We start from the raw sequence: 72,089 nt of genomic DNA, 5'->3' as shown, positions 1-72,089 counted from the left end.
ATCGAGGTGACTGCTCCGCTATATAAGAACACAAGAACATCAGAACTAGGAGCAGGAGTGGGCCATCTGGCCCCTCGAGCCTGCTCCACCATTCAATAAGATCATGGCTGATCGTTTTGTGGACTCAGCTTCACTTACCCGCCCACTCAACATAACCCAGTGGAAACAACTTCCCTGCTTCTATCCTAACTCTTCCCTTCAGAATCGTATATGTTTCTACAAGATTTCCCCTCATTCTTCTGAATTCCAATGAGTATAGCCTCAGTCTACTCACTCTCTCCTCATAAGCCAACCATCTCAACTCTGGAATCAACCGAGTGAATCTCCTCTGCACCCCCTCCAGTGCCAGTATATCCTTTCTCAAGTAAGGAGATCAAAACTGTACACAGTACTCCTGGTGTGGCCTCACCAGCACCTTATACAGCTGCAACATAACCTCGCTGTTTTTAAACTCCGTCCCTCCAGCAATGAGGACAAAATTCCATTTGCCTTCTTAATTACCTGCTGCACCTGTAAACCAACTCCTTGAGATTCCTGCACAAGGACACCCAGATCCCTCTGCACAGCAGCATGCTGCAATTTTTTACCATTTAAATAATAGTCCATTTTGCCGTCATTCCTACCAAAATAGATGACCTCACATTTACCAACATTGTACTCCATCTGCCAGACCCTCACCCACTCACTTATCCCTTTGCAGACTTTCAGCGTCCTCTGCACACTTTACTCTGCCACCCATCCAAGTGTCATCTGCGAATTTTGACACACTACACGTGGTCCCAACTCCAAATCATCTCTGTAAATCGTAAACAATTGCAGTCCCAACAATGATCTCTGAGGCACACCACTAGTCACTGATCGCCAACTAGAAAAACATCAATTTACCCCCACTCTTTGCTTTCTGTTATTTAACCAATCCTCTATCCATGCTAATACATTACCCGTAACACCGTGCACCTTTATCTTGTGTAGCAGTCTTTGGTGTGGCACCTTGCCAAATGCCTTCTGGAAATCCAGATACACCACATCCACAGGTTCCCCATTGTCCACTGCACATGGTCTGGAATGGGGGGGTGGGGGTGAGTTAATAGGTTGTAATGAACAAAGCATCGTAGCTGTGAGGGACAGCTCGGTGGATAGGATATTGGTATGTAGATAGGCTGGAAAATTGGGCGGGGATCCTGGATTCAGGATTCATTCCTGGACCGGGGAGCGGCGCGGGCTTGGAGGGCCGAAGGGCCTGTTCCTGTGCTGTATTGTTCTTTGTTCTTTGTTTGTTCTTTGTTCTCAAAGAATTCCACAAAGTTAGGCAAACATGTCCTTCCCTTCATGAACCCAAGGTGTGACTTACCAATGGGACAATTTATACCCAGATGTCTCGCTATTTCTTCCTTGATGATAGATTCAAGCATTTTCCCTGCTACAGAAGTTAAGCTCACCGGCCTATAGTTACCTGCCTTTTGTCTACATACTTTTTTCAACAGTGGCATCACATTTGCTGTTTTCCAATCTGCGGGAACCACCCCAGAGACAAGTGAATTTTGGTAAATTACCACTAGTGCATTTGCTATTTCTCCCGCCATCTCTTTTAGTATCTGAGGATGCATTCCAACAGGACCAGGCGACTTGTCTCCCTTTAGCCCCATTAACTTGCCCAACACTACCTCTTTCGTGATGATGGTTTCTCGGTTCTCAGCTGCCATAGCCTTCCTGTCATCAATGTTTGGCATGTTATTTGTGTCTTCCACTGTGAAGACCGACGCAAAATACCTGTTCAATGCCTCAGCCATTTTCTCATTTCCAGTTATGACGTCCGCCTTCTCATCTGTAAAGGACCAATGTTGACTTTAGCCACTCTTTCGTTTTATACATTTGTAGAAACGTTTGCTATCTGCTTTCATATTCTGAGCTAATTTACTCTCATAATCCATCTTACTTTTCTTTACAGCTTTTTTTGTGGCTTTCTGGTCACCTTTAAAGATTCCCCAATCCTCCAGGTTCCCACTAATCTTTGCCACTTTGTATGCATTTTCTTTCAATTTGATACCCTCCTTTATTTTCTTAGGTATCCATGGCTGATTATCTCTTTTTCTACAGCCCCTCCCTTATCACTGGTATATACTTTTGCTGAGCACTGTGAAAGATCGCTTTGAAAGTCCTCCACTATTCCTCAATTGTCCAACCATGAAGTTTTTGCTCCCATTCTACCTTAGCCAACTCCTCCCTCATCCCTTTGTAGTCTCCTTTGTTTAAGCATAAGACACTGGTATTGGATTTTACCTTCTCAAGCTCCATCTATAGTTTAAATTCGACCATACTGTGATCGCTTCTTCCAAGAGGATCACTAACTGCAAGATCATTAATTATTTCCATCTCATTACACAGGGCCAGATCTCGGATAGCTTGCCCCTTGTCGGTTCCATTGCATACTGTTCAAGGAAGCTATCACAGAGACATTCTATGAACTCCTCCTCAAGGCTGTCCTGACAGACCTGGTTTGACCAATTGATGTGTAGATTAAAATCCCCCATGATAATTGCTGTACCATTTTTACATTCATCAGTTATTTATTTTTTTATTTCTTGCCCCACCATGATGTCATTATTTGGTGGCCTATGGACTACACCTATCAGTGACTTTTTCTCCTTACCATTTCTAATTTCCACCCAAATGGATTCAACCTTTCTTTTGCATAGAACCTATATCATCTCTTAGTACCGCCCTGATGTCATCCTTAAATATCAGAGCTGCACGGCCTCGCTTACCGTATGTGTACCGCTGTAGAGCGGCAAAGGTTTGATCAAATGTTATTGACAGCTTTGTGGCAAGAACTGTTCAAATATGGACAACCTTTCGAAATGGGAGGCTGAAACATTTCGAGATAGAAGACTTAAAACTCCAGATCCTGCAATGCAACTGGAGTGAGATGTCTTATTCAAAACTGTCCCGCACTGTGAAGGTTTCAATGCATTTGAGTAAAAATATAAGAGTGTATGATTAAGAATTTACCTGATCCTGATTGAAACAACATTTCCTTAATCAATTAATTATCCTCTCCGCTTGCACTTTAAGTGTAAAACACTGATATTCACCTCACTGAAGCAGCGAGTGACCTTCTTGTATCTGTCAGTATGGAGATGATGAGGTCGGGTCACTTTGGATTACTCACCCTGCATCATGACGCCAGTAGAACATTCCCTGAGTTTTGGACCAATTTTCATTATTGTGTGTGAGCTTCAATCGTAAGGCCGACACTTATTTTCAACCTTCCCTGTCATTGTCTTTGACCGGCACAGATGCAATGGGCCGAAGGGCCTTTTCAGTGTCAGCTCAGAAACATGGGCAACATGTTAGAAATTGCCGTCTCCCAGTGAGTGTGAGGACAGGGCAGGCTTTGAGCGAGGCCTGGGCCGCTCCCTGAAGGACACAGGGCCACCATTGTGCTTTTTGCTGACAAACAGAAAGCTTTCACCCCTCTCTCTCTCGTGTCTCATCTCACTCACATTCTGCCCCTTCCATTCACTCTGTGCTGCTTTCTGGAGGAGGCTGACAGCTTTATCTGCCACAGAGCATCTGCCAACAAGAACATCAGATGAAACCTTCCATTCCCCAAGTCCCTCTTTCCTCTCTGCTCCTCGCTGTCTTTCCGGAGGAAATGGGATGGGAAGCTGATGGGAAAAGATTTGCAGGGCTCCAGGGACAAGGTGGAGCAGTGGGACTGGCTCGATTGCTCTAGCAGAGAGTCGACACCAGCTGAATGGGCTGAATGGCCTCCTTCATTCTGTGGCTATTCTATGGTTGACACACAATAGATAGTCAATATCTTTTCCCAAAGGTAGGGGAGTCTAAAAGGAGAGGGCATGGGTTTAAGGTGAGAGGGGGGACATACAAAAGTGTCCAGAAGGGCAATCTTTTCACACAGAGAGTGATGAGCGTCTGGAACAAGCTGCCAGAGGTAGTAGTAGAGACGGACACAATTTTATCTTTAAAAAAGCATTTAGACAGTTACATGGGTAAGATAGATGTAGAGGGATATGGGCCAAATGTGGGGAATTGGGACTAGCTAAGGGGTTAAAAGAAAAAAGGGCAGCATGACAAGTTGGGCCAAAGGGCCTGTTTCCATGCTGTAAACATCTATGACACTATGACAACTTGTCATTTGGGTCTCAACTTCAAGTTTCTAGGTGTCCAGATCACCAACAACCTGTCCTGGTCCCCCCATGCCGACACTATAATTGAGAAAGCCCACCAACACGTCTACTTCTTCAGGAGGCTAAGGAAATTGGGCATGTCAGCTACGACTCTCACCAACTTCTACAGATGCACCAAAAGAAAGCATCCTTTCTGTGTCACGGCTTGGTCTGGTTTCTGCTCTGTCCAAGACTGCAAAAAATTACAAAAGGTCGTGAATGTAGCCCCGTCCATCACGCAGACGAGCCTCCCATTCATTGACTCTGTCTACACTTCCCGCGGCCTTAGAAAAGCAGCCAGCATAATTAAGGACCTCATGCACACATTCTCTCTTCCACCTTCTTCTGTCAGGAAAAAGATACAAAGTCTGAGTTCACGTACCAACCGACTCAAGAACTTCCCTGCTGCCCTCAGACTTTTGAATGGACCTGCTACATATTAGATTTATCTTTCTCTACACCCTACCTATGACTGCAACACTACATTCTGCACCCTCTCTTTTACTTCTCCCCGATGTACTCTATGAACGGTATATTTTGTCTGTACAGCATACAAGAAACAATACTTTTCACTGTATCCCAATACATGCGACAATAATAAATCAAATCAAATCAAAATCCTCCCAATTCTTTCCTGCATGATAGATCGCAGCATTTAAAGAACACGCCCAGGGCCCAGTGCTGAGTCTGAGGGTATCTGACTACAGTAAGGTGAGTGATACAGGAGGGTCTCACTGTCTGAGGGAGGTGAGTCTTAGCCGGGGGTGCGTGAGTGACCCAGGTTAATCTGACACTCCAGGGACAGTTGGAATGGAGCTTTCCCCCGGGCTGTCCCCTCCCTGTGTCTGCGTGGGTTTCCTCCGGGTGCTCCGGTTTCCTCCCACAGTCTGAAAGATGTGCTGGTTAGGGTGCATTGGCCGTGCTAAATTCTCCCTCAGTGTAACCCGAACAGGCGCCGGAGTGTGGCAACTAGGGGATTCTCACAGTAACTTCATTGCAGTGTTAATGTAAGCCTACTTCTGACACTAATAAATAAACTGAAACTGAAGGTCAAGGTGCTGCTGTGACAATGCACTCTTGTTTAAACACTCTGCAATGCTGAGACTGGGAGAAGTGACCAACAGGGGGCAGCATTGCAGCTTCTGTCCCCCTATTGAAACTGGGATTGTTGCTCCATCTGCTGCACAATCCCAACCCCATCCACTGGGGGCAACCTGGACAATGGCTGCAGACAGACCTCACTGCGCACGCGCCGCAATGACACCCCCGCCGCCGGCGGCCATTTTGCGTTGCCAAGGGAGACGGCCAGCGGCCATATTCCCTTGCCAAGGGAGGCGGCGGCGGCGGCCATCTTGCGGTTGCCAGGGGAGACGGCATCAATGCGGCGGCGTCCCGCGCGCTGACCTCTGGGAGCATTCCCGCCCCGCACATGCGCACAGGCAGCCCCCGGGAGCGTTACAGCGACGCCTGGTGGCCGGGAAGGGCAATAGCAGCAGCACAGTCTCTGCCCAAAGGCTTCCCCAGTTCAGCTGCTCAGAGACACTGGGAATGTCTTCAAGTGGAAACTTCAGCTTCTCACATTCACCCCCTGTGTTCAGTCATTGTTTCCTAGGCAACCTCTGTAGTCACATCACAAACAACCTGTTCACATTGAAGGCCATGGCAATCTGGACCATTCGGCTTCAAAGCCATTGAGCTTTGAAATTTCAATTGAAATGTTGGAGATGAGAGTTTATCGATGCAAGTTATGTTGCATGTGGAACGCTCATGATGCCACAATTAGAGCGGTGCAGACATCTCACAGGGTTGTGTGACTGGAGGAGATGTCAGAGACGGGCTGGTTAAATATAGAGGGACAGGGTCTGAAGCTAAGTTTTGGGTAAAAGATGGCAGTAATGTTGTGACATTAATTTAGCTTCAGGTAGTTGTTGGGGAGGGGGGATAGAGAGGCTGGGGGGTGAGGTTTGTATTGGACCAAATAGTTTGCTTTTATCACGAGACGGCGATTTCATGGTCATTGTTCTGGAACCTACGTTGTGTAAGGTGACCATGAAATTGTCGTCTGGTGTCATGAACCTCGGCTAACACTCGACAAAATACAGACTATTCCGCATTCCCCACCATATCGATGAACATGTCTGTCAAGCTGCAGCGGGAGGGAGTGAACTCCCAGGCGGAGTTGCATGTCTCACATCACAGGTTGAGTGAATCTAACAACTCAAATGAAAGGGATTGAATTGTGAAATTCCATTGAGAATTTAGGTCGGCAATTGTTGAAATATAGACTGATTTAATAAAACTTCACGAGAAAACACACATGAATCCGATTATTAACTGACTTTAACAGCACTTAATTGTGAATAAATACAGTTATACGGGTTGTAAAATGAGGAATATTCGCACCAATTACTGAGCAGCAGGATTAACCTTTTATTTACAAGACTCAATCGCATATAAAACACGTCACATGTGGAACAGATTTAACTTAAAACTAGCGCAGATCAGACAACAGAATCAAGCTAATTGTAAATGAAAATCACAGATAATACGAATGTAACTCTCCTCCCTCCTGTATTTTGTAGTTTGTGTCCAGCTCCTCTCCCCTCCACCCCCTCCACCACCCCCCGGGGGTCACTGTCCGCCGAGTCTTCAATCTCCAACAGTGCTCTTGCTCTCTTGCCGCCAGTTGGGGACATTTGCCTTCACTTGTCCTTTTCCTGGGGCACAAACACCTTGGTGGAGCGGGACAGCAGCTTCTGGCCACTGCTGCCATCCGGCCGCTGATCTTTCCCATGACTCCTTCAGCAATTGGAGCAAACTCCTCAAGACCAGAGAGATTGCGTCTGCGTTGACAGTGGAGACAAAGAACCAGGAGCTCCTCTTCCAGCCGATCACTTGTTTCTGCAACAACTTCCTTCTCATAAACTCTGTCAGCAAAGAGCCAGCCAAGATCTAGAAGCTCCTCTGGAGGATGGTCAGCGTATGTTTCTGTGTCTTCATTATCTCTGTTCCAGCCCGTCTGAGAAAGGAAGGTGAGAGACCTGCAATCTCCTCCTCTGGTCCAGTGGTTACCGGCTGCTCCAACCTTCTTGTGTAGAGCCAGGTTCAGTTATTTTCTCACTCAACGGGCCGATGAACAGATATTGGAAAGAAAAAGATTGGCACAACATTAAACATGAGTTCAACAATAAAGCTCAGATATAAAAAGAAACATCTTGCTGAGCAATGAACAAACAATTTTGAAGCAATAAACTGATAATGTTAAAACATGAGTAATAAATAATGATGACCATTCGGGGGAGAGTGTGTGTCTGTCCGTCTCACTCCCAATATCAGCGGGTGTGAGTGTGTGTTGGTGTGTGGCAATGAGGGTGGATGAGAACCCTCAGAGTGAGAGTTATCCAAAACATTATCACTCACTCACAAACACCTCCAACTTCCTCACATGTAAACACACACTCTTACATTTCCACATACAAAGAGATACACACGCAAACATACTTCTTTCTCTTACATACGCACACACACACACTCCTCTTTCTTGCACACACAGGGTCTCCCTCACACACACTCACACACACACGCTCTCCCACACATACGCACATTCTCTCTCTCACACTCTCTCACACTCTCTCTCATGCACACATCTCTCCTACACACACTCTCTCACACACACGCTCTCTTACACACACACACACACTCGCACATGGACACACTGTCAGACATGCACACACTCTGTCACATGCACACACGTCACTCTCACACACACATGCTCTCCCTCACATACGGTCTCCCTCACACACGCTCTCCCTCACACACAATCAAGCACACACTCTCTCAGGCACATACTCTCTTACGCCCACACTGTCACACGCACACACACACTCTCTCCCACACACTCTTTCAGACAAACTCACACTCACTATCTCACACGCACACTCTCACACGCACACTCTCTCTCGCACGCACACACTCTCTCTCACGCCCACACTCTCTCTCGCATGCACACACTCTCTTGCACGCACACACTCTCTCACGCACACACTCTCTCACGCCCACACTCTCTCACGCACACACACACTCCCACACATTCTTTCAAACTCACACTCTCACACACTCTGTGACACGCACATTCTCTCTCACACGCACACACACTCTCACATGCTCTATCTCGCACACACTCTCTCGCACACTCTCTCTCGCACACACTCATGCACACACTCTCTTGCACACACTCATGCACACACTCTCTCACACCCACACTGCCACACGCACACACCCTCTCCCACACATCCTTTCAGACAAACTCACTCTCACAAACTCTCTCTCTTACATGCACTCTCTCTCTCACACGCACAAACTCTCTCTCACACACACACTCTCTCTCTCACACACACACACTCTCTCACACACACACACACTCTCTCACACACTCTCTCCCACAAATTCTTTCAGACAAACTCACACTCTCACATACACTCTCTCTCTCAGACACACTCTCTCTCAGACACACACTCTCTCTCACACTGACTCCAGTCCCTCAAATATCTCTCTCTCAGATGCAAACAAACCAGCTCGCTCTCTCACACACACACCCTCCTCTTTCTCTCTTACAGAAATATGCACGCATGCGCAGACACAGACACACACACACACTTCCCTCCCTATCTTACATTTACACACATGTGCCAAAAACTGACACACGTCTCTCTCTCACATACATGCACTCCACACTATCTCTCTCTCTCACACACACACACACTCACACACATACACTCCTCTTTCTCACACTCACTCTATCTCACAAACACACACACTTTTTCGTTCTTTCACACACACACACTAACTCGTCTCTCTGTCTTACATTTACACACACACAACAAACATTGAAACGTTATCTCACACACACAGACTGCTCTCTCTCTCTCACACACACAGGCTCCTCTCTCTCTCTCACACACACACTCCTCTTTCATTCTTTCACACACACACACATCTTGTTTCGCTCACACATACAGGCTCACACACAGACTCCTCTCTCACACACACAAACACACCGCTCCATACTGTCTCTCACACACCACACTCTCCTCTTACACACACAAACTGTGAATGTGTGTGTGAGAGAGACAAGAGTTGCAATGTGTGTGAGCGAGAGTGTGAAAGGAGAGTGTGTGTGTGTGTGAGAGACAGAGTAGAGCTGATATCTCTGTGTGTGTGAGAGGAGAGAGAGATTGGAATCAGTGTGTGAGTGTACATGTGTGAGAGAAACAAAGTGTGTGTGTGTGTGATAGAGCTGGTAGGTTTGTGTGTGCTTCCATGTGTGAGTCAGAATGATGGGTGTGAGTGAGAGAGGGGGAGAGATTCTGTGTATAGGGGTGTGTGTGTGATATAAAGAAAGACTCTCCTCCTTGCTCACACACAAACAGACACACACTAACAAGCTGATCCCCAGTGTCCCTACCCAACCCGGCGCGCAGCACGGACTGGCCCCCCCACACTCACTCTGTCATCTCTCTCTCACACAGACACACCTCTTTCTTTATTCCACACACACACACACACACAGCCATACACACTGAATCCCTCTCACTCACATCCCTCATTCTGACACATACAGGCGCTCACCTCTCTATCACACACACACACACACACAGTGTTTCTCTCACACATGTCTGCTCACAAACTGATCCCAATCTCACTCCTCTCTCACACACACACACATAAAGATACCAGCTCTCCTCTATCTCACACAAATTCACACTCTCACTCACACACACATTACAACTCTTGTCTCTCTCTCACACACAGACATTCACACTGACTCCACTCTCTCTCACAGACACACACACTCTGACAATTTCTCTATTTCACACACACTGACTCCAGTCCCTCACCTCTCTCTCACACACGCAAACATACCAGCTCTCTCTCTCACACACACACACAGCCTCCTCTTTCTCTCTCTCACACACACAGCCTCCTCTTTCTCTCTCACACACACACAGCCTCCTCTCTCTCTCTCTCTCACACACACAGCCTCCTCTTTCTCTCTCTCACACACACACAGCCTCCTCTTTCTCTCTCTCACACACACACAGCCTCCTCTTTCTCTCTCACACACACACACAGCCTCCTCTTTCTCTCTCTCACACACACAGCCTCCTCTTTCTCTCTCACACACACACACAGCCTCCTCTTTCTCTCTCTCTCACACACACACACAGCCTCCTCTTTCTCTCTCTCACACACACAGCCTCCTCTTTCTCTCTCACACACACACACAGCCTCCTCTTTCTCTCTCTCTCACACACACACACAGCCTCCTCTTTCTCTCTCTCTCACACACACACACAGCCTCCTCTTTCTCTCTCACACACACACACAGCCTCCTCTTTCTCTCTCTCACACACACACAGCCTCCTCTTTCTCTCTCTCACACACACACAGCCTCCTCTTTCTCTCTCTCACACACACACAGCCTCCTCTTTCTCTCTCACACACACACACAGCCTCCTCTTTCTCTCTCTCTCACACACACACACAGCCACCTCTTTCTCTCTCACACACACACACAGCCTCCTCTTTCTCTCTCTCTCACACACACAGCCTCCTCTTTCTCTCTCTCACACACACACAGCCTCCTCTTTCTCTCTCACACATGCACAGATTGAGCTGGCCGATCGCTAAAGGACACAGAGTGTCTGTGGCAAGTGAAGGAAACAACAAGAGGGAAAACATACAAGACCCCTTCCTCACCAACCTGCCTGCCACAAATACATCTCTCCATGACAGCAGTGGTCGGAGTGACCATTGCACACTCCTTGTGTAGATAAAGTCCCATCTTCACAGTGAGTGCTGTGTGGCACTATCACCGTGCTGTATTGGATAGATTTGGGGTTTAGGATTGAAGTAAAAGTTCAGAATCTTGTTGTAAACTAATTTGTGATGAGAGTTACAGAATGATGGGGAAAGATCACAGACAGTGCTTCTTAAAGGGACTCTGTACTGGTTGGAGTCATACCTGACACATGGGAAGATGGTTGTGGTTGTGGGGCTCAGTCATCTCAGCTCCAAGACATCACTGCAGGAGTTCCTCAGGGTAGTGTCCCAGGCCCAACTATTATGTTTGCATCTAATTATAAACAATAAAAAGACAACCATTTAGGTCAGTATAATTAAAACAAGGAACAGTTTACTTAACATCTTAATAGTTGCATAGTCATTCTAATACTGCTTCCCCAGCTTGTTCCCTGGGTCACCTATCCCGGTCTCTTAAAGGGGCATAACACCCCAAACGACATATATAACACTCCTCCCCATTAATTTCAAAAACTCTCAGTAACAACATATGTACACAATTTTAAACATTATGCAGGCATTGGAACAAACATATAAACATGGTAAGAACTGCTTACAGGAAAACATGGAAACACATGGAAAACAACCACCCTCCACCTTAAGCATCATATCCAATCATTGGAGGACTTTGACATAACTGAAACAAGGTCTCTCAGCATCATAGGGCAGGGTGGGTGTTACTTGTTTCTTCGATTGTAAAGACCAATTCAAAGTATCTGTTCAATTCGCATGTTATATCCTTATTTCCCATTATTAATTCTACAGGCTCACTTTCTGTGGACAAACACTCACTTTAAGTCATTTCTGTTTAAAAATATCTGTGGAAACTCTCAACATCTGTCTTCAGATTTGTGACGAGCTTTCTACTGAACTCTAAACTTCCCCTCCTTGTTCATCTTTCAGTCATTCTTTACTATTTTTGATAATCTGCCAAATCTTCTGATCTGTCACTCAAACATGTTTTTTCTTTAACTTTGATACTGTCTTTATCTGTTCTAACTAACCACAGAGGGTGGGCCCTCCCCGGGAATTTATCATTCTTGTTTGAATATATCTAGTCTGTGGATTGTGAAATATTAAACTTATTTCAGTTTCGAATATTAGGCTCAGATCCTCCCTCAAAATGAATGCTAAATTCCATCACATTCTGATGGCTGTTATCTCAGGGTGCCTCCACTATCAGGTCATTAATTAATCCTTATTTGTGTACTTTCCCAGGTCTAGTATAGCCTGCTCTCTCGTAGGTGGCAAAACATGTTGTTCTAATAGACTATCCTGAAAATATTTATCAATTCCTCACCTAGGCTACCTTTTTCCGTCTGATTTTTGTCTTTATCTAGATTAAAATCTGGAATGATAATCGCCATCTCTTTCTGACAAACTCCTTTATACCTTGTTCCTCCTGTGTGGTTACTGTTTAGGGGCCTGTCAATCCCACAAGAGACTTCTTCCCTTTATTGTTTCTCATAAATTTCTTCCTGAACCGTTTCTACATCCAGGTTTCCTGAGCTTAGTCCATCCCTCTCTATTGTGTTAACACCATCATTAATTAATAGAGCTAGTCCTCCTCCACCTTTTCCTCACTTCCTGTCCTTCCCAAACATCTTGTACCCTTCAATATTCCGGTCCCAATCTATGTCATCCTGCAGCATAAAATGGCTCAGATTATATTCATTTATTTCCATTTTTGTATTAAAAACAATTTAAAAATAAAACAAGAAGCTAAATAACCAAGAAACTGATGCTACTTCACAGTCTCACATTCACTCACTAACTCACTCTAGAAAGGTTACAGGAGTAAAAAAGGAAATGTTCCCACACCACTTCTCTGCTGTAATCTGATGATCGAAGTTGCAGTCCTGATGAGAGATCTCCTTTAGTGAAGGATCAGTGAAGGGGTTTTGACAGCCGGGGTAGAAGATGTTTGTTGGGATCCCCTTGAAAGGATGAAGTTGGTTTCTGGTCGTTTCTTCAATCGATGAACAGTCAGTTCCTGTGTGGGTTGAGGTTCAGGGAGAGATTCGTCTGCTCCTTGGTTTGTCACCAGAATGGGCGGATTCTTCTTGTGGTGTCCTGAGGCTTCAGAGACTGTGGCCAGAAAAGCAGTTTAATGTTTTTCCTGATGTGTCGTGTCTGGATCTCTTCCCTGGCTGTAGTCAGAATGAGTTTAATTGTTTTTACTCAAACCAATAACTAACCTCAAACCAGCAGTGGTTGTGCTCAGATTTCTCCAGAATCTGCTGTTTCGCTCGGGCTGCTGTCACCGACAGTCACAATCCCTTCTCTTTGTGAGGCAGTGAGTCAGTTCCCTGACTGGGTCCTGGGATCCACACAGCAGTGTCACCGGATGGTCAGAGGCAGCTTTGTGAACGCAGTGACCTCCTTTCTAACCTACCATTTTGACAGTTTCTCTGTGCAATGTCCATACTGAATAAGAACATAAGAACATAAGAAATAGGAGCAGGAGTAGGCCATCTAGCCACTCGAGCCTGCCCCACCATTCAATAAGATCATGGCTGATCTGACGTGGATCAGTACCACTTACCCGCCTGATCCCCATAACCCTTAATTCCCTCACCGATCAGGAATCCATCCATCCGCACTTTAAACATATTCAGCGAGGTAGCCTCCACCACCTCAGTGGGCAGAGAATTCCAGAGATTCACCACCCTCTGGGAGAAGAAGTTCCTCCTCAACTCTGTCTTAAACCGACCCCCCTTTATTTTGAGGCTGTGTCCTCTAGTTTTAACTTCCTTACTAAGTGGAAAGAATCTCTCCGCCTCCACCCTATCCAGCCCCCGCATTATCTTATAAGTCTCCATAAGATCCCCCCTCATCCTTCTAAACTCCAACGAGTACAAACCCAATCTCCTCAGGCTCTCCTCATAATCCAAACCCCTCATCTCCGGTATCAACCTGGTGAACCTTCTCTGCACTCCCTCCAATGCCAATATATCCTTCCTCATATAAGGGGACCAATACTGCACACAGTATTCCAGCTGCGGCCTCACCAATGCCCTGTACAGGTGCATCAAGACATCCCTGCTTTTATATTCTATCCCCCTCGCGATATAGGCCAACATCCCATTTGCCTTCTTGATCACCTGTTGCACCTGCAGACTGGGCTTTTGCGTCTCATGCACAAGGACCCCCAGGTCCCTTTGCACGGTAGCATGTTTTAATTTGTTTCCATTGAGATAGTAATCCCATTTGTTATTATTTCCTCCAAAGTGTATAACCTCGCATTTATCAACGTTATACTTCATTTGCCATATCCTCGCCCACTTACTCAGCCTGTCCAAATCTCTCTGCAGATCTTCTCCGTCCTCCACACGATTCACTTTTCCACTTATCTTTGTGTCATCTGCAAACTTCGTTACCCTACACTCCGTCCCTTCCTCCAGATCATCTATATAAATGGTAAATAGTTGCGGCCCGAGTACCGATCCCTGCGGCACGCCACTAGTTACCTTCCTCCAACCGGAAAAACACCCATTTATTCCGACTCTTTGCTTCCTGTCGGATAGCCAGTCCCCAATCCACTTTAATCACTTAATAAGATCCATATTCTAACTGATGTGTGCCATGCCTTACATGGCAGCATCCTCTGTAGCTGGCATCAGACCAGCCCTGAAACCCAACCTCCCAGAGTGACCCCCAAACTGATTGGCCGTAACCAGGAGTGATGTCCTGTCTCCAGGTGACATCACAAATCAGCCAGCAGCCAATCACACGGCGGCCTGCAATGATGTCCCCAAGCGGCTGCAGTGGCCAGTTTGAATGGACGGGGAGTTTGTGACCGCTCCCAGCTCCAGGCACTGGACCCTTCAACAATCTCAACACCATCAACAACTCAATGCAGCAAGAGGTCCCTCACCCCTGACATTACTGGGGCTGAGTGATGGTGTGTTTCAGAGGTTGCATCATCTCATTCGCTGTTCCAAAAGGAAGAAAAATAAATTAAAATGGATTGAATTAAATTGAAAATTGAGTACAGCCACACAAAAAGCAGCACTCGTCAGCTTTTGATGGCCTCCCTCACAACGGCGCGTAGAGCTCTTGATAGTTTGCTTTCAGAACAACTCAAAGGCCATAGTGAGGGAGTCCAGCAAAAGCTGCTGAGTGCTGCTTTTTGTGTCGCTGTACTCAATTTTCAATATCTAATATCTGTACTATGTTATCGATATAGATAATAATATCTATATTATCCATAGGATAAAAACTGAGATCATAAACCCAGACCAAACTAGTAGAACAGGGCATTACTCTGGGGACAATCTCCACAGGCTCCTTTACATCATGACTCATGCCCAAGGTCGTGGAGTTGAGGCCATGGTCTTATCTTTCGATGCTGGAAAGGCCTTTGACCAGGAATCATGGGTGTTCCTATTTCAGACTTCAGACGGCCTGGGGTTTGGGCCCAACTTTGTAAGATGGGTCCAGATCCTTTATTCAATTCCACAGGCCTCTGTCAGAGCGAATGGTCAAATTTCTGAAGTCTTTGGACTCAAGAGGAGGACAAGACAGGATTGTCCTCTGTCCCCCCTTCTGTTCACTATATGCATAGAATCCTGAGCACAAATGGTGAGAGACAGTCAGGACATAAAAGGTGTTCTAGCTGGAGAAGAAGAGCACAAATTGACATATTCTGATGACATCCTGCTATATTTATCAGATCCTACAACATCCATATTCTTTCTGAAAAGAGAATATTATGAAGTTTGGCGATTACTCAGGTTACAAAGTTAATGTTGATAAAACTGAAGAAATGGAAATAACTTCCCTGAAATGACTTCCCTGCTTTTGGAATCTGTGCCACAATTGATAACTTCCTCTGTAAATTTAGAAACCCGACAGTGCTGAAGGAGGCCATTCGGCCCATTGTGCCTGCACCGACAACAATCCCACCCAGGCCCTATTGCTGTAACCCCACATATTTACCCTGCTAATCCCCCTGACACCAAGGGGCAATTTACCACGGCGAATCACCCTAAACTGCACATCTTTGGACTGTGGGAGGAAACTGGAGCACCCGGAGGAAACCCACACAGACACGGGGATAATTCTCTCTGGACACTCAGTCCAGGTCTAAATAGTGTTTGATATAGCTCAAGCAGAACCTGCCCTGCTCTGGTACTCTATACATCAGCCAGTAAAGGAAAGTATTCCGTCTGCCGGTCGAAACCACCTTATCGAGCTGTCCTGTTACCCTCAGGAATCACTGGACACTCACTCTGAGATCCCTCTATTCACACACACAGGGAGATCATATTAGAGAGAGAGGGGGGGATTGTTATGGGAGATGTAAAGGCCCAATGTGTCATATGGTCTCAATCTGATGTCTCTCTGCCTCAGAATTATTCAACACCGGCTCGGAGTGTGAGAATCACCAGAATCAAACACACGCCGCTGTTCTTTGCATCCAACTCTGTAGCTCGGCCTGGCGTCCCCTTTGCCACATCAGGGTGTGGTGTGAGTTTGGATCTCTCCATCAAACCCATGTTCCTGGTGCTGTGAGGCAGCAGTGATAACCACTGTGCGACCGTGCCGCCCCCGTCTCGAGTTCAGATCCCAGTACTTTTTAGTTGGAGCATTGAGGAGTCAAAAAAACGGAACGAATGTGTGTGAGCGTCGGTGCGCTTATGTTTCTGTATTTCTGTGTGTCTGTGTGACAGAGTTTCCAACTGTGTGCATGTGTTTGTGTGTGTGTGAGCGTGTGTGTGTATTTCAATGTGTTTCTGTGTGTGTCTGTATCTGTGTGTGTATTTCTGTGTGCACGTGTGTGTGAATGTGTGTCTGCGCGTGAGTGAATGTATATCACTGTGAGTGTGTGTGTTTATTACTGTGGGTGTCTCTGTGAATGAGTGTGTGTGTGTCCGTGAGTGTGCATCTGTGACTGTGTGTGTGTGTGTCTGTGAGTGTGTGTCTGTGAGTGTGTGTGTGTCTGTGAGTGTGTGTCTGTGAGTGTGTGTCTGTGTCTCTGTTGTGTGTGTCTCCGTGTGTTTGCATCTGAGTGTGTGTGTCTGTGAATGTGTGTCTGAGTGTGTGTGTGAGTGTCTGTCTCTGTGTGTTTATGTCTGTGTGTGTGTGTGTGTGTGAGTGGTGGAGCAGGCTCGATGGGTTAAATGGCCTACACATATTTGAGATTTAAATATGTTGATACAGATGCATGCTGTCACCCCCCCTCCCTCCCCACCCAGCCACAGAAAGATATCTGCAGTTTTGTCATATTTTTTGAACCATTTAATGTGACAGAATACGAAACATCCTGGCCAATGACACAAACAATGATCCAGCATCGTCAGCAGCATCGCTGGAAACATCAAATTGCAAAGTTATTCATATTTCGTAAATTGACAAAACTGATGGAGAGGTTTGAGTTCAGGGAAATGTAAACCGACACAACTTAGATTGAAAAGGGATGGAACAATGTACTTTAATAAATGATGAAAAGTGGAAGCTCAAAATGTTCCGATATTTCACAGCTGGATTCACACAATACACAGAGCAATGTCTCTGATACTCTGGAATTGCTGCAAATGTGGTTAATCTCAGTACGGAGGCTGCTTTCATGGTTCAATGTTAATCTGATCACTCTCATCAAAACAGGGTCAACATTTCTGTACAATGTGAGGGATTCGTAAGTTAATATAGTTCAGTTTCAATGTTTAAAATAACCAGTCACTTTTCTGTGGCTGCTTTGGGAGTGTCAGTGGAATGTAGTTCACAGTAAAGTGTGAACAATTGTATTGGGAAATAATTGGATTCAGTTTCCATTGAGAGCTTCCTGCATTCTGGAAATGTGTGTGATCTATTCAGAGATTGGAAATGACGGATGAATAAAGATACAGTTTGTTAGTTTCATGACATTGTCTCCCTTGAAGATTCACCAGTTCCATGTGCTGAGAGAAAGGAATGATTAAACAATGTCTATAATTCAAATCCTTCAGACAAGTGAAAAAGCGAGAGAAGGACTGAATCCACAAACGCTGCCACAGACAGTATTCGAAGCTTCAACTTCATGTTTGAATGTGAAGGGCTGATTGAAATAAACAGGAGGCCACACTGGGATGCTGAGCAATTTGAATCCTGTTTTTCCTAAACTAATAAAAATCTGTGATGAAACATTCCTTGGACAGAGCAGAGGGAATTTTACTCTGTATTTAGGCCATTACAGTATTTGTGTTGGGAACATTTGATGAACAGTGCAGATTAAACATTATTCTTAACCGCTGGAATTTAAATTAGGGCCTGATTTAATCAAACATTTAAAATAATGAGGTAAAGGGAGAGGCTGATAAAGAACAAGTTTTTCTGCTGGCTGGGAACTCCAGGATTTGGGGACATTTGGATGTAGCCTCAGTTTAGGATTTTAGAAATGTGGGAATGAAATCATTGCCAGATGTGGTGTGGAGTTAGTTTGAAACAATCTTCTGCAAATGGCTATTGATGCTCAGTCACTTGTTATTATTTTTAATCTGGGGTTGATAGATTTCCCTTAGTCCAAGGGGTAAAGAGGTAGAGAGTTAGATCACAGATCAGCCATCATCTTATTGAATACTGGAACAGGCTTTCAGGAAGATTATTCCAGATTCCAAGCAGCCTCTCGGTGAAGTGATTTTACTCACTTCACTTCTGATCCATTTCCCCATCATTAAGAATCTGTACCCTCTTGTTCCTGACCATCTCTTGAGAGGGAAGAGTTTCTCACTCTTTAACCAGTCCATACCTCTGAGGATCTTGAATCTCTCTATCAAGTCTCCTCTCAGCCTTGTTTTCTCTGGGGTGCGGGGAGAAAACATTCATTTCCACATCCTTCCCATTATTAAACTCTGACCAAAGGGGAACAGATTTCAAAATGAAATGAAGGTGCAAATGCCTGGTGACTGTCCCAGTATTAAATTAATTAAACACATCAAAACATTTTTGGTGGGGGGAGTGGGTGGGGCTTTACTCCAGAGGCTGGGCAGTAAAGAAACAAGGGAGGCTCCCCACTCCCCCATCCCTTCCCTGATCTGTGTCTCTCCCTCTGCGTTTAACCCCCACCTCCAGCTGTGTTTCTGACTCATTTTACAAACCACACCAACACTGAGAATCTCCCTCATTCGATATCAATACATTCAATCTCAGCAATGAAGCTTCTATCACCCCCGCCCCCCTCTCTGTCTCTTTCACTCTCCCCCCAGATCGAGACCTATCCAATACACAATCTCTGCACCCCTCCCTCTCCTGCTCTGGATAATCTGTCCTGATCTCTGCTCTGTTTCTCTATCTCAGTGTGAATCTGGATGAAGTGCTCTCTCTGATAAGTTGCTGTCTGACCGTTTAAAATAATGATGTACGCCGTGCATCATGTTTTAAAGCTCAGAATGAGAAGAGAACAGTGGGAGGGGGAGCAGGAAAATCCACAATCCCACCCTGAAGTGGCTGCTGCACATTTTATTGAACCATTGAATTCAGCCACTTCAACCCTGTTCGGGAATTAAGGGAATGCAAAGGTGCCCCTGAGAATAGGCCTTGAATTGAGGCCTAGCCACACAGGCCTTGAATTGAGGCCCAGTCACACAGGCCTTGAATTGAGGCTTACTCACACAGGCCTTGAATTGAGGCCTACTCACACAGGCCTTGAATTGAGGCCTACTCACACAGGCCTTGAATTGAGGCCTAGTGACACAGGCCTTGAATTGAGGCCTAGTCACACAGGCCTTGAATTGAGGCCTAGTCACACAGGCCTTGAATTGAGGCCTAGTCACACAGGCCATGAATTGAGGCCTAGTCACACAGGCCATGAATTGAGGCCTAGTCACACAGGCCTTGAATTGAGGCCCAGTGAAACAGAACAATCCTTTCCATCCACAAATCCCAGTGCCCTGTCTAAAAACACAAGGAGGACTCTGGGATGGAGAACAAGCCTTTCCCCAGGCTCAGGAATGTGAATTTCAGCTCCCTCTCCCTCCCGAGTGCTTCGCAGTGAGAGAGGGATACTGAGAATGTTACAAAGAGAAACTCAGTAAAAGTAGATTGAAGCGCTGCCCTGGGCTCTCACACAGCACCGTGACATTACTGAGAGTAAAACACAGGCACTGTCCAATTGGCCAATTAAACCGGGTCCCAATCGCAGCCTTTTTCATTCCAAGCCCCTGTGAGAACTCGATCGAAACGCCCTCTCTGCAGCTCTGCCTTACCCTGTTCCTCTCCATATCCCACCCTCCTTTCCCTCAATCTTTTATGTTTAAAATGTGGACACTGATATAGTGTTAGGAATATGGGGCAGGGAGGAGGCACAGAGCATGAGTGCACAGCAAGATCCCACACAGTCTGAACATGGCCAGATACAATGTGATATTTAAGTGAGGATTGAGGTGAGGTCAGTGGGAATGAGGGACCACACCTCTCCCTCTCTCCGCCCCTCTTCCTTCCACCCCTCCCCAGTTAAAATAAGGGGACATCACTCCTGGTTTGGTGCTGTTTGTACATTTGACATGAACAGGGAACCTTCCACTTCTAGCACAGTCACTCCTCTCTGATTCCCTCTCTCTTTTACCTCCACCATCTCTGCCCCTATCCACCCCCCTCTTCTCTCTCCTGCACTTGATGATCTATCTCTGCTCTCTCTCTCTCTGCCTGTTTATCTCCCCCTATCTCTGTACGTACACATCGCCCTCCTCTCTCTCTCTCGCCTGCTCTGGATAATCTCTCTCTCTCTGATGATGAACCTGGATTGAAATGCTCTCTGAAAGGTTTCTGTCTGACCATTTTAAATCATGTCACCCTGTGACCACTGTTTGTGTTGATCACTGATTCACATTGAGAAATGAGGCTGGGGGCAGTGGTGGGAGATGGGAGCAATCACAGTCAGTTGTCAGTACACTGAAGTTGGGGGAGCAGAACCACAGTCTCCCAGCAGGATAGGCTGCAGGGAAAATACACACAGCAAGATCCCACAAGCAAACTGCTCTCTTACCCTCCCGTTCCCCCCGCCCCTCACTGTTACCCTCCATTTCCCATTTCTCTCACTGATAACTCGCAATCAAAGGAGAACGATGGGAGACAGAGAGAGAGAGCAGGAAAACCCACAGTCACATCCTGAATTAAATGCATTATTTTGTTTTTAACCATCGAGTTCTCCCACTTCAGCACTGACACTGTTCGGGAATGAAGCAAATACAAAAGGACATTCTGAGGGCCCTCTGAGATTAGGCCTTGAATTGAGGCCTAGTCACAGAGGCTGCATTAAACCTCGGGGACAGAGAACAGTTTTCTCCCCCCCTCCCACAGTGAACCAGAACAATCCTCTCCAGCCCCGAAACTGTCCCAGACACGACTGGAAGGAGTGAGAGGGAAAAGGGAGAGTGGGGATGAGGGTGGAGCCAGTGATCCCCAGACCCTGCCCCTTCCACCCCCCCCCGCATTAAAACAACAAATCACGTTGGGATTTTCCTCGACTTTATTACAAGATGCAACACAGAAGCAAATAGGTGGAGCAACGGGGAAGGATTGCAGGAAAGTGAGTGAAAAAACGCCCTCGCCCTCTCTCTCCCCCTCCCTCCTCCTCCACCTCATTCTCTCCCCCTACTCTTGCCCTCCCACTCGCGACCCACATTCTAGAACCTTTGATCTCTCCCCCTTGCACACTCTGCCTCCCTCACACGTTCCCCTTTTCCACTCCTTCTCCCACTGATTCTCTTCCCCTCACCCTCTCTTCTCCTCACTCCCTTCCTCCTCACTTAATTTCTCCCTCCCCCTCACTCCCTCCCTCAATTCCTTCCCTTTCACTCTCTTCCTCCTCAGTCTCTGCCCTCACACTCTCCCATTTACTTTCCATCCCTTAGTCTCTCTCCCTTCACACTTCCCCACTCGCCCTCCCCTCTCTCTCCTCCTCACTCTGTCTTCACTCTCTCCCTTCCCCTTCAGTGTCTTTCCCCCTCAGTCTTTTCCATCACACTATCCCGCCTCAGACCTTCCACTCTCTTCCCCCTCAGTCTTTTCCATCACACGATCCCGCCTCAGACCTTCCACTCTCTTCCCCCTCAGTCTTTTCCATCACACAATCCCGCCTCAGACCTTCCACTCTCTTCCCCCTCAGTCTTTTCCGTCACACGATCCCGCCTCAGACCTTCCACTCTCTTCCCCCTCAGTCTTTTCCGTCACACTATCCCGCCTCAGACACTCCCCTTCACTATCCATCCCATCAACCTCTCTCCCGTTTATGCTCTCTCCCCTCAGTTGCTCTTCACTTACTCTCCCCCTTACTCTCTCCTCTGACTCTCTCCCCGTCAGTTCCTCTCCCCGTTCTCTCCCTCATTCTTCACCTTTCTCCCCCTCACTCCGTCCCTTCACTCCATCTACGCTCACTTTCTCCCCTTCACTCTACCTCTCATTCTCTTCTCTCTCCTCCTCACTTTCATCCCCCTCTCCCCCTCACTCCATCCCCTCTATCTCTCCGCTTCACCCTTCTCCTCCCCCTGCGTCCCCCGCACTCCCCTCTCATTCTCTTATCCCTCATGCACTATCTTCCCGTCACTCTCCCTCCCCCATTCTCTCCCTCACTTTTCACCTATTCTCCCCCTCATTCGACCTCCCATCGCGCTCTCCCCTCACACCATCTGCCCTCAACCTCACTCCCCCTCACTCGCTCTTCACCGACCCTCTCCCTCACTCTTTCTGCTCACTCACTCTCTCATTGAATGTATTTAAGACAGAGATAGATATGTTCTTGATTGGTAAGGGGATCAAATGTTATGGGGGAAATGCGGGAGAATGGGGTTGGAAACTTATCAGCCGTGATTAAATGGTGGAGGAGACTCGATGAGCAGAATAGCTGAATTCTGCTCCTGTATCTTATGGTCTTTTCAGTTTCACGCTCACTGTTAGCGTTTACACTATTTACACTATTATTATTACACAATTATTTACACCAGTCCCCCCCCCGCTCTTTATTAGCTTGTGTACGTATTAGTTTCAGCATTCCAATGATTCACAATTAGCATTTAACTAATGAAGCAATAAGCATTTAATTGTAAATAACTACAGTTATACATATTATAAAATTAGGAATATCCATTACAATTACAGAGCAGCAGCACTAACCCTTTCTCTTCCAAGACTCAATAACATAGATCATGTCACATACTGAGCAGTATTCAGTTAAAACTAGCCCAGACCAGACAACACAAAGTTAATTTAAATTGAAATAATAGGTGATGCGAGGAGATTGTTCTGAAGAAATGATATTAATTTGAAAGTGATTAATTCATAGTCTTTGAAGAATTTCCCCGGTTCAATGTGAAGCTTTTAATGGTGTAGAATATCTACCCACTTTTCAGCACCGGCATCTGCAACTGTAGATGGATGAAAAGCAACAATCCGACAAACACCAGGTAATATCTGTCATGGTAAAATAAACAGTTTGATAAATAATGGTAATATCTGACATCGTGCATCTGTCCTGAGATCTTTGGGATAATCCAAAATAAATCATACATTCAGGAATTAAATAAAGCTGAGGTGAGTGTGCAGGAACAGAGTGAAATTGTGATTCTACCTTTCTATGCTCTCGCTCTGCATCTGCTCAGTGAGATATAAGGAACAAGGAAAGAGGAAACTGCATTTCCGAGGCTCTGATCCTGTGCAATGCTGCGCCAGTGTTCCTGTGTTGCTTTCGTTCGAGGGATGTCGGTTTCAGAGGAAATGTTATCACTTGTTGTCCAACTGAAATGTTATTTGGTTACAGGGCGCTGCGGTTTCATTAACCGCTGCAATGCATGGGTTTGTTGCTTGATAGTGGTTTGTGATGTGCGTTTCTGTGGGTTTATGGCTGCGTGTTGAGAGTATTTAAGAGAGATTCTGTGTTTCTCTCTGTGTCAGTACGTGGATAAGAGTGTACAATTGTCTGTGTTTGTGAGTGTGTGGGTGTCAGTTTGGGCCTGTGTGTCTGGAAATAGGTGCAGGTGTGTTATCTTGGAAACAGGAATTACAGAGTGCAGCAGAGTTTACCCACTTCCATTCTGAATGGGATTAGTGTCTGATAACTGCACCAAATGTACACATTACAGTCTGAGATCATCCCCAACTACAATCTCCAGACAATATCTCCCATAGGGAATGAGGGAACAGAGTTCATGTACAGTGTCTGGTGATAAAAGGGTTAATTCACCAGCCGGGGTTCCTGCTGCAAACTCCAATCCCTGTCAATATTGTTCAATATTCACGCTGCAGAAACCGGTTCCCAGATGCAGACATGGGACTTACTGAACTTGTCTGAGGCTCACAGAGAGCAGCGCCTGCAGTAGCTGTGAGCCACCAGCAGATGGTGGCATTGTGTCACTTTAATCACCAGATAGTGAAAGAGGTTTTGAGGAGAGGCTGGTGGAGCCTTTAATTCATTCACAGAGACAGAGAGGAAACTCTGACAAGATTGACCAATCTGCCCTCTGCTGGGTACTGTCAGAATCACACACACACTGTTCTCTCTCTGGAGAATGATCTCTGCTGCTCCATTTTGAAAGGAGGTTGAAGACTCTGTTGCTGAGAACACTGACAACACATTGCTGCTTAAACAATGGTTTGCAGCAATCTTTCCTTCAATGTGGAGACTAAAACTACAACAGTTTTCCAGCTGGGAAACCAGGTAAGCAGGGAAATCAGTGCCAGGCTGGAGGGGCTGATGGAATAGGGAGGGAAAGGGGCAGGAATGAAGGGTTTGGAAGGAGCTGTCGAAGATCTTCACAATTCAGGATTTCACTGTAACCGGGGGAGCAGCAATGTTTATAGATTGAAATGTTCACACTGTCACTGTCAGTCCCCGTCTGGATCCCTGCAGCGACTGCAGCTGTCTCTCTCCATTTGGACTGAACTGATTACCGAGCAGCCTGAAACAGATTAAAGATGAAACAGGAAATAAACAGATTGAACAACAGAGTAAATAACAGGAGACTGGAGTTAATGGGACAAATCTTCTGGTCTCTGGATCGCCAGAGACCAGACACACATCCGAAGATGAGCATCGGGACCCTGTGGATGTCCCGACGCACTGATCTACCTGGGAATTGTCCCAGAGGTATTAACTACTATTGGGGAACTCCCCTGCTGCAGTTAGAGTCAGATACTTGGGACAGATCCACAAAGTTTACCTGGATAGTTACTCAGGTAATGTTAGACAGCTCACCACCTGGGCTAATACCTGAACAGCACACCCGAGTCCCCCAATCACTTCCCACTGATCCCCATACTCCACCTCCCACAATCTGACTAGACCCACTCATAGAGTCACAGAGGTTTACAGCATGGAAACAGGCCATTTGGCCCAACTTGTCCATGCCACCCTTCCTAAAAAAAACCCCGAAACTACAGTTCCACCCATAGAGACACAGTGGCTGAACCCTTGGATATATCCCCCCTCAGTACGGCCGTGATGCTTTCCCTAATCAAAAGTGCAACTCCCCCTCCTCTCGTACCTCCTGTTCTATCTTTCCGATAGTATCTGTACCCTGGAACATTGAGCTGCCAGTCCTGTCCCTCCCTTAGCCATGTTTCAGTAATTACTATAATATCCCAGTCCCATGTACCCATCAATGCCCTGAGTTCATCTGCCTTGCCCGTCAGGCCTCTTGCATTGGAATAAATGCAGTTTAATCTGCACTTCCCTTGCTCTGTCTTGCTTCTGTCTGATCTGTCTGGTACTAGGATTACTGACACTGCCTTTACTAATTAATGTGCTCTCTTTAACTTCCGTGCTGTCCTCAAACTTCTCTTCTGTCTCCCTACTGCTTTGGATCCCACCCCTCTGCCAAACTAGTTTAAACGCTCTCGAGCGGCTCGAGCAAATCTCCCGCCAGGATGTTAGTCCCCCTCCAGTTCAAATGTAACCCATCCCTCTTGAACAGATCAGCCCTTCCCCAGAAAAACTCCCAATGATCCAAAAATCTAAATCCCTGCCCCCTGCACCAGCTCTCAAGCCAGTCATTCATCTGCCTAATCCTCCTATTCCTACTCTCACTAGCACGTGGTACCGATAGTAGTCCTGAAATTACTACCTTCGAGGTCCTACACGTTAGCCTTCTGCCTAACTCTCTGCATTCACATTTCAGGACCTCATCCCTTTTCCTACCTATGTCGTTGGTACCAATATGTACAACGACCTCTGGCTGCTCACCCTCCCCCTTCAGAATGTCCTGCAATCGCTCAGAGACGTCCTTGACCCTGGCACCAGGGAGGTAACACACCATCCTGGAGTCTCGATTGCAGCCACAGAAACGCCTGTCTGTGCCTCTAACTAGCGAGTCCCCGATTACTACTGCTCGCTTGCTCTTTGCCCGACCCTGTCCCACAGCAGAACCAGCTGTGGTGTCACAGGCCTGGCTACTGCTGGTATCTCCCCCTGACAGGCTATCACTCCCGTAAATCATCTCTCCCTCCCCTCCCGCCCGACTACCTCCCACTAGCCCTTGAACAAATCTGACTAAACCTCCCAACTTGGCCTCATCCGTCCCACCCTCCCCTGACCTGACACAGAAACATGGAAGATAGGAGCAGGAGGAGGCCATTTGGCCCTTTAAGCCGACTCCACCATCCATCACAATCATGGCTGATCGTCCAACTCAAAAGCCTAATCCTGCTTTCTCCCCATAACCTTTGATCCTGTTCGCCCCAAGTGCTATATGCAGCCGCCTCTTCAATACATTCTTGACTATCTCTCTGACTTAAACTGATTACTCAAGAAGCAACCCCAACCCACTACTCTCCAAAGCTAGAAACCAATCACAACCCCCGACCACGCAACCAAATCTAACTAGACACCCAACATTACCAGTTCCCAGCCACCATCCAAACTGCTGATTAACCCTCCAACCCAACACAACACAACTCGACCACCCTCCCGACACCCAGAACTAATCCTTGAACCTCTCCTCAGCTCCCTGACTAACCATTCATCCAGCGACACACCAACCCATTCACTCCCACAATCAACTAACACTTATGGAGCTCCCCGGGGTCACTGTGCTGTAAATAAGGTGTGCTCGCTCTACCGCGACTCCACTCTGCTCTGATGGAGATCGCCTGGGTCACTGCTGTAAATAGGGTGCGTGCTCTCTCTTCCCCGACTCTACTCCGCTATGATGGAGCTCCCCGGGGTCACTGTGCTATAAATAGGGTGTGTGCTCTCTCTTCCCCGACTCTACTCCGCTATGATGGAGCTCCCCGGGGTCACTGTGCTGTAAATAGGGTGCATGCTCTCTCTTCCCTGACTCTACTCCGCTATGATGGAGCTCCCCGGGGTCACTGTGCTGTAAATAGGGTGCGTGCTCTCTCTTCCCCGACTCTACTCCGCTATGATGGAGCTCCCCAGGGTCACTGTGCTGTAAGTAGGGTGTGCTCTCTCTCTCTTCTAGGACTGTGCACTGATGGAGTTCCTTGGAGTCACTGTGCTGTAAATAGGGTGTGTGCTCTCTGTTCCCCGACTCTACTCTGGTGGAGTTCCCCGGGGTCACTGTGCTGTAAATAGGGTGTGTGCTCTCTCTTCCCCGACTACTCTGGTGGAGCTCCCCGGGGTCACTGTGCTGTAAATAGGGTGTGTGCTCTCTCTTCCCCGACTCTACTCCGCTATGATGGAGCTCCCCGGGGTCACTGTGCTATAAATAGGGTGTGTGCTCTCTCTTCCCCGACTCTACTCCGCTATGATGGAGCTCCCCGGGGTCACTGTGCTGTAAATAGGGTGCGTGCTCTCTCTTCCCTGACTCTACTCCGCTATGATGGAGCTCCCCGGGGTCACTGTGCTGTAAATAGGGTGCGTGCTCTCTCTTCCCCGACTCTACTCCGCTATGATGGAGCTCCCCAGGGTCACTGTGCTGTAAGTAGGGTGTGCTCTCTCTCTCTTCTAGGACTGTGCACTGATGGAGTTCCTTGGAGTCACTGTGCTGTAAATAGGGTGTGTGCTCTCTGTTCCCCGACTCTACTCTGGTGGAGTTCCCCGGGGTCACTGTGCTGTAAATAGGGTGTGTGCTCTCTCTTCCCCGACTACTCTGGTGGAGCTCCCCGGGGTCACTGTGCTGTAAATAGGGTGTGTGCTCTCTCTTCCCCGACTCTACTCCGCTATGATGGAGCTCCCCGGGGTCACTGTGCTGTAAATAGGGTGTGTGCTCTCTCTTCCCCGACTCTACTCTGGTGGAGTTCCCCGGGGTCACTGTGCTGTAAATAGGGTGTGTGCTCTCTCTTCCCCGACTCTGCTCTGATGGAGTTCCCCGGGATCACTGTGCTGTAAATAGGGTATGTGCTCTCTCTTCCTCGACTCTACTCTGCTCTGATGGAGCTCCCCGGGGTCACTGTGCTGTAAATAGGGTGTGTGCTCTCTCTTCCCCGACTACTCTGGTGGAGCTCCCCGGGGTCACTGTGCTGTAAATAGGGTGTGTGCTCTCTCTTCCCCGACTCTACTCTGGTGGAGTTCCCCGGGGTCACTGTGCTGTAAATAGGGTGTGTGCTGTCTCTTCCTCGACTCTACTCTGCTGGAGCTCCCCGGGGTCACTGTGCTGTAAATAGGGTGTGTGCTCTCTCTTCCCCGACTCTACTCTGGTGGAGCTCCCCGGGGTCACTGTGCTGTAAATAGGGTGTGTGCTCTCTCTTCCCCGACTCTACTCTGGTGGAGCTCCCCGGGGTCACTGTGCTGTAAATAGGGTGTGTGCTCTCTCTTCCCCGACTCTACTCTGGTGGAGTTCCCCGGGGTCACTGTGCTGTAAATAGGGTGTGTGCTGTCTCTTCCTCGACTCTACTCTGATGGAGCTCCCCGGGGTCACTGTGCTGTAAATAGGGTGTGTGCTGTCTCTTCCTCGACTCTACTCTGATGGAGCTCCCCGGGGTCACTGTGCTGTAAATAGGGTGTGTGCTGTCTCTTCCCCGACTCTCGTCTGCTCTGATGGAGCTCCCAGGGTTGCAGTACCGAAGATCCTGGGAGAAATATGCAGCAGTTTCAGTTTGGGGGAATTTTCACACATACCATTGCTGCTACTTGGAAGATTCAGGCCCATTTATACTTTAAATCGATTTATATTTTAATTGTTACACTAAAAATTCACACAAACACTCACTCGATCTCCTCCAGACTGCTGCAGGTCAGTATGAGGCGGCGGAGAGCAGGGACAGATTGATCTGTGAAGGAGTTGAATCCCAGGTTCAGAATCCTCAGTGACTGGTTTGTACTGAGAGCGGAGGCGAGATCCTCAGCACAAGAATCTGTGAGAGCGTTCCTATACAGACTGGAGTCCAGAGAGAGGAATAACAGGAATCAGGCTCAATCCCCAGTGTTTTAAATAATACTGTTAATAACAATAATAATGTATTGTATCAGACATTCCAAAAACACAACCTGCATTTCTGTAGAATGAATAAATACTCAATGCTGAAAATGAAATATAAATAAACTGGAAATGCTCAGCAGGTTCGCTAAATACATGTGAAGAGAGAAACAGGGGTAAAGTTTGAGCTTCCATTGGAACTGGGAACGGGCAGTGAATTGACAGGTTTGAAGTGACAGCGGTGGGTGGCTGGGGAAGAAACAAAGAAAGGACAAACTGGAATTACAGGAGTGATTAAATGATAAAAGTGATGATGGGACAGGACCACAATCACAGGATCTCCATGTCCTCACTCGGAGTGGCTCGGGAGGGACATGGGATGGTCAGTGGTTTGGGAATGCAGTTTGTGGTGAGGTTGAAGATAATGGCTGTGATTTTACCAGAAGCTCTGAAGTCCCAGCATGGGGATTGGAAATGGGTGGTGTGTCCGTGTGGGCAGGATAGGCAGAGTTATGAAGGTGATATTGTCAGAGGGGGACAATTAACGGCTGGCAGGCAGGGGGAGCTGCCCACTGAGGCAGCCCGGGCACGGGGCAGTCCCGGTTCAGGCAATGCTGGCACCATCTCCAAAGGCAGCAGGACTTTCAAACACAGCAGCTCTGGAGGGAGCAGCGAGGGAGCTCTGCTTACTGAATGAAGGACTGAAATGTCAGAAAGCAGAGCAAGGCTTGCACCGCCCCCCCCCCCCCCCCCCCCCCCCCCTGGAGGGGCTCCTCCCGGCTGCTCAGGCTCGGAGGGAGGTCCTGTTCCCTCAGGATGGGAGGAGATTATCCCATCGGTACAAGCCAGTCTGGATGGAGATTGCTGGGAGGTGAGCAGGTTTCAGACCCGTGGTTACAGAGTGGAAAAGGATCAATGTCCTGATGTGTTCTGCCACGGTGAGTGCAGCACAGCCTGATATGTGAATAAGGATGAGAGGGAAATTGTGGAAAGAACATCTCCACCCAGACACTGGCAATGCAAAGGACTTGCAGAATCTCACTGGCTGTCCTGTCTGGAGACAATACACATCTCTGTAACCTGTGCTTAATGCTGCCTTCTCTCACATTATCTGTCTCTTTAAGACCTGGTTGGCTGTAGGGATTCGCATTCTAATCAGTATTCTGGAACTTGATTTTGTGTCTCTGTGTCCTGTTTGAGAGCAGATTTCCACTCCATCTGACGAAGGAGCAGCGCTCCGAAAGCTAATGGTATTTGCTACCAAATAAACCTGTTGGACTTTAACCTGGTGTTGTTAAAACTCTTACAATGCAAAGGCAGCAGCATTGACTGTCAGAGACATGTCCGTTAGGCTGGTACCAGCATAGGCTCGAGCAGGGCTGACCAACATATTCACTGGGCAAACACACGTCAATGTTTTTCTCACTCAAGGGGCCGATGAGTAAATTTCAGAATGATAAAGTTTGGCACCGCAGAAATTTCAATTAAAAACTAAACTGAGATATGAAAAGAAACAACTTGCTGAGCACAATAATGAGTAATAAATAAAGATGATTATTAGAGTTTAATCCTCATCAATCACAAATTGTTTCTCTCCCACATTTGCTGCAGATTGGCTCAAAAACCTATCAGCAGCAAACATGGGAAAGAAACGGGATGTGATTGGAGGAGCAGCTCCATGCAGATTCTTCCATTCAAACTGAACTGTGTGACTGAGATTCTGGAAACTCGCTCCGGGGGCCGCATTGAGGGGCTTCGAGGGTCACATTCGCCCCTTGGTCCACACGTTGGACAACCCTGGGCTACTGCATGTGTTTGATGGGTGAGTAACAATTTATGTGCTTGGAAAGAGAGCAAACATCATCAGGGAATGAGTGAAGAAGAGTGGAGACATCCAGGTCTTGCCATCCTTACGCCAATGGAAGATGAAGTGCTGGATCAGGAAGGCCTGGGGGCAGAGTGGGTCATTACTGCTGGTGAGATGGGTTGAGTGGGTGGCCTAATGAATGGGCACAGGAGAGCGTCTGGTGAGGACAAAACATAGAGCTTGTTTATCCATCACTGGTCACAGAGAGCAGTCTGAAGGACGTATTGGGATAGGAACAAAATACCTCGGAACAGCAGAAGGCCATTCAGCCCCTCGAGCATACTCCATCACGGCTGATCTAATTATAGTCTCAACTCTTTTCCCCGTAACCCTTGATTCACTTCTCAATCCAAAATCATTCTTAACTCAGCCTGGAATATATTCAATGACTCTGCCGCCACTCGTCTCCAGGGAAGAGAATTCCACTGACCAGCCACCATCTAAAAATATAAATTTCTCCTCATCTCAGTCTTAAGGGACTAACAATTACATTTTAAAATCTGTCCCCTTGTTCTGGTCTCTCTTACAAGAAGAAACAGCCTCTCAGCAACCACCCTGTCTCATCCCCTCAATGCGATCACCTTTTAATCTTCTGAACTTTCATAGATACTGCTTCAATCTGCTCTAATTTCCCTCGTAAAATAAACCTCTCCATCCCAGGAATCAGCCGAGTGAACTTTCTCTGAACTGGTTCCAATACAATTCTATCCTTTTTTAAGTAAAGAGCTCAACACTGTACACATTACTCCAGTTGTGGAGCCTCCCTGAGCCTCTCCACATCCCCTTGAAACATCTTTGCATCCTCCTCACAATTCAGATTTTCACCTGGTTTTCCATTATTCGCAAATTTGGAAATATTATATTTGATCCCCACATCCATATCATTGATGTAGATTCTGAGTAGCTGAGACCCAAACACTGATCCCTGCCGTACTCCACTAGTTAGAGGCTGTCAACCCAAAAATAACCCATTTATTCCAACTCCTTGTTTCTGTCCATTGATCAGTTCTCAATCCATGCTGGTATATTCCTCCCAATCCCACGTGCTCCAATTTTATTTAATAACCTCTTGTGAGTGAATCATGCAACTGTAGAATCCCTAGTGTAGGAATCGTCATTCGGCCCATCGAGACACACTGACAGAGTAACTTACCACGGTCCGCTCCCCATAAACTCACTAATTTACTCGGGCTAATCCACCGAACCTACATATCTTGGGACACGAAGGGCAATTTTACCATGGCCAATCCATCTACCATCCATATCTTTGGAGTGTGGGAGGAAACCGGAGCACCCAGAGGAAACACACGCAGACACGGGGAGAATGTGGAAACTCCACACAGTCACCCAAGGCTGGAATTGAACCCGGGCCCCTGGCTGTGATGCAACAATGTTAACCACTGTGTCACCGTGCCAGCCTTTCATAAATCCATGTTGGCCCTGTCTAATCCTGCCATTAATTTCAAAGTGTTCTGTTATCACTTCCTTTATTATAGATTATTATAGGATTTCCATACCATCAATGTCAGACTAATAGATCTGCAGTTGCCCGGGTTCCCGTAACCCCACATATTTATGCCGCTAATCCACCTAACCTACACATCTTGGACACTAACGGGCAATTTAACACGGCCAATCCACCCAACCTGCACAGTTTGTTTGGACTATGGGAGGAAACAGGAGCAGCCGGAGGAAACCCACACAGACACGGGGAGAACGTGAAAACTCCACAGACAGTCGCTCAAGGCTGGAATGAATCGTGAATCTGACGCTGTGAGGCAGCAGTGCCAACCCCGGTGCCACATCTTCACTTAATCTAATACACTCCTTGAATTAGCAACGGCTGGAACACTTCTGCTGCTGTTTTTCAAATGAAAGGAATGTATTTTTGTTGGAAACGCCACACATTTGCACATCACCATGTCTAAAACAGCTTGTTGTGTGATTGGCACTGGAACGTGCTTCTCCAAGAAATTGCTTGAATAGATTCTGTGAACGAATCTTCTATTCAACTTTTGACAATCTGAGCGATTTATACAGTAAATGGAAGAAGCCACAGGAGCATTGACCTACAGAGGGATCTGTGTACAAGTCTACAGATTCCTGAAAGTGGCAACACAGGTGGATGAGGTGGTCAAGAAGGCAGACAACATGCTTGTCTTCATCGACCGGGGCATCGAGTGTAAAAGTTGTCAAGTTATGTTACAGCTGTATGAAACTTCAGTTGGCCACATTTGAATATTGCTTGCAGTTCCGTTCGCGACACTCCCAGAATGATGTGGATGCTTTGGAGAGGGTGCAAGGAAGGTTTACCAGAATGTTGCCTGGTCAAGGACGGTTAGGTTATGAGGAGACGATGTATAAACACAGATTGTTTTACTACAAAAAGGGAGGCTGAGGGGTGACCTGATGGAGGTGTCCACAATTATGAGAAGCATCAATATGGTGGATAGTCAGAGACTTTTCTCCAGGGTGGAATGGTCAACTACAAGAGGGCACAGGATGAAGGTGAGAGGAGCAAAGTTTGGAGGGAGGTGTGTGGGGTAAGTTTTCACCCAGAGGGTGGTGGGTGCCTGGAAGGCACTGCCAATGGAGGTGGCAGAAGCAGGCACGTTTCCAATGTCCAAGGTGCATCTTGGTAGACACATGAACAAGAGACAAACAGAGGAATAGAAACCGCAAATTGGCAGTAAGTTCTGGGTCTGAATAAGCGTTAGGAGGCGCCACAGGCTTGGTGGGCTGAAGGGCCTGTTACTGTGCTGTTCTTTGTTCTTCTTTGTACATGAAGATTAAAATCACCCGTGGTTATTGCAATATGTTTTTACAAGGCCCCATTATTTTTCCTGTGTACTGTGTCGGAGATTGTGACTGTTGTTAGGAGCCTATAAATGATTCCCACAAGTGATCTTTTAACTTTGTTAAATCTTATCTCTATCCAAACTGATTCTGCATCTTGAACTAAGTTCACCTCTCGCTGCTGTACTGACATCTGTTACTAACAGCCAGACTCCACCACCATGTCCTGTCCTCCATTTACTGTCATCTATTTACTCTCCCCCTTTTCACAGATCAATGGATGTTGTGTCCGGGGAGAGCTGTGAGCATCTGAGGAGGAGGAGAGAACCTCAGAGGGTGAAGCATAACATTATTCCCCCACTCCCTCAACATAAGGATTTGTGGGACTGACATCCCATTGCTCAGGGATCAGAGAGAGAAGCAACAGGAGTCAGAGGAAAAGCAGTTTTCCTTATTCATAACTGACGCCAATAGTAATGGGTTTTTTATACAAATACCAGTGGTGAAATTATATTGTTGAATATTCAGTTATTATAAACACAATCTCACACAGTCTGCTACTTACTCCAGTTCCTGTATTTTACATTCCGGATTCCTCAGAGCCACAGACAGCAGTTTCACTCCTGAATCTCCCAGGTTATTGACACCCAGATACAGATCTATCAGCGAGCGGTTTGTCCTGAGAGCAGAGGCCAGGTCCTCGGCACAAGAATCAGTGAGATCGTTACCACGGAGACTGGAGATCAGAGAGAGAAAGATAACAGGAATCAGGGTAAATCCAGAATGTATTTAAGAATAAGATCATGAACAATAATAATGTACAGTGCGGGATATTCACGAAACACAACTTCAGTTGATACAGAAGGCAAAATTCTATTGATGCTGTAAATCTGAAATATGAATAAAATATGTGGAAAATCTCAGCAGGACAGGCAGCATCTGTGAAGAAACAGATTTAGTTTCAGTTCAATTAGCTAAAATTAAAACTTGGGAGTAGCAGTGAATTAAATTGTTTGAAGTGACAGGGAGCTGGGGATGGGCGGGTGACAAGAACAAAATGGAAGTGCCGGAGTGATTAAATGACAAAAAGGATGATGGTGAAAGGGAAGAGCACAGGATTCCCATGTCCTTACCCTGAGTCACAGGGAGGGACATGAGATGGTCAGTGGCTCAGGAATGGAGTGTGTGGTGGGGTTCTGGAATGTACAGTCTGGAAGTGTGGTTGGGGCAGGCTGATTCGAGGCATCACAGAGGGCAGTCGATGAACAATCGAATGAAACAATGTGCAAAGATACGAGGAGAAGGCAGGAGAATGAGACAAATTCCTAATCCTAGTTTGGTGAGCCGGTGCAGACACATTTCGCCTCGTGGTGCTCCGCAATAATTCTGTGAAGATAATGGTTGGAAATGTATGGAGATTTTAACTGGAAGCTGGTGATGTTGCAGTGTCAACAGGGTTAGGTAATTTAGCCAGTGTCCACAAAGGGCCATTGGTATCTCTCTCAGGTAGAATCAGAGAATTGTTACAGAGCAGAAGGAGACCATTCGGCCCATGCTCTCTGCACCGACTCTCTGAATGTGCAATTTACTAAGTGTCATTCCCCCAAATTCTCCCCGTAACCCTGCACAATCTTCCTATTCAGATCATAATCCAATTCCCTTCGGAAATTTTCAACTGAACGTGTCTCCACCACACTCCCAGACAGTGAACTCCAGCCCTTAACCACTCGCTGCGGGGGAAGTCCCGGTTCAGGCAATGCTGGCACGGGCAGCACTTTGATAGGCAGCAGCTCTGGAGAGACCAGTGAGGAGGATCTGGTTAAGACCACAGGGCTGGAATGGGAGGAGAAAGGTTAAACTCAATTCAATGATGCACTTGGCAATACTTGGTACTCTTCCCCAAGGCGACGCGAGTCTGGAGCAAATTTCTGTTCTCTCAGGACTGGACAGTATCTGCCACATCAATCCAAGTATATCGGGATGGAGATTACTGGAGACCTGAGTAGGCGTGGGTTATATGGTTGCATGAGGCAAAAGGATGAATAACTTGCCAAGTTCTGACAAGGTGGTGAAGCATTTTATAGCATATAATCTGAGGCATATGGGGTCGAATGAGAATGAAAGTGAAATGGTAGAAAGGCCATCCCCACACAGACACGGGCACTGCCCAGACAGCAGCATCGACTGTCAGAGACATGTCAGCCTCTCTCTGCAGAGTTCTAGTTAGTCAGATAACTCTAGCACTGTGAGAATGGGATGGTCACAGGCAAGAGGCTTTCCCTGCGTAGACATGATGGTCAGTCAGGTTCTCACCAGCATAGGCTTGTGTCTTTGATGGGAGAGTAACAATGGAACTTTATGTGCCTGTAGAAGAGAGCACGAAACGTCAGGGAATGAAGTAAAAATGATGACAGCGTCCAGATCTTGTAATCCTTACACGTAGAATTAGCAGCGCTGGAGCTGGGAGAACAGCAGATAGTGTGGGAAATCGCTGATTGTGATACTGGTTGTGGAGCTGAGAGTGTGCGGTCGAATGGATGGACACAGGAGACTCTCTGGTGCCTGCAACACATAGAGCTTGTGTGCCCATCACCGGTCACATGGAACCGGCTGAAGGACGTGTTGGAATGTACATTTTGTTACAAACTATGTCTTGAAGAAATATACTGAATATTGAAGGATATTGAATTTGATGATCAGCCATGAACAAAATGAATGGTGGAGCAGGCTCGAAGGGCCGAATGGCCGACTCCTGCTTCTAGTTTCTATTTTAATCATGTTTCTCTGCAGGTTATGTTGTCGGCACCGTGCTATCTGTAGCCGGTTTCCTTTATTGTTACTGAAGCAGTATAATTGACATCATGTTGATTTTAATCTGAACTAATGCAGTGTTCTGTTGTTTCAGTGTTTCTCCTGGGATGGCAGAGGAGAGCTTGATTGTGGGTGATTGACAGGTTATGACATGTGACGGAGGAACAGCTATTTTTCACAGAACATTCTAGTTTCAATTCTGCTTTCAGAAGCTGCTTGAAGTTCAGACAAACAGCAGTGCTGTTTCCCTCTCTGAAGTTGGAGTTTTTGCTGTTTCAGTGTTGCTGTGTTGGAAGCTGTCAGAGACTGGGGTTACCTCTCCGCGGTTGGGCTGTTCGGAGGCGACATCCTTCTCTGAAAACAATTGTCTGTTGGCTCTCCGGAAGTGGTAAAAAGCTGGAAATCGGCATCACGTGAGCTTACTTGTTTTTGTGCTAACTAATGTTGGAGAAGGGTGTATGTCTGTGGGTATTGCTTTATATTGGAACAACAGAGATAGCTAGCTGTTAAGAGTTATACTATGTCATGTTTAAGTGCTGCAATTGGTAAAGGTTATGCTAATTCTTGTTGTTATATTCTAACTGCGTTCTTAAATAAAGTGTGTTTGATAAAAGCATCCTAGTGGGTCACTTGATTCATACCTGGAGTGAAACACCTCATGCTCATCAATGCCAAAATCAAATGTAAAACCAAGGGTTCAGGCTAACCTCACAAAACACCTTGGAGGTTCTGGTCTGCATCTTAACAATTGCCTCCATTCACTCTTTACTCTTCCTCACAAATCAAGGGCTGTGTGACTGGGTGACGTGTGTCCCCCTGTAAGCATGTGAACGGGTCCTCAGTCACGGTCACATTATTCCCCTACACCCAGGGCACAAAAATCAATGTGATTGACATTCCACTGCATTGGGATCAGAGAGAGAGAAATCACAGGAATCAGTGAAAATTCAGGTTCTGGTTCATAACTTCCAACCCCTGGGCCTTTATAGAGTTTTTCAGCACAGAAAGAGGCCCTTCGGGCCATCGTGTCTGTGTCAGCCATCAAGCAGCAATCTATTCTAACCCATTTCCAGCACTTGCTCCATGGCCTTGTCTGCTGCGGCATTTCAAGTGCTTGTCTGAATGCTTCTTAAATGTTGCGAGTGTTCCTGACTCCACCGCCCTTTCAGACAGTGAGATCCAGATTCCCACCACCCTCTGGGTGAAAAAGCTTTTCCACAGAACCATAGAATCCCCACTCTGCAGAAGACTCCCAATCGCCTCATCGACTCTGCACTGACTGTCTGAAAAAGCCAGGCTCACACAACTGCTTATCACTGGACATTTATCATGGCAAATCCACTGAAACTACATATCTTTGGACATGAAATGATAATTTACCATGGTCGATCCACCTAACCTACACATCTTTGGACTGTGGGAGGAAACCAGAGTACCTGACGGAAACACGCACACACGGGGGGAACATGCAAGCTCCACACAGGCAGTCACCTGAGGCCAGAATTAAACAAAGTTCCCTGACGTTGTGAGGCAGCAATGCTAACCACTGTGCCATCTTCAATTCTCCTCTGAAACTCCCCCCCAATGCCTTAAAGCTATACCCCTGGTTATTGTCTCCTAAAACAAAGGGGAAAGGTTTATTTCTATAATTTGATACAACTCCACATGGTCGTCCCCCAGCCTTCCCTGTCTGAAAAAAATAACAGGAGCATTGACATACAGATGGATCTGTGCGTACTTGTCCACTGATCCCTGAAAGTGGTAACACAGGTGGATAACTTGGTCAACAAGGCATGCAGCATGCTTGCTTCATTGGCCAGGGGATCGAGTATAAAAGTTGGCAAGTTATGTTACAGCTGAATTAAACTTTAGTTTGGCCCAACATGGAATATTGCATGCAGTGCTGATCGCCAGACAACCAGAAGGATGTGGCTGCTTTGGAGAAGGTGCAAAGAAGGTTTACAAGGATGTTGCCTGGTCTGGTTAAGGTATGAAGAGAAGTTGAAGAAACTCGGATTGTTTTCACTGGAAAGACGGAGGCTGAGGGGCGACCTGATAGAGGCAGATATATGGTTGATAGTTGGAGTCTTTTCCCCAGGGTGGAAAGGTCAACTACAAGACGGGACAGTTTGAAGGCAAGAGGGGGAAAGTTTAGAGGAGACGTGCAGGGAAAGTTTTCACAGAGAGAGTGGTGGGTGCCTCGAATGCACAGCCAGTGAAGCTGACGGACGCAGGAACGTTCCCAATGTTCAAGGTTTATCTTGATAGAAACATGAACGGGAGATGAACAGAGGAATAGAAGCTGCGTATGAGCAATAAGTACTGGGTCTAAATAAGAATGAGTAGCCGCAGGCTTGGTGGGCCGAAGGGCCTGTTACTGTGCTGCATGGCTCTTTGTTCTTCTTTGTACATGAATGTTAAAATCAACCGTGATTATTGCAGAATGTTTTTACAAGACCCCATTAATATTCCTGTGTCCTGTGTCGGAGATTCTGAATATTGTTCGGGGCCTATAAATGATTCCCACAAGTGATCATTTAACTTTGTTAATTCTTATCTCTACCCAAACTGATTCTGCATCTTGATCATTGGAACTAAGTTCACCTCTCGCTGCTGTACTGACATCTGTTACTAACAGTGAGACTCCACCACCATGTCCTGTCCTCCATTTACTGTCATCCACTCACTCTCCCCCCTTTCACAAATCAATGGATGCTGTGTCCGGGGAGAGCTGTGCACATCTGAGGAGGAGGAGAGGACCTCAGAGGGTGAATCATAACATTATTCCCCCACTCCCTCAACATAAGGATCTGTGGGACTGACATCCCATTGCTCAGGGATCAGAGAGAGAAGCAACAGGAGTCAGAGGAAAAGCAGTTTTCCTTATTCATAACTGACGCCAATAGTAATGGGCAGTGTTTTTTATACAAATACCAGTGGTGAAATTAGATTGTTGAATATTCAGTGATTATAAACACAATCTCACACAGTCTGCTACTTACTGCAGTTTCTGTATTTTACATTCCGGATTCCTCAGAGCCACAGACAGCAGTTTCACTCCTGAATCTCCCAGTTTATTGTAACCGAGATTCAGATCTATCAGTGAGCGGTTTGTACTGAGAGCAGAGGCCAGGTCCTCGGCACAAGAATCGGTCAGAGCGTTTGCATTGAGACTGGAGATCAGAGAGAGAAAAATAACAGGATTCAGAGTAAATCCACAGTGTTTTTAAGAATAAGGTCATTAACAATAATAATGTACAGCGCGGGACATTCAAGAAATACAACTTCAGTTCATACAGAAGGCAAAATTCTATTGATGCTGTAAATCTGAAATATGAATAAAATATGTTGGGAGACTCTCATCAGGTCAGGCAATATCTGTGAAGAGAGAAACAGATTTAGTTTCAGTTCAATTCGCTAAACTTAGAAATTGGAAATAGCGGTGAATTAAATAGTTTTAAGTGACAGGGAGCTGGGGATGGGCGGGTGACAAGGAAAGAACAAAATGGAAGTGCCAGAGTGATTAAATGATAAAAAGGATGATGGTGAAAGGGAAGAGCACAGGATTCCCATGTCCTTACCCTGAGTCACAGGGAGGGACATGGGATGGTCAGTGGCTCAGGAATGGAGTGTGTGGTGGGGTTGAAGATGATGCGACAGAAACCTTTCTCACACTGCCAGTGGTTCGGGTCTGGAATTCACAGCCGGGAAGTGTGGTGGAGGTCGGCTGCATCGAAGCAGTCAAAAAGGAATTAGATGATTATTTGAATATAAAGAATGAGCGGGGATACGAGAAAAACGCTGGAGAATGACTCAAATTCCTAATGCTAATTTGGTGAGCTGGTGCAGACACGATGGGCCAAATGGCCTCATTGTGCACCGTAAGAATTCTGTGAAGATAGTGGTTGGAAATGTATCGATATTTCAACTGGAAGTTGGTGATGTTGCCGTGTGGACAGTGTTAGTCGCCACAGTCCTCAATAAAATGTTAATACTGATAGGCAAAGGGATCTGGGTGTACAGGTCCACAGATCACTGAAAGTGGCAATGCAGGTGGAGAAGGTAGTCAAGAAGGCATACGGCACACTTGCCTTCATCGGCCGGGGCATTGAGTTTAAAAATTGGCAAGTCATGTTGCAGCTTTATAGAACCTTCGTTCGGCCGCACTTAGAATATAGTGTTCAATTCTGGTCGCCACTCTACCAGAAGGATGTGGAGGCTTTGGAGAGGGTACAGAAAAGATTGACCAGGATGTTGCCTGGTCTGGAGGGCATTAGCTATGAGGAGAGGTTGGAGAAACTTGGTTTGTTCTCACTGGAGCGACGGAGGTTGAGGGGAGACCTGATATAGGTCGACAAGATTATGAGAGGCATGGACAGAGTGGATAGTCGGAAGCTTTTTCACAGGGTAGAAGAGTCAATTGCTCGGGGGCACAGGTTTAAGGTGCGAGGGGCAAGGTTTAAAGGAGATGTACGAGGCAGATTTTTTACACAGAGTAGTGGGCGCCTGGAACTCGTTGCTGGGGGAGGTAGTAGAAGCAGATATGGTGGTGACGTTTAAGGGGCGTCTTGACAAGTACATGAATAGGATGGGAATAGAGGGATATGGTCCCCGGAAGGGTAGGGGGTATTAGTTAAGTCAGGCAGCATGGTGGGTGCAGTCTTGGAGGGCCGAAGGGCCTGTTCCTGTGCTGTAATTTTCTTTGTTCTTTGTGTTTCTCTCCAATCGAGAGAGAGACAGTTTGTTACATGTAGCTTCAGGGATACAATTTAATAAACGTGCGGCAATGGGAGGAGATGGGATTCCATGAACCCCACAGCCGGTAAGAGGACCAAACCCTCAGATTTAGCATCATTCTACATCACACTCTAAACACCAAACCAAATGAACTAACCAACTCCACATATAACCAAACAGGCACATTAATATCTGACAGGTTCGGGAAATCCGTGCACTCAGGCAGCACAGGCAGAATCACAGAATTGTTACAGAGCAGGAGGAGGCCATTCGGCCCATTGTGTCTGCACTGACTCTCCGAATGAGCAACTCACTAAGTGTCATCCCCCCACCTTCCCCCAAAACCCTGTGCATTCCAGAGCTTAACCACTGTCTGCAGGGGAAGGCCCCATTCAGGCAGAGCTGGCACCAGATTTAAAGGCAGCCAGCAGCACTTTTAAAGGCTCTGAAGGGAGCAGTGAGGGAGCCCTGGTTAATGAACAAAGGCCTGTAATGGCAGAAGGCAGATTCAACCCAATTCGCTGACACTTCCCTGGAAATTCTCAAGGATATATCGGTTTGGAGGGAGGCTCTGTTCCCTCAGGAGTGGAGGAGGAGACCTGTCACATCAACCCAAGCAAGTCTGGATAGAAACTGCCGAGGGCCAGAGCAGGCAGCACGTGGCTGCAGTGAGGCAAAGGATCAATAACCTGATATGTTCTGACAAGGAGAGCGTTAAACTTACAGGCTGATATGTGAATAAGGATGAAAGAGGAATGGTGGAAAGACCATCTCCACCCAGACACTGGCAATGTCCAGACAGCAGCATCAATCTTCAGGAACATGTCAGCCTCTCTGTGAAGGGTTCCGGTCAGTCAGAGATGACTGCTGCACTGCCGACACTGAGTGACCATCCTGGTGGTCCCATGATGGGCAGTCTGGCAGCATCATAGGCTTGTGTGTGTCTTTGATGGGTGAGTAACAATGGAAATTTATGTGCTTGTAGAAGAGGGCACAGAGCGTCAGAGAAGGAGCCAAGAGTGACAGTGTCTGGATTGTGTCATCCTTATGCCAATGGAAGATGCAGTGCTGGAGCTGGGAGACCTGGAGGCTGGGTGGGCAATCGCTGATGGTGAGATGGGTTGTGGATCCAGAGAGAGTGAGTGAGTGAATGGATGGGCACAGGAGAGACTCTGCTGCTGAGTCCATAACTTGGAGCTTGTGTGTTCATCATTGATCACATGGAGCTCTGGATTAGGAACAGTCAGAAGTTTAACAGCACCAGGTTAAAGTCCAATAGGTTTATTTGGTAGCAAATGCCACTAGCTTTCGGAGCGCTGCCCCTTCGTCAGGTGGAGTGTAGAAATGCTCACAAACAGGGCATACAGAGACACAAACTCAATTTACAGAATAATGACTGGAATGCAGTCTTTACAGATAATCAAGTCTTAAAGGGACAAACAGTGTGAGTGGAGGGAGCATTAAGCACAGGTTAAAGAGATGTGTATTGTCTCCAGACAGGACAGCCAGTGAGATTCTGCAAGTCCAGACAAGCTGTGGGCCATTCGGCCCATCAATCCTTCACTAACAACAATCCCGCCCAGGCCCTATAACAGTAACCCTACATATTAACTCTGCAAATCCCCCTGACATGAAGTGTCAATTTACCATCGCCGCTCAAACTAGCGTGCACATCTTTGGCATGTGGGAGGAAACTGGAGTAACTGAAGGAAACCTGCGCAGACACGGAGAGTACATGCAAACTCCACACAATCTGTCACCCAAGGCCGGAATTGACACGGGTCTCTGGCGCTCTGAGTCAGCAGTGCTAACAGCTCTACCACCCTGCCGACCATGATCAGCCGTGGTTCGTCCCAATTGCAGTGAGTATCGGACGAATAATTTCTATATTTTTTCATAAGATAAGCCTGGCATGCCATGAAAGACTCAAGCCAACATTTTCTCAAATGTTTATAAAATACGTTCATAAGGTGACCAAAACTATATACGTTACTTCAGCTGTGCTGTGACCACAAACCTATCAGATTTGTGACTGGCGACCTTTGCTCCCAGGCGAATTGTCCCTCATTGCCTTTTCTGTTGATTTGTCAAAGCTGTCGGATCTTATAATATGAAGTCATGTGATTGGATCAGGTTGGGGATTCTGAGAGTCAGCACACCCGAAGGTAGAAATTCAATACAGTTTGCAGTTGCCAATGACTGGACCTCAGAGGGTGAACCATAACATTATTCCCCCACTCCCTCAACATAAGGATTTGTGGGACTGACATCCCATTGCTCAGGGATCAGAGAGAGAAGCAACAGGAGTCAGAGGAAAAGCAGTTTTCCTGATTCATAACTGACGCCAATAGTAATGGGCAGTGTTTTTTATACAAATACCAGTGGTGAAATTATATTGTTGAATATTCAGTTATTATAAACACAATCTCACACAGTCTGCTACTTACTGCAGTTTCTGTATTTTACAGTCCGGATTCCTCAGAGCCACAGACAGCAGTTTCACTCCGGAATCTCCCAGTTTATTGTTACCCAGATCCAGATCTATCAGTGAGCGGTTTGTACTGAGAGCAGAGGCCAGGTCCTCGGCACAAGAATCTGTGAGAGCGTTACCACGGAGACTGGAGATCAGAGAGAGAAAAATAACAGGAATCAGGGTAAATCCACAGTGTTTCTAAGAATAAGGTCATTAACAATAATAATGTACAGCGCGGAACATTCAAGAAACACAACTTCAGTTCATACAGAAGGCAAAATTCTATTGATGCTGTAAATCTGAAATATGAATAAAATATGTTGGGAGACTCTCATCAGGTCAGGCAATATCTGTGAAGATAGAAACAGATTTAGTTTCAGTTCAATGAGCTAAAATTAGAAATTGGAAATAGCGGTGAATTAAATTGTTTGAAGTGACAGGGAGCTGGGGATGGGCGGGTGACAAGGAAAGAACAAAATGGAAGTGCCAGAGTGATTAAATGACAAAAAGGATGATGGTGAAAGGGAAGAGCACAGGATTCCCATGTCCTTACCCTGAGTCACAGGGAGGGACATGGGATGGTCAGTGGCTCAGGAATGGAGTGTGTGGTGGGGGTTGAAGATGATGCGACAGAAACCTTTCTCACACTGCCAGTGGTTCGGGTCTGGAATTCACAGCCGGGAAGTGTGGTGGAGGTCGGCTGCATCGAAGCAGTCAAAAAGGAATTAGATGATTATTTGAATATAAAGAATGAGCGAGGATACGAGAAAAACGCTGGAGAATGACTCAAATTCCTAATGCTAATTTGGTGAGCTGGTGCAGACACGATGGGCCAAATGGCCTCATTGTGCTCCGTAAGAATTCTGTGAAGATAATGGGTGGAAATGTATCGATATTTCAACTGGAAGTTGGTGATGTTGCCGTGTGGACAGTGTTAGTCGCCATAGTCCTCAATAAAATGTTAATACTGATAGGCAAAGGGATCTGGGTGTACAGGTCCACAGATCACTGCAAGTGGCAATGCAGGTGGAGAAGGTAGTCAAGAAAGCATTCGGCATGCTTGCCTTCATCGGCCGGGGCATTGAGTTTAAAAATTGGCAAGTCATGTTGCAGCTTTATAGAACCTTCGTTCGGCCGCACTTAGAATATAGTGTTCAATTCTGGTCGCCACTCTACCAGAAGGATGTGGAGGCTTTGGAGAGGGTACAGAAAAGATTGACCAGGATGTTGCCTGGTCTGGAGGGCATTAGCTATGAGGAGAGGTTGGAGAAACTTGGTTTGTTCTCACTGGAGCGACGGAGGTTGAGGGGAGACCTGATATAGGTCGACAAGATTATGAGAGGCATGGACAGAGTGGATAGTCAGAAGCTTTTTCACAGGGTAGAAGAGTCAATTGCTAGGGGGCACAGGTTTAAGGTGCGAGGGGCAAGGTTTAAAGGAGATGTACGAGGCAGATTTTTTACACAGAGTAGTGGGCGCCTGGAACTCGTTGCTGGGGGAGGTAGTAGAAGCAGATATGGGGGTGACGTTTAAGGGGCGTCTTGACAAGTACATGAATAGGATGGGAATAGAGGGATATGGTCCCCGGAAGGGTAGGGGGTATTAGTTAAGTCAGGCAGCATGGTGGGTGCAGTCTTGGAGGGCCGAAGGGCCTGTTCCTGTGCTGTAATTTTCTTTGTTCTTTGTGTTTCTCTAAAATAGAGAGAGAGACAATTTGTTACATGTAGCTTCAGGGATACAATTTAATAAACGTGCGGCAATGGGAGGAGATGGGATTCCATGAACCCCACAGCCGGTAAGAGGACCAAACCCTCAGATTTAGCATCATTCTACATCACACTCTAAACACCAAACCAAATGAACTAACCAACTCCACATATAACCAAACAGGCACATTAATATCTGACAGGTTCGGGAAATCCGTGCACTCAGGCAGCACAGGCAGAATCACAGAATTGTTACAGAGCAGGCGGAGGCCATTCGGCCCATTGTGTCTGCACTGACTCTCCGAATGAGCAACTCACTAAGTGTCATCCCCCCACCTTCCCCCAAAACCCTGTGCATTCCAGAGCTTAACCACTAGCTGCAGGGGAAGGCCCCATTCAGGCAATGCTGGCCCCAGATTTAAAGGCAGCCAGCAGCGCTTTTAAAGGCTCTGAAGGGAGCAGTGAGGGAGCCCTGGTTAATGAACAAAGAGCTGAAATGGCAGAAGGCAGATTCAACCCAATTCGCTGACACTTCCCTGGAAATTCTCAAGGCTATATCGGTTTGGAGGGAGGCTCTGTTCCCTCAGGAGTGGAGGAGGAGACCTGTCACATCAACCCAAGCAAGTCTTGATAGAAACTGCCGAGGGCCAGAGCAGGCAGCACGTGGCTGCAGTGAGGCAAAAGGATCAATAACCTGATATGTTCTGACAAGGTGAGCGTTAAACTTACAGGCTGATATGTGAATAAGGATGAAAGAGGAATGGTGGAAAGAACATCTCCACCCAGACACTGGCAATGTCCAGACAGCAGCATCAATCTTCAGGAACATGTCAGCCTCTCTGTGAAGGGTTCCGGTCAGTCAGAGATGGCTGCTGCACTGCCGACACTGAGTGCCCATCCTGGTGCTCCCATGATGGGCAGCCTGGCAGCATCATAGGCTTGTGTGTGTCTTTGATGGGTGAGTATCAATGGAAATTTATGTGCTTGTAGAAGAGGGCACAGAGCGTCAGAGAAGGAGCCAAGAGTGACAGTGTCTGGATTGTGTCATCCTTATGCCAATGGAAGATGCAGTGCTGGAGCTGGGAGACCTGGAGGCTGGGTGGGCAATCGCTGATGGTGAGATGGGTTGTGGATCCAGAGAGAGTGAGTGAGTGAATGGATGGACACAGGAGAGGCTCTGCTGCTGAGTCCATAACTTGGAGCTTGTGTGTTCATCATTGGTCACATGGAGGGCTGGGTTAGGAACAGTCAGAAGTTTAACAGCGCCAGGTTAAAGTCCAACAGGTTTATTTGGTAGCAAATGCCACTAGCTTTCGGAGCGCTGCCCCTTCGTCAGGTGGAGTGAAGAAATGCTCACAAACAGGGCATACAGAGACACAAACTCAATTTACAGAATAATGACTGGAATGCAGTCTTTACAGAAAATCAAGTCTTAAAGGTACAAACAGTGTGAGTGGAGGGAGCATTAAGCACAGGTTAAAGAGATGTGTATTGTCTCCAGACAGGACAGCCAGTGAGATTCTGCAAGTCCAGACAAGCTGTGGGCCATTCGGCCCATCAATCCTTCACTAACAACAATCCCGCCCAGGCCCTATAACAGTAACCCTACATATTAACTCTGCAAATCCCCCTGACATTAAGTGTCAATTTACCATCGCCGCTCAAACTAGCGTGCACATCTTTGGCATGTGGGAGGAAACTGGAGTAACTGAAGGAAACCTGCGCAGACACGGAGAGTACATGCAAACTCCACACAATCTGTCACCCAAGGCCGGAATTGACACGGGTCTCTGGCGCTCTGAGTCAGCAGTGCTAACAGCTCTACCACCCTGCCGACCATGATCAGCCGTGGTTCGTCCCAATTGCGGTGAGTATCGGACGAATAATTTCTATATTTTTTCATAAGATAAGCCTGGCATGCCATGAAAGACTCAAGCCAACATTTTCTCAAATGTTTATAAAATACGTTCATAAGGTGACCAAAACTATATACGTTACTTCAGCTGTGCTGTGACCACAAACCTATCAGATTTGTGACTGGCGACCTTTGCTCCCAGGCGAATTGTCCCTCATTGCCTTTTCTGTTGATTTGTCAAAGCTGTCGGATCTTATAATATGAAGTCATGTGACTGGATCAGGTTGGGGATTCTGAGAGTCAGCACACCCGAAGGTAGAAATTCAATACAGTTTGCAGTTGCCAATGACTGGACCTCAGAGGGTGAACCATAACATTATTCCCCCACTCCCTCAACATAAGGATCTGTGGGACTGACATCCCATTGCTCAGAGATCAGAGAGAGAAGCAACAGGAGTCAGAGGAAAAGCAGTTTTCCTTATTCATAACTGACGCCAATAGTAACGGGCAGTGTTTTTTATACAAATACCAGTGGTGAAATTATATTGTTGAATATTCAGTGATTATAAACACAATCTCACACAGTCTGCTACTTACTGCAGTTTCTGTATTTTACAGTCCGGATTCCTCAGAGCCACAGACAGCAGTTTCACTCCGGAATCTCCCAGTTTATTGCCACTCAGATTCAGATCTATCAGTGAGCGGTTTGTACTGAGAGCAGAGGCCAGGTCCTCGGCACAAGAATCGGTGAGATCGTTACCACGGAGACTGGAGATCAGAGAGAGAAAAATAACAGGAATCAGGGTAAATCCACAGTGTTTTTAAGAATAAGATCATTAACAATAATAATGTACAGCGCGGGACATTCAAGAAACACAACTTCAGTTGATACAGAAGGCAAAATTCTACTGATGCTGTAAATATGAAATATGAATAAATACGTTGGAGACTCTCATCAGGTCAGGCAATATCTGTGAAGATAGAAACAGATTTAGTTTCAGTTCAATTAGCTAAAATTAGAAATTGGAAATAGCGGTGAATTAAATAGTTTTAAGTGACAGGGAGCTGGGGATGGGCGGGTGACAAGGAAAGAACAAAATGGAAGTGCCGGAGTGATTAAATGATAAAAAGGATGATGGTGAAAGGGAAGAGCACAGGATTCCCATGTCCTTACCCTGAGTCACAGGGAGGGACATGGGATGGTCAGTGGCTCAGGAATGGAGTGTGTGGTGGGGTTGAAGATGATGCGACAGAAACCTTTCTCACACTGCCAGTGGTTCGGGTCTGGAATTCACAGCCGGGAATTGTGGTGGAGGTCGGCTGCATCGAAGCAGTCAAAAAGGAATTAGATGATTATTTGAATATAAAGAATGAGCGGGGATACGAGAAAAACGCTGGAGAATGACTCAAATTCCTAATGCTAATTTGGTGAGCTGGTACAGACACGATGGGCCAAATGGCCTCATTGTGCTCCGTAAGAATTCTGCAAAAATAATGGTTGGAAATGTATCGATATTTCAACTGGAAGTTGGTGATGTTGCAGTGTGGACAGTGTTAGTCGCCATAGTCCTCAATAAAATGTTAATACTGATAAGCAAAGGGATCTGGGTGTACAGGTCCACAGATCACTGAAAGTAGCAATGCAGGTGGAGAAGGTAGTCAAGAAAGCATTCGGCATGCTTGCCTTCATCGGCCGGGGCATTGAGTTTAAAAATTGGCAAGTCATGTTGCAGCTTTATAGAACCTTCGTTCGGCCGCACTTAGAATATAGTGTTCAATTCTGGTCGCCACACTACCAGAAGGATGTGGAGGCTTTGGAGAGGGTACAGAAAAGATTTACCAGGATGTTGCCTGGTCTGGAGGGCATTAGCTATGAGGAGAGGTTGGAGAAACTTGGTTTGTTCTCACTGGAGCGACGGAGGTTGAGGGGAGACCTGATACAGGTCGACAAGATTATGAGAGGCATGGACAGAGTGGATAGTCGGAAGCTTTTTCACAGGGTAGAAGAGTCAATTGCTAGGGGGGCACAGGTTTAAGGTGCGAGGGGCAAGGTTTAAAGGAGATGTACGAGGCAGATTTTTTACACAGAGTAGTGGGCGCCTGGAACTCGTTGCTGGGGGAGGTAGTAGAAGCAGATATGGTGGTGACGTTTAAGGGGCGTCTTGACAAGTACATGAATAGGATGGGAATAGAGGGATATGGTCCCCGGAAGGGTAGGGGGTATTAGTTAAGTCAGGCAGCATGGTGGGTGCAGTCTTGGAGGGCCGAAGGGCCTGTTCCTGTGCTGTAATTTTCTTTGTTCTTTGTGTTTCTCTCCAATAGAGAGAGAGACAATTTGTTACATGTAGCTTCAGGGATACAATTTAATAAACGTGCGGCAATGGGAGGAGATGGGATTCCATGAACCCCACAGCCGGTAAGAGGACCAAACCCTCAGATTTAGCATCATTCTACATCACACTCTAAACACCAAACCAAATGAACTAACCAACTCCACATATAACCAAACAGGCACATTAATATCTGACAGGTTCGGGAAATCCGTGCACTCAGGCAGCACAGGCAGAATCACAGAATTGTTACAGAGCAGGAGGAGGCCATTCGGCCCATTGTGTCTGCACTGACTCTCCGAATGAGCAACTCACTAAGTGTCATCCCCCCACCTTCCCCCAAAACCCTGTGCATTCCAGAGCTTAACCACTGTCTGCAGGGGAAGGCCCCATTCTGGCAGAGCTGGCACCAGATTTAAAGGCAGCCAGCAGCACTTTTAAAGGCTCTGAAGGGAGCAGTGAGGGAGCCCTGGTTAATGAACAAAGAGCTGAAATGGCAGAAGGCAGATTCAACCCAATTCGCTGACACTTCCCTGGAAATTCTCAAGGCTATATCGGTTTGGAGTGAGGTTCTGTTCCCTCAGGAGTGGAGGAGGAGACCTGTCACATCAACCCAAGCAAGTCTGGATAGAAACTGCCGAGGGCCAGAGCAGGCAGCACGTGGCTGCAGTGAGGCAAAGGATCAATAACCTGATATGTTCTGACAAGGTGAGCGTTAAACTTACAGGCTGATATGTGAATAAGGATGAAAGAGGAATGGTGGAAAGAACATCTCCACCCAGACACAGGCAATGTCCAGACAGCAGCATCAATCTTCAGGAACATGTCAGCCTCTCTGTGAAGGGTTCCTGTCAGTCAGAGATGACTGCTGCACTGCCGACACTGAGTGACCATCCTGGTGGTCCCATGATGGGCAGCCTGGCAGCATCATAGGCTTGTGTGTGTCTTTGATGGGTGAGTATCAATGGAAATTTATGTGCTTGTAGAAGAGGGCACACAGCGTCAGAGAAGGAGCCAAGAGTGACAGTGTCTGGATTGTGTCATCCTTATGCCAATGGAAGATGCAGTGCTGGAGCTGGGAGACCTGGAGGCTGGGTGGGCAATCGCTGATGGGGAGATGGGTTGTGGATCCAGAGAGAGAGAGTGAGTGAATGGATGGGCACAGGAGAGGCTCTGCTGCTGAGTCCATAACTTGGAGCTTGTGTGTTCATCATTGGTCACATGGAGCTCTGGGTTAGGAACAGTCAGAAGTTGAACAGCACCAGGTTAAAGTCCAACAGGTTTATTTGGTAGCAAATGCCACTAGCTTTCGGAGCGCTGCCCCTTCGTCAGGTGGAGTGTAGAAATGCTCACAAACAGGGCATACAGAGACACAAACTCAATTTACAGAATAATGACTGGAATGCAGTCTTTACAGATAATCAAGTCTTAAAGGGACAAACAGTGTGAGTGGAGGGAGCATGAAGCACAGGTTAAAGAGATGTGTATTGTCTCCAGACAGGACAGCCAGTGAGATTCTGCAAGTCCAGACAAGCTGTGGGCCATTCGGCCCATCAATCCTTCACTAACAACAATCCCGCCCAGGCCCTATAACAGTAACCCTACATATTAACTCTGCAAATCCCCCTGACATGAAGTGTCAATTTACCATCGCCGCTCAAACTAGCGTGCACATCTTTGGCATGTGGGAGGAAACTGGAGTAACTGAAGGAAACCTGCGCAGACACGGAGAGTACATGCAAACTCCACACAATCTGTCACCCAAGGCCGGAATTGACACGGGTCTCTGGCGCTCTGAGTCAGCAGTGCTAACAGCTCTACCACCCTGCCGACCATGATCAGCCGTGGTTCGTCCCAATTGCAGTGAGTATCGGACGAATAATTTCTATATTTTTTCATAAGATAAGCCTGGCATGCCATGAAAGACTCAAGCCAACATTTTCTCAAATGTTTATAAAATACGTTCATAAGGTGACCAAAACTATATACGTTACTTCAGCTGTGCTGTGACCACAAACCTATCAGATTTGTGACTGGCGACCTTTGCTCCCAGGCGAATTGTCCCTCATTGCCTTTTCTGTTGATTTGTCAAAGCTGTCGGATCTTATAATATGAAGTCATGTGACTGGATCAGGTTGGGGATTCTGAGAGTCAGCACACCCGAAGGTAGAAATTCAATACAGTTTGCAGTTGCCAATGACTGGACCTCAGAGGGTGAACCATAACATTATACCCCCACTCCCTCAACATAAGGATCTGTGGGACTGACATCCCATTGCTCAGAGATCAGAGAGAGAAGCAACAGGAGTCAGAGGAAAAGCAGTTTTCCTTATTCATAACTGACGCCAATAGTAACGGGCAGTGTTTTTTATACAAATACCAGTGGTGAAATTATATTGTTGAATATTCAGTGATTATAAACACAATCTCACACAGTCTGCTACTTACTGCAGTTTCTGTATTTTACAGTCCGGATTCCTCAGAGCCACAGACAGCAGTTTCACTCCGGAATCTCCCAGTTTATTGCCACCCAGATTCAGATCTATCAGTGAGCGGTTTGTACTGAGAGCAGAGGCCAGGTCCTCGGCACAAGAATCGGTGAGATCGTTACCACGGAGACTGGAGATCAGAGAGAGAGAAATAACAGGAATCAGGGTAAATCCACAGTGTTTTTAAGAATAAGATCATTAACAATAATAATGTACAGCGCGGGACATTCAAGAAACACAACTTCAGTTGATACAGAAGGCAAAATTCTACTGATGCTGTAAATCTGAAATATGAATAAATATGTTGGAGACTCTCATCAGGTCAGGCAATATCTGTGAAGATAGAAACAGATTTAGTTTCAGTTCAATTAGCTAAAATTAGAAATTGGAAATAGCGGTGAATTAAATAGTTTTAAGTGACAGGGAGCTGGGGATGGGCGGGTGACAAGGAAAGAACAAAATGGAAGTGCCGGAGTGATTAAATGACAAAAAGGATGATGGTGAAAGGGAAGAGCACAGGATTCCCATGTCCTTACCCTGAGTCACAGGGAGGGACATGGGATGGTCAGTGGCTCAGGAATGGAGTGTGTGGTGGGGTTGAAGATGATGCGACAGAAACCTTTCTCACACTGCCAGTGGTTCGGGTCTGGAATTCACAGCCGGGAAGTGTGGTGGAGGTCGGCTGCATCGAAGCAGTCAAAAAGGAATTAGATGATTATTTGAATATAAAGAATGAGCGGGGATACGAGAAAAACGCTGGAGAATGACTCAAATTCCTAATGCTAATTTGGTGAGCTGGTACAGACACGATGGGCCAAATGGCCTCATTGTGCACCGTAAGAATTCTGCAAAAATAATGGTTGGAAATGTATCGATATTTCAACTGGAAGTGGTGATGTTGCCGTGTGGACAGTGTTAGTCGCCATAGTCCTCAATAAAATGTTAATACTGATAGGCAAAGGGATCTGGGTGTACAGGTCCACAGATCACTGAAAGTGGCAATGCAGGTGGAGAAGGTAGTCAAGAAGGCATACGGCATGCTTGCCTTCATCGGCCGGGGCACTGAGTTTAAAAATTGTCAAGTCATGTTGCAGCTTTATAGAACCTTCGTTCGGCCGCACTTCGAATATAGTGTTCAATTCTGGTCACCACTCTACCAGAAGGATGTGGAGGCTTTGGAGAGGGTACAGAAAAGATTGACCAGGCTGTTGCCTGGTATGGAGGGCATCAGCTATGAGGAGAGGTTGGAGAAACTTGGTTTGTTCTCACTGGAGCGACGGAGGTTGAGGGGAGACCTGATATAGGTCGACAAGATTATGAGAGGCATGGACAGAGTGGATAGTCAGAAGCTTTTTCACAGGGTAGAAGAGTCAATTGCTAGGGGGGCACAGGTTTAAGGTGCGAGGGGCAAGGTTTAAAGGAGATGTACGAGGCAGATTGTTTACACAGAGTAGTGGGCGCCTGGAACTTGTTGCTGGGGGAGGTAGTAGAAGCAGATATGGTGGTGACGTTTAAGGGGCGTCTTGACAAGTACATGAATAGGATGGGAATAGAGGGATATGGTCCCCGGAAGGGTAGGGGGTATTAGTTAAGTCAGGCAGCATGGTGGGTGCAGTCTTGGAGGGCCGAAGGGCCTGTTCCTGTGCTGTAATTTTCTTTGTTCTTTGTGTTTCTCTCCAATAGAGAGAGAGACAATTTGTTACATGTAGCTTCAGGGATACAATTTAATAAACGTGCGGCAATGGGAGGAGATGGGATTCCATGAACCCCACAGCCGGTAAGAGGACCAAACCCTCAGATTTAGCATCATTCTACATCACACTCTAAACACCAAACCAAATGAACTAACCAACTCCACATATAACCAAACAGGCACATTAATATCTGACAGGTTCGGGAAATCCGTGCACTCAGGCAGCACAGGCAGAATCACAGAATTGTTACAGAGCAGGAGGAGGCCATTCGGCCCATTGTGTCTGCACTGACTCTCCGAATGAGCAACTCACGAAGTGTCATCCCCCCACCTTCCCCCAAGTCCCTGCGCATTGCAGAGCTTAACCACTGGCTGCAGGGGACAGCACAATTCTGGCAATACTGGCCCCAGGTTAAAAGGCAGCCAGCAGCACTTTTAAAGGCTCTGAAGGGAGCAGTGAGGGAGCCCTGGTTAATGAACAAAGGGCTGAAATGGCAGAAGGCTGATTAAACCCAATTCGCTGACACTTCCCTGGAAATTCTCAAGGCTATATCGGTTTGCAGGGAGGTTCTGTTCCCTCAGGACTGGAGGAGGAGACCTGTCACATCAACCCAAGCAAGTCTGGATAGACACTGCCAAGGGTCTGAGCAGTGGCTGCAATGAGGCAAAAGATGAATAATCTGATATGTTCTGACAAGGTGAGCGTTAAGCCTCCAGGCTGATATGTGAATAAGGATGAAAGAGAAATTGTGGAAAGAGACACTGGCAATGTCCAGACAGCAGCATCAATCTTCAGGAATATGTCAGCCTCTCTGTGAAGGGTTACATGGAACATAGGACATAGAACAGTACAGCACAGTACAGACCCTTCGGCCCACGATGTTGTGCCGAGCTTTGTCCAAAACCAAGATCAAGCTACCCCACTCCCTATCATTCTAGTGTGCTCCATCTGCCTATCCAATAACCGCTTGAAAGTTCCTAAAGTGTCCGACTCCACTATGACAGCAGGCAGTCCATTCCACACCCCAACCGCTCTCTGAGTAAAGAGTCAGTCAGAGATGGCTGCTGCACTGCCGACACTGAGTGACCATCCTGGTGGTCCCATGACGGGCAGTCTAAATTAGCGTTAGGTTTGTGTGTGTCTTTGATGGGTGAGTAACAAGGGAAATTTATGTTCTTGTAGAAGAGGGCACAGAGAGTCATAGAAGGAGCCAAGAGTGACAGTGTCTGGATTGTGTCATCCTTATCCCAATGGAAGATGCAGTGCTGGAGCTGGGAGACCTGGAGGCTGGGTGGGCAATCGCTGATAGTGAGATGGGTTGTGGATCCAGAGAGAGTGAGTGAGTGAATGGATGGGCACAGGAGAGGCTCTGCTGCTGAGTCCAAAACCTGGTGCTTGTGTGTCTTCCATTGGTCACATGGAGCTCTGGGTTAGGAACAGTCTGCAGGACGTGTTGGAATGTGCATTACCCTCTAACATTCTTCACTCTCTCACAAATCAACAGCTGCGGTGAGAGGGAGACGGGCGTGTAGCTCTGAAGATGGGGAGGGGTCAGAGGATGGATTGTCACATTATACTCTATAACGTCCGCCAGAGCAGATAATGTCTCTCACGATTAGCAAAGGGGTTACAATCTGGCAGCACAGGAGAGCACACACAAACCCGAGCAGCTGATGAAGGCAGCAATAGCTGAGTTCACTCACACTCTCGAGAGGACAGGTCATTGTCAGCTTCAGGTAGATGAAATGTGACTGGAGTCTTTAACAATGCAGCAGATACTGGAGCTGCAGCGTAGGATACTTTAACATTTGGTGGAGTTTCCAAAGGCTGTGTGTATCCATACACAAAGGATGGAGGAGTCAATCCAGGCCAGCAGTGTTACCATGTCTCAGGTCTGAGCACAAATATCATCCTCCACAGAGAGATTGGTGACCTTCATGGAGAGTCACATCCAGCCTCTCACCCACAGGAAATACACATGAGCCTGCATGTTCTCACCACCTCCATGAGCTCTGTGGAACACGGGCTGTGGGAGGGGTGGGAAAATGTGTCTGGAGTAACTGTCAGGACCTCCCCAGCTGAGCAGGGAGGGTCCAGTTTGCCCTGAATGGATAGAGGAGCGGCTGCCTGCAGTATTCGGGGCTCCTCTCAGGATGCCTCTGGTGTGGGCAGTGGGTCCCCTTCTGCTCCGACTGTGACACAAGCACCTCACGAAGCTATGATGACAGAGACAACTCCAGCATCTGTGCAGAGGACCCGCAGTTGGCCGGATCCTTCCAGGACTCAGGAAATCCGAGGACAAAGGCCACGGTCATCGAAATTCCCAGAGGAGAGGAGAGAGGTAAGATGCTGCCTGCAGCTCAGCGGAAAGTGCGGGGATGGCGGTGGTTGTCATGGTGGGGTTGCTTCCTTGGGTTTCACAGGATTATACTTTGTTATTACTGGTCACTTTGTTATGTCTGTATTTTCAGTAAATTCAGAGATGGAGCACCACTAAAAAAATGCTTCACCATATTACTGGGTCTTTAACAGTTCACTGGGAATGTGAGATGGGAAATACAGCACTGAATCAGGTCAATACAATTCCAATACCTTTGTTTCATGTCGTGACGGCTCCAGGGAAATTATAAAACATTCACAGAAACAGCAACAGGGCTGGAGATGGTGAAGATTTATTACACTGAATGGCTGTGTCAGTTAAGGTTCTTGGAAAACATGTCTGCATTACTGAATCTCCATCCTCCCTGACACATATCCCATGTCCCTGGCCTGTGGTCCATGGGGTTCCTCATCATGAAGCATCTGGTCAACATTGTATTGCATCACACTTTCTTCAAAGCTTCTCCACTCTAGATCCAGGTTGTATGGAACACAGCACAACACCTGGACATTTGAGACCCTCGCTGAGTATATTAAATAGTTCCACCAGATCTATCTTTAGAATTCCACTGGCCTGTGCAATGGTCACACTATTTGTCCTGTCGCAGCTGTTTTTTCTCTCTTCCGTGACTGTGTTTGGGTTACACACAGGCACAATTACCCACCTCTACAGTGGGTAGCGCTTGTCTTTATTAATTCTTTCAAGGGATGATGGTATCACTGGCAATGCCAACACTTGCAGCCCATCCCCAATTGCTTTTGAGAAGGAGGTGGTGAGCCATCTTCTTAAATTCTGCAGAGCATCTGGTACAAAACCGCTAGGAAGGGACATCCGGGATTATGATCCCGCATCAGTGATGGAAAAGCAATATATTCCAAGTCAGAATGGTGTGTGGTTTGGAAAGAAATCTGAAGCTGGTTGGTGTCCCATCCTTCTGATATCCTTGGCCATCTCGGTGATGGATAGTGCCTGTTTGGATGATGCTGGCTCAGGAACCTTGGTGAGCTGTTACATTCCACCTTGTATGTGGTAAAATACTGCCACTGTGCGTCAGTGGTAGAGACAGTCAATGTTTAGTTTGGTGAATGGCCAGCTGATCCAGTGGGCTCATTTTCCATGGATGAGCTTCTTCAGTGTTTTTGAAGCTGCAGTCAATCCAGCAAGATGAGCGGATTCCATCACACTGCTGACTTGTGCCTTGGAGATGGTGGGCAAACATTTGGGAGACAGGAGGCGAGTTCCTCATCTCCGAATTCCCAGACTGTGATCTACCCTTGGAGCCATAGTGTTTACAGTTCAGTGTCTGTTCAATGGTCCCAGTGTGCCCCCACCACTCAGGATGTTGATGGTCGAGGATTCAGCGATGGTGCTGCCATTCAATGTAAAGGGAATATGGTTAGATTCCCGTCTGTTGGAGATGGTCCTTGCCTGGCATTTGTGCAGTGAAACATTACTTGCCATTTATCAGGTTAAGCCTGAAAGTTCTTCAGAGCTCAAGGCGCTAGCTCTGTCGAAGAGTCATCCAGATTCGAAGGGTTAGCTGTTCTCTCTCCACAGAAGCTGTCAGACATGCTGAGCCTTTCCACCATTTTCTGTTTTGTTCAGGTCTTGCTGTTTATGGGCATGGACTGCTTAAGTCTCTGAGGAATTGTGAACAGTACTGAGCATTGTGCAATCATTAGTGAGCATCCTCACTACTGACATTATAATGGAAGGCAGGACATTGATAAAGCAATTGAAGGTGGTTGGGATTTGGACATCACCCTCAGGAACTCCTGCAGTGATGTTCATGAGGCACTGGAAGGATGACACTTTTCTGATGTTCAAGAGCAGACTGATGGAGCAGCAATTCATCAGATTGGATTTGCCCTGTTTTTTTCCACATTGTCCGGTAGATCCAGTGTTGTAGCTGTACTGGAACAGCTTGGCTAGGGGAATGGCTAGTTATGGAGCACAATTCTTCAGTACCATTGCTGGAGTACAGCCAGGCTGACAGAGTTTGCAGTATGCAGTGCATTCAGTCATTTCTTTACCTCACATGCAGTGAATCAAATTGTCATCTGGAATGCTGGGGACCTCAGGAGGGGGCCGAGATTAATCATTCTACTCAGCACTTCTGGCTGGAGATGGCACTGATGCTCTGGCCTCCCTCATCAGTAATCATGGAATTCTTGTGGCATGTTTATAGAATCATAGAATTCCCACAGTGTAGAAGGAGGCCCTTTGGCCCATCGAGTCTTCACCAATTCTTTGAAAGAATATCATATCCAGGCCCTATCTCTGTAATTCCACATATATGGCCCACTAATCCCCGTAACCTACACACCCTGAGATACCAAGGGACAACTTAGCATAGCCAATCAACCGAACCTGCACATCTTTGGACTGTGGGAGAAAATTGGAGCACCCAGGGGAAACCCACACAGACACTGGGAGAACGTGCAAACTCTACACATCAAGTCACCCAAGGCCGGAATTGAACCCTGGTCCCTGGCGCTGTGAGGCAGCAGTGCTGACCACTGTGCCACCTTGTCGCCTAATGTAACCGGCATGTCCAACATTTTGTGGCATGTCTAACACTATTTATGACTGGATATGGCAAGACAGCAGATCTCTGATCTGATCCATTGGTTTTGGTGTGATTTTGAGCTCGGTCTATCATATGCTGCGTCCGCTCTGTGGTCTGGTGGCCGTGTGCTGGAGCTTCACATCTCATCTTTAGATAAACCCAAGTCTCATTTGGTAGTACATGTAAAGAAAATTAGTCGTAGTAACACAGTACTGGTTGCTGGGGAAAGCCACTGTCAGCTTCCAATAAATGAAAAGGTACAGTTCACCTCTCCTGCCTGTTTCCTGTCACTCAGATAACTTCATATTCAGGCTGCCTTTGCCTCTTTTATTTCATGGTCTCCAACTTTGCTCCCAAGCTTATTTTGTGTCTCCTAATAGCGGACAGTGTTTTTAATAACAGGAATACTGACAGCAATGGTATATTTAGTATCATTATTTGTGTTCTTAAAAACAATGTCCATTATTAATAGGGACATCATTCAGACTATTCTGCACTGTGATTATTGCCATTGCCAGCTGAGCTGTGCCTTGAACTGCTGGGCTGTGAGCTCTGGAATTCTCTTCATAACCCTCCCCACCTCCATCTCTGCATTCTCTTTTCAGATGCTCCTTAAGCTCCGTTTAACGTAAATTTGAGAGTGGATCCCTCGGCATAAAACTCATCAGAATTCAATGTAGTTTGTAATCTGCCTCACCGATATACTGCAGTTTTCTACATTTAATCAAACTGAGAAGCCGACAGACATAAACATCTATAATCTGAATGACAAATTAAACTAAATTGAACATGCGACCAGCCATATCTGGGAATTCTATAAACATTTAATTGTTTTGTCCATCTTTTTTATTCTCATGAATGGATTTGAGAATAATTATAAATGATTAGTTAATTCTTTCACTCCTGAATCTCGCAGTTTATTGTAACTCAGGTTCAGACACATCACTGACTGGTTTGTACTGAGAGCAGAGGTGAGAATATCTGAGGCTGTTACTCTCCAAACTGGAGATCAGAGAGAGAAAGATTTCAGGAATCAGAGTAAATCCGTGATGTTTAACACGAATACTGACAGGAATGATGTGGAATGGTTATTAATGACACGATTACTGACACTGATAATAATTTACAGTGTCAGACATCCACTGATTATTAACACAATCTCACACAGTCTGATACTTACTCCAGTTTCCGTATTTTACATTCTGGATTCCTCAGAGCCGCAGACAGTAGTTTCACTCCTGAATCTCCCACTTTATTGAAACGCAGACTAAATGGAGAAAGTGAGAAACACATTAAATTCAGATTAATGTTCAGCAGAAAAAATAGCTGGATCTATTTTTGTGTCAGAAACTTAGCACGAGTGGTGACCTGATTCAAGTTACGATATTATATCTCATCCAAGTTGATCTTTCTCTGCACCCCAGCTGTGACTGTGACACTGCATTCTGGACTCTTTCCTTTCCTTCCCTATGTGCGGTATGCTTTGGCACTAATAAATGTGACAATATTAAATTAGATAATATCAAACCCTTTCTGTTGAATGGAAAAGACAATAGTCAGCATTGAAAAATGATGAACAATTAACTCTTTTACACCTCTCAAAATGTATATTTTGTTTAATTGTCCATGGGATATGGGTGTCGCTGGCTAGACCAGCATTTATTTCCCACTGCTAATGGCCCCTAGAGGAGGTGATGCCCACATCCTGTGAACAAGCAAGTAACGTTTAAACATGTCCCACATTCTGGTCTCATTTCCTGATCATCAGAATTACCCTCCTGAATCTCACTGACCCTGCTAAGTTTCCGGAAATTCAAATCATTTCTGGTTACATAAATCCAGGATTTTATGAGAATTGTACATTTCACAGAGAGTTAAATGATAAAGCTGTGAGAGTGGATCCCTCGGGATTCCCTGTGCTTCTTAACTACTGACATTATAACATCTGTATAATATCTCAGGGTGAGTTAAAGTGTGAAACTGTGCTTACTGTTGCTTTAAGGTCCATCCCCTAAATTTTATACAACAAGGAAAGAATATTCTCCCATTAGAAAGTTGAAATATTTCTGTTTGATTAGTTTATAGGGGAGGGGTGTCTCCCGCTACATTCCACAATAAACAGGCTCTACATTTTCTGCAGGTCTGGCTCGTGTTCTATCTCCGGGAATTACCATGAGTTCTTACTTCCAGTCGATCCTCACATTGAATCATAGAATCATAGAAACCCTACAGTGCAGAAGGAGGCCATTCGGCCCATCGAGTCTGCACCGACCACAATCCCACCCAGGCCCTACCCCCACATATTTACCTGCTAATCCCTCTAATCTACGCATCTCAGGACTCTAAGGGGCAATTTTTAAACTGGCCAATCAACCTAACCCGCACATCTTTGGACCGTGGGAGGAAACCAGAGCACCCGGAGGAAACCCACGCAGACACGAGGAGAATGTGCAAACTCCGCACAGACAGTGACCCGAGCCGGGAATCGAACCCGGGACCCTGGAGCTGTGAAGCAGCAGTGCTAACCACTGTGCTACTGTGCCGCCCAGGGAAATGGTTATCCGCAAACCCGGTTTCATATCACTGACAGTTTGACTGGAGATTTTCCAGCAGCAGGTTTCCTCATTCAGGAAATTCTGGTTTCCTCGGCTCAGATGTAAGCTCTGCAGTCCTGCCACATTTAGCTGTGAATGGTAGTGGATGATGAAACAACAGAAGGAGGAGGCTCCACAAATATCCCATCCTCATGACGGAGACGACTAATACATCAGTGCAAAAGATATGGCTCAAATATTAGTAACCAACTTCAGTGGCTAAACCGTTCAGAGGTCCCCAGCATCACAGATATTTATCAGCGAATTCGATTCACTCCACATGATGTCAAGAAATAGCTAAAGGTAATGGATACTGCAAAGACCACAGATCTTGACAATATTCCAGTAACTGTACTGAAGATTACTGCTCCAGAAGCTGCTCTGTTCCTCGCCAAGCTGTTCCAGTAGAGCTACAACACTGATGTTTACCTAAAATAGTGGGAAATTGCCCAGATATGACCGTAAACAAAAAGGAAAGGACAAATCCAATCTGTCCATTTACCACCCCATCAGTGTCCTCTCAATCACCAACAGAGGAAGGCGTCATCGAGACTATCAAGCAGCATTTAATTAGCAATGACCTGCTCGCTGACTCTGAGCTTGTGTTTACTCAGGGTCACTCAGTCCCCTACCTCATTACAGCCTTGATGCAAACACGGACAGCAGAGCTGAACTCAGGATGTGAGATGAGAGGGTCTGCCCTTGACATCAAGGCAGAATATGACCACATGTAGCAAAAAGGAACCAGAGAAAAACTGAAGTCAATGGAAATGAGAGAAAAAAAACTATCTGCCGGTTGGAGCAACACCAGCACAAAGGAAGTTAGTTATGGTTGTTGGACCATCTGCATGATGCAGTGCAACAACTCACCATGGCTCGTTACACAGCACTGCCCAGTCTGTGATTTCTATCCCTGGAAGGACAAGGGCAGCAGATGAATGGAAACATCACCACCTGGAAGTTCCCTTCCAAGATACACACCATCCTGACTTGGAAATATATCACCGTTCCTTCACAGTGACCGGGTCAAAATCCTGGAACTCTCTTTCTCACAGCTCTGTGGGTGCACCTACACCACAGGAGTCACTAAATGCAATTCCAGTGATATAATTGTGAGCATAGTTGCTTTCCAAGCAGTTGATAGGGGTTTAATTCCCAGATATCTCAGTTTGTTGGGTGTGTGTGAAGAGAGGGTCATCTCAACTCCAGGAAATGACAGCAGGAAGTTCTCAGGAGAGTGCCCTCGTCCCAACCATCTTCAGCTACTTCATCAATTAAATTTCATCCATCATAAAGTCAGAAGTGGAGATGTTTGCTGATGTCTGTACAACGTTCAGCACCATTCTCGACTCCGCAAGATAGTAATGCAGGACCTGTCCATATTTAGCAAGGCTTGAACAATATTGAAGGCTGACAAGTGCCAGGCGATGACCATCTCCACCAAGAATGAATACAATCAACTCCCTTTACATTCAATGGGATTATCATCACCTGAATCCTGACTATCAGCACCTTCGATGCTACCATTGGCCAGAAACAGACTAGACGTATCAATACTCTGGATTTTAGAGAAGATTAAAGGCCAGGAACTCTGCACAAAGTAACTCACCTCCTGACTTCCAAATACATTTCCACCATCGACAAGACACATGTCAGGAATTTAATTAAATACCATCCACTTGTCTGCATGAGTGCAGCTCAAGATTCAGGAAGCTCGCCACCATCCAGGATAACTCTGCTTGTTGACTGGTGCTCCATGTTCAACATTCATTCCATCCACCACAGAGGTACAGAGCGAGCAGTGTGTACCATCTACAAGATGCAGTGCAACAACTCACCATGGCTCGTTACACAGCACCTTCCAATCTTGCGGTTTCTATCCCTAAGGACAAGAGCAGCAGATGAATGGAAACATCACCACCTGGAAGTTTCCTTCCAAGATACACACCATCATGACTTGGAAATATAGCACCGTTCCTTCACAGTGACTGGGCCAACATTCTGGAACTCTCTTTCTCACAGCTCTGTGGGTGCACCTACACCACAGGAGTCACTAAATGCAATGACAGTGATATAATAATGAGCATAGTTGCTTTCCAAGCAGTTGATACGGGTTTAATTCCCAGATATCTCAGTTTGTTGGAGTGGATGAAGAGAGGGCCAGGAGGTAGTAACCACAACCGAAAAGACTGGGTCAATCCAATTTAGTCAAGTCTGCGGCTCCAGCCTGGAGCAGTAGTGTTAAACTTAGCTGAGGGTCCGAGGGTCAGTTGATCATTCGGCTACTCTGAGCCGGCCCACGCTGAGTTCAAAAGGGAAATGGTGAATCTAATAGTGACATAGAGGAAACTAAATTCATTGGTTGGTAAAAAGAAATGCCGTTTGTGACTGGCTTTATATTGCTGTTAATTGGAAGAAGCAACAGAAAGGTTCAATGATGGTTCTGCTGTTGATGTAGTGTACATGGATATTCAAAAATCATCTGATGCAGTGACACAACAGACTTGTGGCATAAGCTCATAAAATAAATGGGAAAGTCGCAATGTGGATACAAAATTGGATGAACAATGAATAATGGATATTTTTCAGGCTGGAGGATGTCGGTAGTGGAGAACCCGAGAGGTCAGTATTGGGATCCTTGCTTTTCCCTGATATATATGAATGATCTAGGTAAATGCAGTATCGAGGAAAATTTCAAAGTTTGTTGATCACAGAAACCTTTGAGGCATCGGATACTGTGAGGAGGGGAGCTTGGGACTGAAAAACGGACAATAGTGGAGTGTACAGATAGGTGGCAGATTAAGTTCAATGCAGAGACGGGTGAGGTGATACTTTCAGGAAACATGCACATGAGGAAGCAATATAAAATAATCGGTGGAATTGTTAATGGATTGCAGGATCAGAGGGACTGGACGTATATGTACATTGATCATTGCCGTTAGCAGAGCAAGTGTAGGTAGCAGTTAATAAAGAATACAGCATCTTGGGCTTTACTGCTGTGAAATAGTTTATGTTTGTAGGCATCAGATAATAATTCATGAGTTTAAGTTGAATTTGTGTTTCTGTGCTTGTGTGTTAAGACAGAGCCAAAACTTTAATTTCACTTCGTGTTAAACAAAGCTGCCTGCCTGCGGGTTTTTTGTGTCCCTGCATTTTAATTTAAGGCTTACGACATTGTCAGAGTTATAGAGGTTAAAAAAATGGTTGCTTATATTCAGAAGTCCACAATGAATGATAGAAACACTGAGTTTCAGTTGCAACCAGTTAACCCAAGAAGCGAGATGGAGTTCACAGAGGCTGCCAGGAGAGGCAGGGCAATGCAGGGACTCAGAAAGCAGGACCCACAAGATAAATCACCGTCAGAAACCAAGGAGGAAAAGAGGAGTGCCAGGAAGACAGAAGTCAAAGAGACAAAAAAAAACCTGAATCTGAACAAGCGACTGCTCCCTGAAGTTAAAGAGAGGAGCAGAGAGAGGTTCCCAGTTAAAGACAGAGCTGCGAGATGCAGACATTGTAAAGTTTTCTCACGAGAATCCAGATATCTGATATATTCCTAAAGTTGGTGACACCTTCATACAGACTATGAGGCGCTGGTGTCTGTTGGCACGGCTGAGTATGGAGGAATAATGAAAGGAAACATTGAAATATTGGACAGGGATCCTTGGTGAAGGCATCTGACAGAAAGCATTGAAAAGATTCCAAAAGCTGCTTTTGTTTCTCGAGTGGAGCTTCTGGAGCGGAAGCATCAGTCCCAGTGAGACTGGTTTTCTCACATTGTTACAAACATTTGGGGGGATTTGAAGAAGAATCCACTGAAGTTACTTTGGGTGGCATCTGTCACTGAGTTTCAGAGAGTGGTATATCTGAACCACAGGTGGATTGTTGGTTTACATTAACTGTGTACTTACTGGGAACATTAAAACATAAGATCTATTTTGTAACTCGTGTCATCCTTACAGATCTGCAGACATCTGTGAAGTTAGATGGGGTGGTGCATTGCAGTTATTTTTTTAACAAAGGTTTTATTCTTTTGTTAAAAGTTAATCGACGACCTTGTTATTCTGTTCATCTACATTTCTAAATAATAAAACAATAAATAAAAGTTATGATTTACTGAGCCGGGTTTCTGCTCTTCGACCTGACTGTCCAGAAATCAGCTGGGATCATAACATTGTCAATAGGGGCATAGAGTACAACAGCAAGGAGGCTGTGCTGAACCTGCAAAAGACATCAGTTAGATCTCAGTTCAGTGCGTCATACTTTAGGAAGGCTTAGAACACATTGGAGAGAGCGCTGAACATGTTTAAAAGATTGGCTACAGGGATGTGAAACTTCAGACACGAGGATCGATAGGAGAGGTTGTTCACCTTGGAAGGAAGAAAGCTGAGAGGACATTTGATAGAAATGTTCAAAATAGTGATGGTGCTGGAGAGAACAGGGAGCAAATCAAAATGTTGCTGCTCGGACAAGGATCAACAACAAGATTTAAAGTGATTTGCAAAAGATGCAAATACAGTGTGAATAAAGCTATTTTTTTTAAACACAGCGAGTGATTCAGGTTTTATGAGGCTGCAGTCAGAACCATGGAACAGAAACAGCGTGGGCTGCTGTAACCTAAGGGAGGTTTCTTTTCACAACTGCACACTGTGAGGTTTAATACAAGACTGAACCTCCACTGCGACCCTGACTGATGTTACCAGTTATCACATGGCTTATAAAAGGACACTGTCCCGATAAAACACACACCAACTATAATACATAACAGAGGCAGCGTGCAGGAAAATAATCCTGACAATAATTAGCCACAAACTGTCAGCTGTACCAAACACAAGAGAAACAGATTTCTTTCTAGCATCATACATAATCAGATGGTTTCTGTTGGGAGAGTGAAATATCCTTTTTTAAAATTTTGTAACGAGGCCTTTACACCTCTAATTATTTAAAATTTATCCCTATAATGCTTTTATTCACTCAAGGAATGTGATCATCGCTGGTTTTGCCAACATTTATTGCCGATGCCTATTTGCCCACGAGAATCTGCCTTCTTGAACCGCTGTAGTTTTATCAGAGAATTCAAAATTTATTACAGGTTCAGAAGGAGGCCAATCGGCCCATCATGTCTGCATCTGCTCTCAAATGAGCTTTATGACTTTGTGCCATTCTCCCGCGCTTTCTCTGTGACCATTGGACATTGTTTCCCTCTTGACTTCCTCAACTGAACATGTCTCTGTTTTATTTGGAACAAAGGAAATGGCTTCTCAACAATGAAAATATCCGCTCTGAGACCAAACAGTTACCTCAATTCCTGACATTTGTGCAGAACGGGTCCCAGCCGCTGGAGCCCTTCACACTGAATGTAACAGTCCCATAGATCGAGGTGTTTTATTGTATCACAGAGTCCAATGACATGAGACAGGACCGCACAGTCAATCGGGGTCAGTCGCAATCCGCGAAATGAAAGTTTTTCCACCGATCCCACTGTGTTCCGAGCCAGTGTTTTATTCTGAGACTCAAACAGGTAGTGGAATGTGTTCAGGAGCTTCCTCTTCCCAGTTTCAGTCTGTGAGTCTCCAATCTGCCCTTCAACCTTCTCCTTCACCCAGTCAATCACTCGGCAGGTTGTTTGATGAAGAAACGGACCCAGAAACTCCACCAGGGGTCGAGCTGACTGTGGGGAGGACAGACCAGCAACAAAACGGAGAAATATCTCAAATCGCCCATCTTTCTCGCTGTGGGCTTCACGGAGGAGTTTCCCGATCTCCCCGGGATCTGGAGTCAGGAATTGTGTGAGTGCAGCTACAAACTCTTGGATGGTGAGGTGTGGGAATGTGTAAACCACACTCTGGGCAGATTCATCTTTCTCCAAAAGTTCCAGCAGGAATCCAGACAGGAACTGGGAAGGTTCCAGCTTGTACTTGGTCAAATCTCCATCTCTAAACACAATCTTCTTCTTGGAGATTCCTGTGAAGGCCATCTCACCAAGCTTCAGTAACACATCACGGAGGTTTTCAATCTCTCGGCCATGGTTTTTCAGAATGTTGTAAATATAGTAGGAATATAGTTGGGTGATGGTCTTGGGAACTTGCTGCCGTTTCCTGTCTCTTTGTGTAAAGAAGGGACCCAGTGACAGACCGAGGATCCAGCAGTAGGAAGGGTTGTAACACATGGTGTACAGGATCTCGTTCTCCTCCACGTGTTTGAAAACGGCTGCTGCCACCGTCTGATCTTCAAAAAACTTGTTGAAATATCCCTTCCGTTCATCACCAACAAATCCCAGGATTTCAGCCCAGACACTGATGTCAGCCTTTTCCAATAAATGTAATGCAGTGGGGCGGCTGGTCACTAACACTGAACATCCTGGGAGCAGCTTGTGCTGTATTAAACTGTACACAATGTCAGACACTTCACACCAGCATTCGGGATCTGTGCACATGGACTGAGGTTCTGTATTTCTCCGATTGTCGGCAAAATCAATCCTGTCCTTGAATTCATCCAAACCATCGAATATAAACAGCAATCCCTCTGGGTTCTTCCAGAGCTCTCCCAGAATATTCCCAAAGTAAGGATAGAAAAACAGTATCAGATTCCTCAGGTTTATTCTACAGTTAATCGTGTTCAAATCCCGGAATTTAAAACTGAAAACAAATTGAAAGTGTGGGTATATTTTCCCAGTGGCCCAGTCATAAACAATCTTTTGTACCATTGTTGTTTTTCCAATTCCCGGCACTCCGCTCACTGCTGCTGAATTCCCAGATTTGAATTTTCTCTGGGAAAAGCTGCTCTGGAACAATTGATCAGTTCGGATTTTTTCCAGTTCTTTCCGGAGATGTTTCTCTCTCCACTCTTCATGGTCCCGGCCTCTTGCCAGCAGTTCATGTTCGACAAGTGTCCGATCTCGGACAGTAGAAATAACCGTGAGCTCAGCGTATCGACCAACCAGCTGGAAAATCTTAACCTTCTCCTTTATGAGGATAGTGTTCACTCTTAGTGTTTCAGTTTGTACCTGGAGTGTCTCCTTGTGTTTCTGTTGGAGATCTTCAATAAGAATGGAGAGAAAGTTAGTTCTATTGGCATTTTACAAACATCCCGGTAAAATTGACCAATCCATTAAATATTGCAGGCATTAGTTCAGTTCCAACATAGATTTTTGTACAACTGGCTTTGACAACGAATGGCCCATGGGCCAAATTCAGCCACTGAACTGTTTGTATTCAGCCTAATAAATATGGCTGGACAGCTCAGCTCTGCAGAAGTCAAATCTGATCCAAACACCGGTCTCCCTTTCTGCCTCTGCAGATCTGCAGAGTTTTTCCGCAATTTTCTCTTTTTATGTCATTTGTCCTGTAACAGAATTAGACCACAAATAAAGAAAATATGGGGAGAAAGGAGGCTGTGATTGGACAAGCGGCAAAGTGTTGAAAACTCCACTTTTCTATTTCAATTTGAATCTCAAAGAGAGAAAATGTGAGAGCAAAACAGAGAGTTATCGATGTGTGTTTGAGAAACACACAGCGTGTATGGAAGAGAGTGCGTGTGAGAGGAAGAATGAGGGTGTTGTGGGTGTACATAAGAAAGAGATTGTGAGAGTATGTGAGAAATATGTGAGAGGAAGACCATGCGAGAGATTATGTGACAGAGAATCTGTGTGTGACTGAGTGACGATGAGTCTGAGAGTGTGTGTATGAGTGCGTGTGTGTGAGTCTCTGTGAGGGATAGAGTGTGAGAGTGTGTGCGCGAGTGACAGTGAGTATGAGAATGTGTATGTGAGAACATGTGTATAACTGTGTATGTGGGACAGCGTGTATGTGTGTGAGAGAGAGTGTATTGTGACAGAAATTGTGCAAGAGAGTTTGTGCGAGAGGGTCCATTGGAGAGGTTTTTTAAAATCATTTACTGGGATCCAGATGTCACTGGCTAGGGTAGCATATATTGTCCGTCGCCGATTGCCTTTGCGATTGTGGCGATGAGCTGCCTTCTTGAAGTCAAGGAACCGAACAGCACGTCTTTCGGGCTATGGGAGAAAAACGGAGCACCCGGAGGAAAACCATGCAGGCGCAGGGAGAACGTGCAGACTCCACATAGACAATAACCCAAACCAGGAAAAGAACCCGTGTCCCTCGCCTGTGAGGCAGCATAGGGGGAGCAGCTGGAAAATGCAAGGTTAAAACAGAAGTTTAGTGAAGCAAAACTTGAAATTGTCATGTGGCCTTAGAAGTTGAACAATATAATGATATGCAAGTGTCACGGGTGAGTCACTTTCATACACACTGTGAGAAGGACGATAATGAGATAGAGAGCTGTGATAGAGAGGGATGCAGCTAACAAGAATTTGGGGAGATAGTGCAGAAATATAGTAAATTCGAGGCAACTGTGAAGTGAAACATAGAACACAATCAAAAACTGTCTAACGACACAACGTGTCAGAAGGAGAGAGAGGCTGACATAGAGAGTGATAAATTGACGTCTCTATTCTCAGCTCAAATGGTATGATGTGCAGTTTTAAGAACCATGGGCTGGATGGAAGCAGTGATAAATTGAATTATTGAATTTGCTACTGTCGCCTATGGTGAGTTGTTTTACACATTTGGGAACATAGAGCTGGATGAAGACAGCGACAGGGACGGAGATATGGTGTGCATTTGGTGAAACCATCAGGTCCACTTGCAACATCTGGGCATTTGGTGAAACCATCAGGTCCACTTGCAACATCTGGGCATCAGTGCGAGCTGATTGGAGGGTTAGCAGCTGGAAAGAACCTTGCACCACATGGCATGTTATTTGCTGATATTATTTTCCAAGTGGCTGAGATTTATTTTTTATATGCACTTTGCTTTATTCAGTGATGTTCAGAAAGTTTTAGCCAGTTCACATAACGGGTGGGGATATGAACACTTTGATGGGCGGGGTGGAGCAGTCTCAGCTGACCGTATCCATGGACACGGCTGTGCTTGTTTAGACGGGAGAGTTAACTCATGTGGCTTATCACCAATGGAGCTGTAGGCCTCAGAGTCGGAACATCTGCTCTGGAGAATTATAGTTAAGAGACTCAGGTAGACATTTGATGGGTTGAATAGCGAGCCACTTTTGTTGGTTTAAGCACATTTGGTTTTCAGCACTTGGAAATGGATCAAATTTGCAGTTAAACTTTTTATGTATATAGTTTTTATCTCACAGTGATCCCAAGAGAACCATGTAAAAGCCATTGTATTGGCAGTACATTTTTCTTTCTTTTTCTCCTTCCCCCTCTCTCAATGCTTTCTTCTCTGATATCAGGCTACTTGCCGAGCTGGATACTCCGGTCAGATCAATTAAATGCAGATTATTATGGATGTGTTCAAGGTAATTAGCTAGAATGTAAACCTGATATAAACTCTTAAGGGAAAAATGCTCTCTCAGCTGAAACATCAAAGCTGCAAAATTGCATTTTTAAAGGAAACACATTTGTCAGATAAAGAACATAGTAGCTGGGCAGATCTTGGGAAAACCAGGTCTTCTTTTCCTCTCACCCATCAGGGGGAATAAGGGGTTTAACAATCTTATTTCACAGACTGGTGAAGTTTTGTGTCCACTCACAACATACGGACAATGAAGGCAAATTCGTATTGCATGATGGAACAGGAGAAGGCACGGAACTTTCATTCATGTGCCCCAAATGAGAATAACCCACAATTCATGAAAATATTCTTCAACCTTATCTCAGCTAAAAGTACAGGATTGTTCTTATTGGGTGAGATTCGAATTGTGTTCTGTCCCAAATGGGAGACTGGCTCTCAGCATCATCAAACCCCTGCTCCAATATAAGCAAATCACTGAGCAATCGTGTTACTGAATCTGGGCTGCTGGACATATGGAAGCGTCTGCACCCGAGTAACAGAGACTTTGTATTTTATTCCAAAACTCACTGCTGTCACTCTCGCATTGACTATTTATTTACAATTGAGTCAGAGTCTCATAGAATCATTGACAGTGACATTCTCACTATAACTCTCTCTGATCATAAGTCCATAGACTTGTGACCTGGGTCAAAGATCTACTGCAAAGAGATGGCGTTTGAATGCATCTTTCTTAAATGATGATGAGAAAATAATTACAACGTTGTCTATAACTTAATACTGTCTCTGACCCGATGAAACAGCGTAAAGGAACATTTAAGGGGCCGCATCATATCATTTACTTGTTCCAAAAAGGAAGAAGAATGAATTAAAGTGATCAAATGCAAAAAGGTAATTCATAATTTAGAACAACAACACAATAAGCAGCACTCATTAACTTTGATGGTCACCCTCACAAAGGCTCGCCGAGCTCTCGATACTTGACTTTCAGAACACGTTGAAGGGTGTTTATGAGTTGCAAAACAGAGACATTACGAGCATGTTAACAAGGCGAGCCTTGATAGTGGGGAAGGAAGCCACCAGGTCCATCGAGTCTGCACCGACTCTCCAACAGAACA

General features: G+C 46.1%; 1 protein-coding gene across 1 annotated transcript; it reads right to left on the bottom strand.

Annotated features, from left to right (window-relative positions):
* Window positions 1–23,043: 23,043 nt before the first annotated feature.
* On the bottom strand, window positions 23,044–71,247 carry LOC144484373 (NACHT, LRR and PYD domains-containing protein 12-like). The gene is made up of 10 exons (XM_078202895.1): window positions 71,220–71,247; window positions 66,937–68,533; window positions 60,226–60,312; window positions 52,362–52,532; window positions 48,181–48,351; window positions 43,997–44,167; window positions 39,815–39,985; window positions 34,567–34,737; window positions 29,132–29,299; window positions 23,044–24,922 (listed from the first exon to the last, which is right to left on the bottom strand). Exons 1-10 carry the CDS (start codon window positions 71,245–71,247, stop codon window positions 24,835–24,837), a joined length of 2,823 nt encoding a protein of 940 aa, XP_078059021.1. The 3' UTR covers window positions 23,044–24,834.
* Between the last annotated feature and the right edge of the window lie 842 nt (window positions 71,248–72,089).

The sequence above is a fragment of the Mustelus asterias genome, unplaced genomic scaffold (assembly GCF_964213995.1).
Source record: "Mustelus asterias unplaced genomic scaffold, sMusAst1.hap1.1 HAP1_SCAFFOLD_102, whole genome shotgun sequence".
Lineage (NCBI taxonomy): Eukaryota > Metazoa > Chordata > Chondrichthyes > Carcharhiniformes > Triakidae > Mustelus > Mustelus asterias.
The sequence above is the reverse complement of the archived record's forward strand: the minus strand, read 5'-3'. Positions and strand labels throughout refer to the sequence as shown.

What these genes read in the sequence shown, in the direction of transcription:
- LOC144484373 (XM_078202895.1), bottom strand. Translation starts at nt 71,247, where the DNA reads ATGCAATACGAATTTGCCTTCATTGTCC. An exon ending in CACAAATGTCAGGAATTGAG is followed by an intron (nt 60,313 to 66,936) that starts GTAACTGTTTGG and finishes TTCTCCATTTAG; the next exon opens with TCTGCGTTTCAATAAAGTGG. An exon ending in TGTAAAATACAGAAACTGCA is followed by an intron (nt 39,986 to 43,996) that starts GTAAGTAGCAGA and finishes TCTGATCTCCAG; the next exon opens with TCTCAATGCAAACGCTCTGA.